The following is a 72,089-nucleotide window of genomic DNA, read 5'->3' as shown; positions in this document are numbered from 1 at the left end:
CCTTCCAGTTCTAGATCTATGATCCCATGATGCTATGGGTTCATAGAGAGAAGAACTGAATTCCGTCCAGGGCAAGCTAAATTTAAGGCCTCTAGAACATCCAGGAGGAGATGTTTAGCAGTGGATGGGTACTATGGGATTAAAATTCAGGAGAGTGATTAAGAACTGGATATATGGAATTGGGAATCATCTATATGGAGATGAAAATTGAACCTTTGAGAGCTGGCAAGATTGCTAATCAAGAAAGTATAGGGAAAGAAGAGCAGAAGGACTGAAAAAGAACATTGAAAAGAGGACCACAATGGACAGAGTACATCAGAAGAGGGATGACCAGGATGTCAATCTAAACCAAATCTTTCTAAAGCTGCTTAAAGGAGCTAAGGATGTTTAGCCTGAAGATGATTTAGAGAAGAAATGACTGCTATCTCCAAGTATCTAAAGGACTTTCATGTGGAAAACTGACTTTTTATTGTTCCGAGTGGCAGGAGTAGGAACAATGAGTTAACAGGAAGTCATATTTCTATTCAACATAAGGACTAATTTCCTTACAGTTTGAAATATACAAAGATGCAATGGGCTTCATTACAGACCAGAGTGAACAAAGCTGTGCTACTAAAAGCAACCTCAAGGTGTATCAACCGATCAATAGAGTTCTTCTAAATGAAATGTGAAAACTTCTTCAGAAGGAAGCTATAGAAGGGGCGGAGCCAAGATGGCGGCTGGTAAGCAGAGAATAATGTGAGCTCCCTAGGGAGACCCTCCAAAAACTTATAAAAAATGGCTCTGAACCAATTATAGAACGGCTGAACCCACAAAACAGCAGAGGGAAGCAGGGCTCCAGCCCAGGACAGCCTGGATGGTCTCTGGGTGAGGTCTGTCCTGCACGGAGCTGGGAACGGAGTGGAGCGGAGCCCAGCTTGAGCGGCGTGGACCATCCAGACCCAGAAGCCGGGCGGAGGGGGCCCTAGCGCCCTGATTCAGTGAGCTGCGGCAGTTAGGAGACTTCTCAACCCACAAACACCAAAGACAGCGGAGAAGGTTAGTGGGAAAAGCTGCGGGAGTAGAAGGAGTTCGAGGTTCGGCTTCCAGCCCCGGGGGCAGCGGAGGTGGGGCAGCTACAGCTGTTGTTACTTCCGGCTCCAGGCCCACCTGGTGGGAGGAATTAAGTGGCGGATCAGAGCAGGGGTGCACAGCCTGCCGAAGATCTGAGCCCAGTTCGGGTTGGGGGCTGGGGAAGGAGCAGTGCTGGGGTGGCAGAGCTGGCACCTCCCCCCCAAACGTGGAACATAGAACTCTGTAATCTACAAGCAGTCGTACCCCACTAAAAAACTCAAGGGTCAAGTTAGTTGGCTGGGAATATGGCCAGGCAGCGAAAACACACCCAGATTCAGTCTCAGACTTTGCATTCTTTCTTTGCTGACAAAGAAGACCAAAATATACAGACAGAAGAAATTAATAAAGTCAAAGAGCCTACAACAGAAACCTCCAAGAAAAACAGGAACTGGTCCCAGGCCATGGAAGAGCTCAAAAAGGAGTTGGAAAAGCAAGTTAGAGAAGTAGAGGAAAAACTGGGAAGAGAAATGAGAAGGATGCGAGAAAACCATGAAAAACAAGTCAATGACTTGCTAAAGGAGACCCAAAAAAATACTGAAAAATATGCTGAAGAAAACAACACCTTAAAAAACAGACTAACTCAAATGGCAAAAGAGCTCCAAAAAGCCAATGAGGAGAAGAATGCCTTGAAAGGCAGAATTAGCCAAATGGAAAAGGAGGTCCAAAAGACCACTGAAGAAAATACTACTTTAAAAATTAGATTGGAGCAAGTGGAAGCTAGTGACTTTATGAGAAATCAGGATATTATAAAACAGAACCAAAGGAATGAAAAAATGGAAGACAATGTGAAATATCTCCTTGGAAAAACCACTGACCTGGAAAATAGATCCAGGAGAGATAATTTAAAAATTATTGGACTACCTGAAAGCCATGATCAAAAAAAGAGCCTAGATACCATCTTTCAAGAAATTATCAAGGAGAACTGCCCTGATATTCTAGAGCCACAGGGCAAAATAGAAATTGAAAGAATCCATCGATCACCTCCTCAAATAGATCCCAAAAAGAAATCTCCTAGGAATATTGTCACCAAATTCCAGAGCTCCCAGATCAAGGAGAAAATACTTCAAGCAGCCAGAAAGAAACAATTTGAGTATTGTGGAAACCCAATCAGAATAACCCAAGATCTGGCAGCTTCTACATTAAGAGATCGAAGGGCTTGGAATGCGATATTCCGGAGGTCAATGGAGCTAGGATTAAAACCTAGAATCACCTACCCAGCAAAACTGAGTATCATGTTCCAAGGCAAAATATGGATTTTCAATAAAATAGAGGACTTTCAAGCTTTCTCAGTGAAAAGACCAGAACTGAATAGAAAATTTGACTTTCAAACACAAGCATCAAGAGAAGCATGAAAAGGTAATCAAGAAACAGAAATTGCAAGGGACTTACTAAAGTTGAACTGTTTTGTTTACATTCCTACATGGAAAGATGATGTGTATGATTCATGAGACCTCAGTATTAGAGTAGTTGAAGGGAATATGCATGTATATATGTGTTTATGTATATATATATAAGTGAATGTGTATGTATGTATGTATCTATGTGTATATGTATGCATGTGTATGTAGGTATATATATATGTGTGCTTTTATATATGTATATACATATATATATATGTAAAAGAGAGAACAGACACAGGGTGAGTTGAAGATGAAGGGAAGACATGTAAAAGAAATAAAATGAAATTAAGGGATGAGAGAGCAACATACTGAGAGAGGGAGATAGGGAGAGATAGAATGGGGTGGATTATCTCGCATAAAGGTGGCAAAAGGAAGCAGTTCTGTGGGAGGAGGGGAGAGGGCAGATGAGGGGGGAATGAGTGAACCTTGCTCTCATCAGATTCGGCCTGAGGAGGGAATACCATACATACTCAGTTGGGTATCTTACCCCACAGGAAAGAAGAGGGAGGAAGAAAAAAAAAATAAAAGGGGGGGGATGATGGAGGGGAGGGCAGATGGGGGTGGAGGTAATCCAAACAAACACTTTGGAAAGGGGACAGGGTCAAGGGAGAAAAATCAATAAAGTGGGATGGGTTGGGAAGGAGCAAAATGTAGTTAGCCTTTCACAACATGAGTATTGTGGAAGGGGTATACATAATGATACATGTGTGGCCTAGGTTGAAGTGCTCGACTTCTTAGGGAGGGTGGGTGGGAAGGGAAGAGGGGAGAGAATTTGGAACTCAAAGTTTTAAAAACAGATGTTCAAAAACAAAAAAAAGGTTTTGCATGCAACTAAAAAATAAGATACACAGGCAATGGGGCGTAGAAATTTATCTTGCCCTACAAGAAAGGAAGGGAAAAGGGGATGAGAGGGGAGGGAGGTGATAGACAGGAGGGCTGACTGGGGAACAGGGCAACCAGAATATATGCCATCTTGGAGTGGGGGGGAGGGTAGAAATGGGGAGAAAATTTGTAATTCAAACTGTTGTGAAAATCAATGCTGAAAACCAAAGATGTTAAATAAATAAATTATTAAAAAAAAAAAAAAAAGAAGGAAGCTATAGGCTCTATCGAAGTGTCTACCAAGAGAGATCCAAAGAGCAAGGAAAGGAAACAAAATCAACGAATCAAAACATGGAGGATTAAATGATATTAGAAAACAGGATATGAACTTGGGTACCAGTGACACAATTGCATGGTCTTTAAGCAAGTACTACTCCTATCCACTGCCAGCTGATCCTCCTCAGAATCTGTGAGTAGTTGGGAGTGAGGATTTGGGGCAAGCCAATCAGTCTGTTCTATGAGTGAGAGCTGTGTCCCAAAAGATGTTCATACAGAATCTAGATAACCATTTCACAGAGATATCATAGAAGAGTCTCTGACTGGAGTGGATGATGACATTAGATAACCACTAAGGTCTCTTTCAATTCTGATATTCTAATGCTACAAAATCAATTTCTTCCTTAATAGGAGAGGCTAAGGTAGAATGAGGGTGCTGGTCATGTAGGGGATAGGAGGAGATTAAAAGACTAAAAGGGAAGGAAGAGCAGGGTCAAGAAAGTATATTAAAAATAGTCTATTACTACATAAAGGAAAATAACATTAAAAGGAGAAAAAAAACTCTCATCAAAGACAATGGAGTAGATTAGCATTACACCTTGTTAAAATTAAAGTACATAGACTTCTTTCTATTAACAAAGGTTTAATTACAAAAGTGTACTGTGCCATGTACTACTAGCTGTATACACTTCTTTATGTCTTTTCCTTAATTATTTTTGAAGTTCCAATTATGATTTGTCTATATATTTAGTTTTGCTTATCAGTAATGTTAAAAATTCATCAATTAAAAAAAAGAAAGGAGGGTCAGAGGCATCAGAAAAGACATGTGATAGGTGAGCAGAAAGATCAATTTAGGATACTTCACAGTTTTCACTAAGAACCACATTACTAATTTTAGAGCCATTGAACCATGAGTGTGGATTCCTAAATCAAGTTTAGATTTTGACCTGGAAGGAACCAGATTATCTAGCTCAACACCTTGACTTTGTAGATCAGGAAGTCGAAAGGCAGAGAAATGAAATAATTTGCCCAGGGTCATACCAGTAATAAATGGCAGAGAGCAGTTTTGAACCCACATGCTCTGATTCCAAGTCCACTGTTCTTTCCACCATACCAAATTAATACATGTAAAATAGCCATGTATCTTTAGCCCACTCAAATTGATCAGTGCTCACTTAGAACCATACCTTATACAAAACCGGCAAAATGTATCCAGTGACGACTTTTAATAAAAAATCCAGAAGAAACTGGAGAAATTAGCATAGAGCCAATATCTAGGTCAGGGTCTACGACCACTCTACCATCTTGGCAAAATCTCAAGGCTTTCATACCTATTTACTGAATAAGTCATTCATTCAGGATTATACATGAATCAATAACAAATTAATTGGTTTCTGGATCAATAATTTCTTCCCTTTTTCAACAATTCCTCAACTTCTAGAAAGTTGTCACAAAACAGAAAAGCTCCTTTAGGTCAGGCCCCTTGCTTGTTTCCAAAAGGCAGAAGGGGAGAAGAGACAACTGATATGTAAAGGAATAGAACATTCTGTTTACTTTTAGGATTTCTTCTTTTTTAAGTGTCAGGTTTTAGGTTTAAGTATCTCTGTCTCCAGAAAGGAGAATCAGGAAGCTGCCGTAGTTTCAGTTCACATTGTTGGTCTCTCTCTACAGAGTTGGAGCTACAATAGTCCCCAAAGTCCTGCATCCCCATCCCAGAAAAAGGTAGGACGTAGTCAAAAATAAAGAATGAAAAGTTTAAGTAAGTCTGGAGAGGGACAGGGACAGAGAGACAGACAGACAGACAGAGACCCAGAGAGACAGAGACAGAGAGACAGAGAGAGAAACAGAGAGAGAGAGAGAGAGAGAGAGAGAGAGAGAGAGAGAGAGAGAGAGAGAGAGGGAGGAAGGGCTTATCAGATCTCCCTCTCCAGCCTTCCAGGGCCACTGGCTGGGCGATTCTTTGGTTTAAGCCTTTCTCTGACCTAGCAATATCACACTTAGCCCCTGCTAGTGGCAGGGGATGCTATTTCTTAGAGGGGAAAAGCAAGGAGATGTGAGGAGAGGCAGATGAAGAACTCTGAGAATGAATGGGGAGGGAGCAATCTAATGTGTAACAGGGATAACGTTTTCCTTGGTGTTTCTTCTGAGAATTGGGAGTGGGGTGCTGTAAAGCAACATAAATGATGCGGAAATAAGTGAGCAATTACGGCAAATACATTTAGATGAAGCTGATGACATCGGGTGTTTTTCGTGAAAAGTAAAAGTCATTTTGAGAGTCATTTGAAAGCACAGCCTAACTACCCCTGTCTCCTGTTCCTTGCTCTGCCTTCCGTCAGTGAGAAGGCCACAGCAGAAAGGACTCCTTTCTATGAAGTTTTCATGCTGGTGGCCTTAGCATGCAGTTGGTTTGTCCCTAATTTTCACTGGTTTGTAGGCTCTCCAAATAATGTCTTGTTCCAGCGTGTCTGGATTTAAATTCTATTGGTTAATCCTGCTAGGCAGTTGCCATGGCAACCTTCCCATAAAACCTGAGTATTCAGGTTTGCTTTAAGAAAAAAAAAAGATAGTGATTTGAACATCAGCAGTAAGATATTAGGACATGTCAGACTTGGCAGAAGAGGTGCAGGGGATATTCAGGGCTCAATACTTCCGTCCCCTCGGGCCTCCAGACCCAGGACCTTGGAGTCATCTTAAAGCTGCTTTCTCTTCTTTACCACCTGACACATCTCATCCATCACTAACTACTACCAAGTCTTGCCTATGCCTCGAAACCTAAATGTCTTCAAGGCCCGTCAATGAGTCCCAGATCACTCAGCTTCTTACTACAATTTCTTCCATGAGCTCTTTCATTCAGACAAACTCATCAGCTTGCCATCACATGAACCCATTTCTCATGGTCCTATCCATGCCTGTGTGCCTTTGCCTCTTCAGCCTGGTGTGTCGTCTTTTCTTCTTGTTGCTGGTTGATGTCCTTTCCTCAGAACTGAGCCCTTCCAGTGAGCCTGTCTTCGCTGCTGGATCTTGACTTTTCACCTCCAATACCTCCTCTCTTCTGCTCCTCCAGAAGACATGTAGATTCAGTGCATACATTGCTCATTTTTATTAAAACTGGAATGTCTTATTCTTGAGTCATCTGGTTGGATGGTAGCACTGTGAGTTGGAGAAGAGCTTATGGTGAGAAGACGTGGTCCTTAGTCTGCTACCAGTCATGGGAAAGACCTTTGCCTCCTCTGAGCTTCAAGGTCACAACTTCTCCGAGCCTCAATTCCCTCAGCAACCTCCATTCCACAAGATGAGAGGATTGGACTCAGTGGCCTTTCAGGTCCTTTTGAGCTCTAAAACTATGATCGCATGTTCCTATCACCCATGAAATTGGACAACACACCCACAACCTGACAAGGTTTTTGTTCATGATGCACCTTTGTAAATTTTCAGTTACTGTTTTTTATCATCAATATCATTGTTATTACTACCTATAATAAGGGCATTTAGGGGAGAAAGTTCTTTTTAAATTATGAAACACTATATAAATGTAAACTAGAATTATTATTATTTCATTTTTAGGTGTTTTGGCTTTCCAAGAGGCAGGAGGTAACACAGGGGTGAGGGCATGTCTGATTTCTGAGTATGTATGTATGTGTTTACATGTATGTATGGCATATACCTGTTTAAGTATAAATCTTTGATTACAAAGGAAAATAAAAAAAACTAATTAGGGAGATGTGTGCTATTATTCCCCACCAGTAATACAGATAATCACAAATGCTAGCTTTTCCAAAAAACCTTTCCCTCTTCTCTCCTACTACTGCTTCCCCACAACTCCCCCCCCCCACCAGAAATCTTTCCCTCTTTGGATTTCACATAATATTATATTCACATTTCCGTTATGCACTTATCTTGTTTCATTTGTATTATAGTCTGTATGTAAGTGGTCCTTTACTTAGACTACAAGGTCCATGATGACAAGGACAGTGTCTAATTAATCTTTGTATGCCCTGGAGATTGCAGGCACTAACCGTCTATTAAATTTAATTGAAAAATGGCTTAACGTGTTAACTCCTTTCAGGAACTTGTTTTAAATCATAGAATCTCAGAATCAAATCCAACCCCTACATAAAGCATTAATTTATTTTTCTTTGGGAAATGATTCCTTAATAATCCAAGGGAATCCATTTCTAATGGTGGTATTCAAGCCCTATGAGGGATTGCATTTTTGGACCTAGAGATTTCCCTAATATTATTCTAACTACACCCACATCAATGAGTACATGAAAAGGCCTTAGCCTAAAAGGGCCAGAGTCTCCCAGTGCAGTCTGGGTCATCTCCAGTCATCCTGATGAATATCTGGTCACTGGATCCAGATGGCTCTGGAGAAGAAAGTGAGGCTGGTGACCTTGCACAGCCCTCCCCCACTCAAATCAAAGTCAACTGCAAGTCATGTCATCATTTCCCTGATGTCATGGTCTTCTTCGAAAATGAAGGACAAACACAATTCTTCCTCAATATACATTATTTTCCAAGTGGTGGCACTCATTTGCTGTGTCATGTGTGAGTCATTCCACTTCATGGTGCCTCAGTCTCACCATCTATAAAATGGGGATGGTAATACTATACTACCTATCTCACAGGATTGTTATGAGGAAAGTGCTTTAACTTTAAAGAGTTATAGAAATGAGAAGAGTGATGGTTATTATTATTTATTATTATCATGAAGATCAATACTATCAAAGAAAACTATGCAGATTATACAATTCTTTAATCTTTGCACAAATGTGAGCACCTGTGCATGCGCACGCATGCACACACACACACACACACACACACACACACCATTTTAGAACAAAGTTCCCTTATATTGGTGGCCTAGCTAGCACCTTCTGGTCCCTGTGGCCTCTCTGCCATGTCCTTGTACCTGCAGAAACAAGTGAATAGTAACAGGCTTTAGAGACTCTGTGACTGTCACAAAGAGAAAATCTCTGCCAACCTCTTCTGGAAGAATAAAAATGTACAGCAGCAACTAGTGACCCCCGTGGTCTGACTCTTTTGCAGAAGTTAGCCATGCAGAGATAACATCAGGCCCAGCACGCCATGTACTTTCAGTGAGTCCTTGAGGTACATTTTGCTGCTGTTAGGAAAGGAGTTAAGTATGGCATTCCTCAGCAAGCGGATTTCAGTAGGTTTAACCCAAAAAACCCAAAGGAAATAAACCAAGCCCAAAAGAGAGCTGAGCTCATAACTCTCCATTCTCAGGGGTGACAGTCACTCACTCCTCTGTGTGCCAAAGGGCCACAAGACATTTAAAGAATCCCCTCCTGTCTCCAGTTGAGGACTCAGAGCTGACAAGTCAAATGAAACAAAATCACTCCTTGCTCTAAATTGATCAGGTTTTCCAGAGTCGAACAAAAACAAATCCCCACAATATAATTTTTTTTGCAGAGTCTCTTTAAAGGCTGCAGCCACACTGAAAAGAAAGCCAATAAAAGCTAAAGGTTCTTCTCATTTTCCTAAATACACTGGCATGCAGGTTTTGACCTAGATAAGTCTCAGTCAGTCTCTCTCTCTCTCTCTCTCTCTCTCTCTCTCTCTCTCTCACCCCCCCTCCCTGCCTGTCCCTCCCTCTTTCTCTGTCTCCCCTAAAACACTGAAAACGAGACATTTAAAATCCCCATCATGAAAAGACAGACAAATCTATAATTTATACTATGATTTTATGAGAAATTTTCACCTTGAGAATGTGCCAATCCCATCAGAGTACTTGATAACTCTCATTTGAATATATATAATATATATTTTTTTTCTATTACTAATAAATAGAACCTTTTTTCTTATTATTTACAAGTCTGCTTTTATTTTCAGCATGTGACACATTGGAATGGGGGGAAATGATAACTGCATTAATTAAAAACAAAGATCAGAAGTCCTACTTTTTTTTTTCTTCTGAAAATCCAAGTCAGATCTTGGGAGGTAGATCTCAGTGTGTGCTTATATACTGCCAGCCATGGCTCAGTTTTATAAGTTTCTGTCATTCTCACCTCCTTAGTTTAAGTCTGTGGCTAGAACAATCAGCTGGAGTGTCACAGATATGTAAGTGCCAAGAGGCTGAGCCAGGCATGGGCAGCATTTTGATCGGCCCTCTCAAAATCTAACCAGGCAGGAAGTCCAAAACTACTTTCTTCTTCCCAGCCTCTTTGACTCAGATGTATGATGCAATTTCAAGAGAAAAGAAGAAACTAAATGAGTCCACATGAAGCTTTCCCGCAAGGTATTTCCATAGGGATGTAAAAAAAAAAAAACATGAGATTAATGACATCCGCTCTCCCTTTCTTTAGGGGTTCATTGAACAATAAACATTTACTGAAAACCTACTGCATACAAAGCATTGAACTAGATGTTATGGTACATACAAAGAACCATATGACATAATCGTTGCCTTCCAAGAATTTATCATCTGATCTGGAAAGATAAAATTAGACATACCTGAAAAGTAATGATACAAAGTTGTATATGAGAAGTACTCTCCCCAAAATGCCATAAAATTCAAAAGAGAAAGAAGCTACTATGATGGGGTACCATGGGTGGAAGGACATGAACCTCAACATAAGCCTTCAGGGAGGAAATGCTAAATTTCAGTTCAAAGTTAGAGAAAATTAATTAGAATGTTTAATATATGGAAAGGAGAAAGTAAATCATTCTTTCTGCTGGCAATTCCTAACCATGATTTCAACATGAATATTTAGCTACCATTCCAGACCCTTATGTATGTTAGAGACAGTTAATAGGTTACGTATACTAAACTGAGTCTACAGGGAGAGGACAGAGTTAGGGGGTACATAAAACTAAGACTGTTTACCAGTTCCTGTTCCAGAAGAAGGAACCTATAGGAATGGATGTCCTTTATAAAATGGGATTGCGAGCAGTCATTGGTGACCTTGCATATCAAAAAAAAAATTCATAACATATTATTTAGGAATGGTTTATGAGTATTTAGCAAAGAAAATAATGAAAACTGAGAGTCAAGATGGGTTCATCAAAAACAAGCCTTGCCAAAAGTAAGGTTATTTCCTTTTATGGCAGTTACTTGGACAAATAGATTAAGGGGATACTACAGATAGACTATACCAAGGGATTATCAAGGCATTTGACAGAATCTCTCATCATATCCCCGTGGACAAAGAGAGACATGATAATACATTTAATAAGACTGTATCATATAATATGTAGATTGAGAGCTGGTTGATCGAAGTCATGTAAGGAACAGGAATTGGTCTACTAGACAGAATGCTGGGCCTGAAGTCAGGAAGACTCATCTTCATCAGTTCAAATCTGGCTTCAGAGACTAGCTGAGGGACCCTGGGCAAGTCACTTAACCCTTTTTGCCTCAGTTTCTTCATCTATAAAAATAAACTGGAGAAGGAAATGGCAAACCACTCTAGTACCTTTCCCAAGAAAACCCCAAATGAGGTCACAAAATTAATAGAACCTGAAAAGAAGTCTCTAGTGGATTGCTCCAATGATCTGTCTTTGGCGCCATTCTGATTAATATAGGATCATGGATTTAGAATTTTCCAAATACTTCATTTTATAGATAAGGTAACTGAGGCACAGGAAAATTAAGTAACCTGCTCAGGATCATGCAGCAAATAAGTGTCTGAGGAAGAATTTGAACCCACGTCCTCCTAACTCCCAAGCCCAGGAGTAAATATAAATTCTTACAATTGTACTCAAAATATCACTTTCCCAAGAACAAAAGGGGCATATAATTAGAGAACAGTTTATATCAGGAACCAACAAACTACCCCCTGTGGGCCAAATCTGGCTGTTTTTGTATGGCCAGAGAGCAAACATTCTTAGTTTGCAGGTCACACAAAAAAAGACAGCCAGACGAATTTGGCCTGCAAACTGTAGTTTGTTCACTCCCCTGGTCTAGATGAAAAAGATCTGCCAGTTAGAGAACTGTAAATTCAATATGAAATACACAAACTGAATATAAATCTACCACCATCCCCCACCCAAGAAAAAAAATGGTAACTCAATTTTAGACTTTGTTAAAAGAACTCTGCTGTCCAAAACAAACAAGCTGATGGTCTCTCTGTACTCTGCCCTAGTCAAACATCAACAGCACCATTTTTATTTTATATCAAACATTATAGGAAGGACATTAATAAACTGAAATGTGACCAGAGAAGAACAACCAGGAGAATGGAGAAAGGACTAGAAACTGCAATGTGAGAATCAGAAGAAGGAACTGCAGCTCTTTTGGTCTAAAGAAGAAAAGACGAGGGTGGGAATGACTTGATAGCTCTATCCAAGTATTTAAAGGGTTGCCATATGGGAAAGGTTCAGGCTTATTCTGCTTGGCTCCAAGACATCGTGAAAAAAACAATCATGACAGGAAAGAACAAATCAATCCTCATATGGCCGTGTGTACATTGAATGGAGAATACTAATTATGTTATTGCTGATGTATTCATCAAACTTAGTGGTCCTCATTTCAGAGCAAGTGGAGAAACAAATTCTCCAACCTCTCCTCAATGGAAGTAGAAATAGGAACTTTTTATTAACAATTTTTCCCAGTCACAAAATTAACTAGGAATTTGTTTCCTCCATATACAATTTCATTCCTGTGCAGGTGTACATAACCACTTTTTGTGTGTGGTAGACTGGGAGAGCCTATGGATCTCTTCTCAGAATAATTAAAATAAGTAGATTTTTTTAAAAAAAATTTTAAATAAGTAGAAGAAATGCTAAATTTCATTTAGAGCTTAGCGAAAATTAAGATGTAGTTTTTTCCCCTTCCAAGTTCATAGATTCCCTGAAATCTATACATTGACCCCTTAGAGGTCTGCAGACCCCAAGTTAAGAAGTGCTAGTCTATTAAAGGTTCGTAGTTTTGCGACTCCAAAGACCCAACAACAGGCTTAAAAAAATTCAGAGGCTGAGAGTTTTAGTCCTACTTTAACTGTTCACACTAGCTGTGTAATCATGAGGAAGTCACTTCATATGCCATAATTACTTAAATTTCTACATCTGAAGGACAGCTGCAGAGAGATTAGATAATCATTTCTATTTCAGTCTATCTTACTCATTTCAGCTTTTTCCCCTTTTCACTCCTGTCCCCAGGTGGTTTGACTCGCTTTAATTAATGTGATTTTATTTGCACTTGAGCCCTGAGGCTAGTGTTCCAAAAGATACAATTTTGTAAGTCAGGGGAAAAAATTAATGCACCTAAAAATATGTATACCCTAAATCTCTGGTGAGGTAGGATACATGGATAGCTCCACAGTTGCTGTGGAATTTACTGAAGAAACATTAGAAAAGCAAGTGATGAAGAGAGAGCCAAGGACATAGTAGAAGTCAAAATAGCCAAGAATGGCTTAATGGCAACATCTTCAATGCCAGCCTACAAAATAAAGAGGAAAAGCAGCCAGTACTGCTAACCAGAGACTAAATGACACATATTCACTTTGTTGACATGAGAGAAGGACATTATGGCTCATCATAGTTACTTCTGCTCTATCCAGTTTGGCCTTATGCATAGGTGCAAAAGGCAGTTGCCTGTGTGGCATATTTTGAGAGATGCAAGGAAAGCTGTCTGCTCAGCCCAAATGATCTATTCCAACAGCTGGTTTGCCATTGGTGCCTGAAAGTCATTGAATAATAAACTCAGAAATAGAAGGGAGCATGGTACAATAGCTTAGGAGTCCTAAATTCAAATTCTAGCTTGTTTTTAATAAGCCGTGTTACTTTGGGGCAGTTATTTAACCTATCAGTCGTGGATTAAATGACTGGTTAGAGGCTTCAGTTTCCTGATTGATAAAATGAGCTCTAATTGTTAGGATGATCTTCCATAATCTGCCTTCCTATAAATTCCACACATTGGTCTTAATCCTTCTCTCTGGAGATACCCATAACAAATCTAATCCATCTTCCACAGGAGATGCTTTCAAATATTTGAAGACAACTACCATGTCCCTCCTAATCTCCAAGATAAACATGTCTAGTTTTTCCAACTAACCTTCATATGATGTGGTTTCTGGCCTCCTCACCATTGTACTTTTACCCCATAGAATGCCTATTTCTTCCTTCTGATGTAGCAGCTTCTACATTAAGGGACTGAAGGGCTTGGAATACAATATTCTGGAGGTCAGAGGAGCTATGATTAAAACCATGAATCACCTACACAGCAAAACTGAGTATAATGCTCCAAGGCAAAATATAGATTTTCAATAAAATAGAGGACTTTCAAGCTTTCTCAATGAAAATACCAGAGCTGAATAGAAAATTTGACTTTCAAATACAAGAATCAAGAGAAGCATGAAAAGGTAAACAAGAAAGAGAATTCATAAGGGACTTACTAAGGTTGAACTGTTATGTTTACATTCCTACGTGGAAAGATGATGTGTGTAATTCATGAGACCTTTCTCAGTATTAAGGGAGTTGAAGGGAATATAGACAGAGGGCACAGGATGACTTGAATATGAAGGAATAATATCTAAAAAAAGGAAATAAGTTTGAGGGGTGAGAGAGGAATATATTGAGAGAGGGAGAAAGGGATAGATAGAATGGGGTAAATTATCTCATATAAAACTGGCAAGAAAAAGCAGTTCTGTTGTCAGGGAAGAGGGGGCAGGTGAGGGGGAATAAGTGAATCTTACTCTCATCGGATTTGACCTGAGGAGGGAATAACATACACACTCAATTGGGTATCTTACTACACAGGAAAGCAAGGGTAAAGGGATAAAAAAGGGGAAGGGGGGTGATAGAAGGGAGGGCAGATAGGGGGAGCAGGTAATTGAAAGCAAACACTTTTGAAAGGGGACAGTATCAAGGGAGAAAATTGAATAAAGGGGGACAGCATAGGATGAAAGGAAATATAGTTAGCCTTTAACAACATGAGCATTGTGGAAGTGTTTTACATAATGATACGTGTGATCTATGTTGAATTGCTTACCTTCCTAGGGAGGGTGGGTGGGAAGGGAAGACAGGAGAGAATTGGGAACTCAAAGTTTTAAAAGCAGATGCTTAAAAAATAAAAAAAAAGTTGTTCTCTTTTTGGCATGCAGCTGGGAAACAAGATATAGAGGGAATGGGGCATATAGATCTATCCTTCCCTACAAGAAAGTAAGGGGAAAGGGGATGGGGTGTGGGGAGTGGGTTGAAAGAGGGGAGGGCTGACTGGAGAATGAGGCAATCAGAATATATGCCATCTTGGAATGGCTTTATCATAGAAAACAACAGTTTTCAAGTTAATTTGAATGAAATTGATTTGACAATGAATGTCCAGAGATAAAGAAATTTGCTGTATTTTTCCTCCATGGTTAAAAGTGAACGAGTTCCATGCTATTTACAAACTCAAGCCTAAAAGCTAAGTGATCATAAGTTCCTTGAGGAAAGGGTTAATGTCTTGTTTCATCTCTGAGTCTCCAGCACCTTGCAGGGTACATTGTACATTACTGGGACTTAACAAAAATAGTTTTTTAATTTAATTAAACTCTAGGCTGTATACCCAAATTCACAGATTTTTTTTATCAAACCTCAGCATTATTTTCCCTCTTATGTCATTTTATTCTTTTCATTTCTTCTGTATTAGTAATCTATTCCTAGTCTCACACAAAAAGTCAAGCAAACTGAGACCAGTTTTAGTCTTAACTATATATATTATATATATACATATATGTATATATGTGCATATATGTGTGTATGCATACATATACACACATGTATGTATATATGTATATATTTGTGTATATATGTGTACATATATACGCACATATATACACGTATGTGTGTGTGTGTGCGTGTGTGTGTGTGTGTGTGTGTGTGTTCCCAAACATTTCCACTCCATGTTCACCTTCATAATGTCTCAGTTTCACAGGTGGTTCCTTTTACTCTGTGGTCACTTCTGTCAAATAATTTGAAAACTCATTCCTTTTCTCTTTTCTTTCAAAGGTTGAGACCTTATCTCAGGGTCTGTGGGGAGCATTAATATTAAGGTGTCAGAGAAGTATGCTTGGTTCTCTCCTCTTTTACTTTTGTTGTTTTTCTCTGTTTGGGTCGCAGAGGGCCCTGGCAGGGAGCAGAGATAGAGTAGCTGGACTTTTTTTTTTCCCTTTGCCCATTGAATATTTATCATGTGATGGATTCCACCTCAACAATCAGCCTAGGGAATAAAAATAGTTCCGCAGCCAGCTCTCTGCTGGTAGATAGAAATCCAAACCACCATATGAGGAGAATTTTTCCTACTGGGTGAGGTGAAGACAAGCAGCTTGATTTCCCTCCACACACATCCATGCTCTGAGCTGACGCCTGTCAAACCAGCCCCCGGTTAAGTGGCAAGAGCAATCCAACTTCCTTTCCCTAAAGGTAACTGTCCTCATTACAGAATCGAATGAACTCTGGGTGCATAATAGAATCTTCCTTAAAATATTCATCATCTGACAGTTGATATTTCAGCCATATTTGGCTTAAACTCTACATTGGGGGAAGGCTAAGCCCCAGCATTCAATTAACTGGTATTTTGCTCGCCTTCTGAAACCATTTTTCAAGTCCCAATCATTAAACATTCATGTCACTATGTATGTAATATGGTGGTCTCCTATTAGCTCTCTGAGCAAGGGAAGCAGGCAGGACACAATTCTCAGAAGGTATACACAAGGCCATGAGCATATATGACTTAACCCATTGGGGGTGAGGTTGAAATTTTCATTTTTCTCCATAGGAAATTCTCTCCAAGTGAATCACATCATCCAAGAGGGATCAATGCCTTTGAAAATTCTCAGAATTGACACCATGTGCTTTAGGCCACTCTTTTGCCAAGTGAGTAGAACAGGCCACAGGGCACAGACAGTAATGCCAGCCCTGATTTTTCCACAGCTTCCTGGTAGAAGAAAATCAAGAAAGCCAGTGGTATTCATGTGGATTACACAGAAATACATAAAGATCCTTGGGGAGGAGATCTTGGATAACAGTGGAGACTGTTGGTTTTGTTTGTTTGTTTTAACCAAAGAATTTTTATTTTAGCCACCAGCTGATCCAACAAAAATTATCCAACTATGGGGCAAGTCAGTTAGGACTATCTCCATAGCTTTAAACAAATCTCTAACAGGAAAAAAGAATCTAAAAGAAAGAATTTCCTTTTTGATTGATTTTGGCACCTCCTGGATGAGTAGATTTCAGGGAGAGGTGACTGAAAACAAAACAAGCCCTTTGGCCATGAGCAAAGAGGAGTTGGGTAATTGTAGCCTAGTTGCTAATGGCCATTTGCCCACAGCCCCAAAACCACCCCATAATTGGAAACAGTTAGGTCTGCCTGTCATTTATGACTCAGGCTTCCGAGATTCAGGTTAAACTCAGCACTGACATCTTCAGATGCATTTTCCAACAGATCCAAACCTCTCTGGTCTAGGAATAAGCTTGGAAATCTCACCAGACTAGGTTTTTATGCAACATTTCCAGTACTTGGGCTTTCAAAACAGGTTGGAGGAAAGCAAACACAAGAATAGACCTTCTTGTGGTCTTCCAGAACTTTTTCTACCAGTCCAGCATATAAACATTGGCCTAACCCCCTCAGAAGTTTTCTCAAGAATAACTACAGAGTGGAAACAGGAGTTATAATAATACCCTAACATCTGTCTAGTCTCTTCACACTTTCCCATAGAACTTTCACACATTAATCTCGTTCTGTCCTAGCAACAATCATGTGAGATAAACAAGGCACTTGTTATTAACCTGTACATTTTACACATGGAAAGGCAATGTGTGTAGAGGGCTGGCCTTGGAGACAAAGGCATCTGCATTCAAGCTTGCCCTTCCTCTAAAAGCATACTGGCTGCATGATCACAGGGCACTTTTTTGTAATTTGTTTTTATTTTACCTCTCAGAGACACGTCTCTGATGGAATGTCAGTCTGTATCCACTGGAAGTTGTTTCTACATTTCTACATTGGAAGTTCTCCACACTTATGAAATCACAGGTCTGAGCCTTCCAATTCCATCACTCCTCTCCCTACCCACCCACCCCCCAAAAAAGATAACGAAAAAGACTCATCCAGAATCACATCACTGGTAAGCAATGCCAACACACAGCATCAAAAGAGGAAGGATTAAGATATGGATTCATAACCAGCCTAGCTCCAGGAAACTTTCTTTTCCTCTCAACCCTCTCCTCTACTCTCTACAGATGGGTCAAAATAAGTTTCTTCTGCATATTTAACCATGGCTCTATACCCTGGGACCCACGTAGGGAAATTCAACAGATAACTTCAGCTGGAAGCCCAACATCAATCACTCAAACTTTCATTTGGGTTCAACTTCTCATGTTAGTTTTATTCTTACTTTTTGGGGTGTTTTGTTTTGTTTTGTTTTTAGTTTTTTAACCATGGGCCAGATGTTTGCTGTTTAGTCTTTCTCTTAGTTTTTCCACAGGTATAAGAGTTAGGCTTTTACTCTTTTTTTCTTTGTAACCCCTACTTTGTGCCCACTTTTTATTATTGAATCTCTATCTTGTTTGCCTCCCAAATCCTTGACTTAGTTCATACCCAGTAACCCAGTTCTAGAGGAACTAGGTTCCTGCCTTCCTTTTCTCAATCTTCTCAAGGACTATAATTACTCCCTACACTTAAAATATGTCCCTGTGGATCTTTACCTAGAACAGGGTAGAGAACAAATTACGTAAAATTGGATTCAGTCAAAAGGCCACATTTAAGGACCTAGAAGGCTCCCACCCCTGTTCTTCACCATCTGTCTCAACTCTACCTGCATCTTTGATCCCATCCCTTCAAATCTTCTCCTGAAAATTACCCCCACTATCTTCCCCAATCTCTCTCAAGTCTTCATTTTCTTCCTATCCACTAGTTCCTTCTCTACATCCTGAAAATATGCCCATGTTGACTTATGAATAACCTGGAAAGACTTATATGATCTGCTGCTGAGTGAGGGCAGCAGAACCAGCAGACTACTATACATGATTACAGATACACAGTGTCCCTGATGACTAACTTTGATAGACTTGGCTCTTCTCAGCAATGCAAGGTCCTAAGGCAACTCCAAAAGACTCATGATGGAAAAAGTGATTCATATCCAGAGAAAGAATTATGGAGTCTGAATGCAGATTGAGGCAAACTATTTGCTCTTTTTTTTTCTCTTCTTTTTTGGTTTTGGTTCTTCTTCCTCATGATTTATTCCATTGGTTGTAATTCGTCTTTAAAACTGGACTATTATGTAAATAAGTTCAAGGTGAAAGTATATGTAAAACCTCCATTGGATTACATGCTGTCTTGGGTGAGGAGTTTGTGAGTGTATACAATATACACACACATATAAAATACATGAAGACATTGAGGTAAATTTGCAGATGAAATTCAGAGGGCAATGAAGGTACATCACATTCAGAATTGGAAGTGACCTCATCTTTTATTCATTTTAAACTCTACAACAACGGTAGCTATGTGGCACAGTGGATAGAGTGCTAGGCCTCGAGACAGGAAGATTCATCTTTCTGAGTTCAAATTTGGGCCTCAGACACTTACTCACCCCCTGGGCAAGTCACTTAACCCTGTTTGCCTCAGTTTTCTCATTTGTAAAATGAGCTGGAGAAGGAAATGGCAAACCACTCCAGTATTTCTGCCAAGAAAACCCTCAAGAAGAGCTGGACACAACTGAAAAATGACTAAACAATACAAGAATTCCCTTTATAACATAATGGGTTACCTAGCCTTTGTCTGAAGACTTCTAATGAGATGGAATCATTTATCTGTGGAGGCAAGTCATCCCAGTTTTAGAAAGTTAAATCAACAACAAGCATTTAACAAACAGTTATAGAGATGTTAGAGTGGTGATGTTAGAACAAAACGGTACGTGTATGTGGAGGGAGGGTAGTGGAGGACATGGGGCCTGATCTAAAGGAGCTTGAATTTTAATGGAGAAGAAATAAAAATATTCATGTATAAAATGTGCACAGAGTAAATGGAAGGTAAAGGTAGGAGTGTGTGTGTCTGTGTCTGTGTGTAGACCAGGAAAGGCCACCTGAAAAATGTGAAAATTGAGTTGAGTCTTCAAGGAAGCCAGGGAAACAAGGAGGTTGGAGGAAAAAGAGCATTCTAGGCAGGGGGAAATGGCTCAGTGGAGAGATGGTATGTCAAGAGCAAGAGATAACAGGTAGGTGAGTGTTGCTAGAATACATAGAGGAGGTTAACGTATAAGAAGACTGAAAAATGGGAAGGAGAGTGTCTGAGGCCCAAATTTGAACTCAGAAAGATGAATCTTCCTGCCTTGAGGCCTAGCACTCTATCCACTGTGCCACATAGCTACCATTGTTGTAGAGTTTAAAATGAATAAAAGATGAGGTCACTTCCAATTCTGGATGTGATGTACCCTCATTGCCCTCTGAATTTCATCTGCAAATTTACCTCAATGTCTTAATGTATTTTATATGTGTGTGTATATTGTATACACTCACAAATGTATATATAAATGTGTGTGTATATTGTACTGAAAAGGGCAAAAAGCACCATAAACACCATGTTAGGGATTTTGTTCTAGTTGGCCATTGAGCTATTAACCAGTGTAGATCAGATCAGTCAACTGGTTCTGAATCTACCTAATGATATCCTTTTGTAATTTTCTCTCCATTCTGTCCACAAGGACATTGTGAGATTTTGTTAAATATCCTGCTGAAATATAGACATCTATGTTTTCTAGCATTTGCTAGCATTAAGGAGCTCAGTTGAAAAGGAAATGAGAATATCCCCAAGTCATGTATTGAATAAATCTATAAAGGCTTACAGTAATCATTCTTTCCCTTTCTTAGTGCTCACAAACTATCCCTTTAAAATCACATCATAGAATTCAACCTCATTGACCCTGAATTTGAAGTGTACACATTCTACTTTACTTGAAAATTGGGACATTTGCTTGCTTTCCCCTAACTTTCATTGTTGTTCAGTCATTCAGTTGTGGTCAACTCTTTGTGATTCCATGGTGCATAGCACACCAGATCCTTCTATCACCCATTATCTCTTGAAGTCTGTCTGAGTTCACATTCATTGTTTCCACGATAGTTTCCATCCATCTCATCTGTCCCTTTTTCCTTTTGCCTTCAATCTTTCCCAAACTTGGGGTCTTCTTATTACATGGCTAAGAATAGCAAAGAGAGATAATGTTTTCTCAAATGAGCAGTGCAGAGAAATAGAAGAAAACAGTAGGATAGGAAAGACAAGAAATCTCTTCAAGAAAATTACAGATAAGAAGTGAATTTTTCATCTGAAAGTGGGCATGATAAAAGACAAAAAGGGCAGGGACTTAACAGAAACAGAAGAGATTAAGAAGAGGTGGCAATAATACAAAAAAGAACTGTACAAGAAAGATCTTAACATTACCAATAACCATGATGGTGTGGATACAGATCTAGAGTGAGACATCCTACAAAATGAAGACGAGTATGCCTTAGGAAGCACTGTTAACAGGATGGTTATTGGAACTGATGGGATCCCAGTTGAACTATTTAAAATCCTAAAAATCGACGCTATTAAAATGCTGCACTCAATATGCCAGCAATCACACATGACAGTGGCCCCTGGATGGGAAAAGATCAGTTTACTTCCCAAACCTAATGAAAGTTCAAATTACCAAACAATTGTGCTCATTTCACAGACCAACAAGATTATGCTTAAGATTCTGCAAGGGAGGCTTCAGTAATAGATGAACCAAGAATTACCAGAAAAGTAAGCTGGTTTCCGAAGAGGCAGAGGAACTAGAGGCCAAATTGCCAACATTCACTGGATTATGGAGAAAGCAAGGGAGCTTCAGAAAAGAAACATTTCCTTCTGCTTCATTGACTATACCAGGGATGGGGAACCTGCGGCCTCAAGGGCACATGTGGCCTTCTAGGTCCTCGGGTGCAGCCTTTTGACTGAATCCAAGTTTTACAAAACAAATCCTTTTATAAAGGGGATTTGTCCTGTGAAGTTTGAATTCAGTCAAAAGGCCACACTTGAGAACCTAGAGCTACACATGTGGCTTTGAGGCTGCAGATTTCCCACCCCTGTACCACACTAAAGCCTTTGACCATGTGGATCACAAGAAAACAGGGCAAGTCTTCAAAGAGATGGGAGTACCAGATCATCTTATTTGTCTTCTGAGGAACCTATATGTGGGCCAAGAAGCAACAGTTAGGACTGAACATGGAATAACTGTTTAGATTAAGATTGGAAAAGGAACACAATAAGGCTGTATATTTTCATTTTATTTATTTAATGGACATGCAGAGTACATCATGTGAAATGCCAGGCTAGATGAATCAAAGGCTGGAATTAAGGTTGCCAGGAGAAATATCAATAATCTCAGATATATAGACAAAAGTACTCTGATGGCAGAAATTGAAGAGGAATTAAGAAGCCTCTTGATGAGGGTGAAAGAAGAGAGTGCAAAAGCTGGCGTGAAGCTTAACATTCAAAATAAAAACTAAGATCTTGGCAACTGGTCCTATCATTTCCTGGCAAATAGAATGAGAAGAAATGGAAGCAATATTGGATTTTATGTTCTTGGGCTCAAAGATCACTGCAGACAGTGACCACAGATAAGAAATTAAAAGATGCTTGCTTCTTGGAAGGAAAGCTGTGGTAACTCTGGACAGCATACTAAAAAGCAGAGACATCACCTTGTTGACAGAGATGTGTATAGTCAAAGCTATGGTTTTTCCAGTAGCAAGGTATGGCTGTGAGAGTTGGATTATAAGGAAAGCTGAGTGCTGCAGAATGGATACTTTAAAATTGTGGTGCTGGAGAAGACTTTGGAGAGTCCCTAGAGCAGTAAGTAAGTTCAAATTAGTCAATACTTTAAGAAATTCCCCATACTAGAATGTGAGGTTGAGAGCAAAGACTATCTTAATTTTCTCTCTGCCTCCCAACCACTTAGTACCGTGTTCTGTACTTATTAAGCACTTAATAAATACCATTTCATTCATTTATCTCTCCCATTCACCAATATTCCTGAAAAATTGCTAACAGAAGTTTAGGGATCTCACATACCATCTCATTTAGTAATCTTATTGGATTGCTTTCAAATACCCTTAGATATGGCAGTAACTAGGTGGAACAGTGGTATGTTGGCCTAGAGTTAGGGATAGTCAAGTTCAAAATCAGCCTCAGACATTTACTAGGTGTTTGGCTTTGGGCACATCCCTTGATTTCAGTTTGCCTCACTATTCTCAACTGTAAAATGGAAATAATACTAGCACCTACCCCCTGGGATTGCTGTGAGGCTCAAATGAGATGATATTTGTAAAGCACTTAGCACAGTGCCTGCCACATAGTGAAGTGCCATAGAAATGCTAGCTATGCTTACTACCTTTAGTTTTTCCAGGCAAGGTGACTTAATTTCATTGGGAATAGAAAGGAACTCTCCTTCCAATCATTCATTTATTTTGTGTTTCAATTTCCTGATGTCCTTTTTTATTCTACTATTAGTAATCTGAAGATCAATTCTTTAGTAATGACAAGTTATTGTTATTTTTTTCCTTTGTCTCCTCTAAAATTTCCAGCACAGGAGTGGGAACATATTGTATACTCAATAAATAATGGTTGAAATGAATAAAACCAAAGCTTTATTTCTCATCATAGCATTTCTCTACTCAAAAATCTGTAACGATACCCCATTGCCCATGGGGTAATTTCCAAACTTCTAAATCCAGCCTAATAACAGTTAACATTCTCATAGAGCCATAATTAGCTATAACATCCTTATAGAGCTTTAAAGTCTGAAAAGCTCTTTACATATATTATTTCATTTGATTCTCCCAACCACCCTGTGAAGAAGATGCCTTTATTTTCTGCATTATACAAATGACAAAGAGCCTTAGGGGTTAAATGACTTTCCCAGGGTCACACAGATAGAAACGTCTGAAAGTCCTCTAGATTCAGCACAATCTAGCCTAAACTTCCTTTTCCAGAGTCATTTCTCACTACTCCCTTTTAGAAACACTGCATTTCAGTCAAACTGGTTTTCTCTAAGCTTCCAGAAGATGTCTTCTGCACCTTCGCACCTTTCTAAAAGGCCAAAATGCCCCTCTTCCCTGCCTAGTGAAATGAGAACATGGGTAATGTTAACGAAGTACTTTACTTTCTTTATCCTATTTGTCCTACACAATGACCCTCTGAAATAGGTGCTGTGTGTATCATTATTCCCATTTTGTTGATGAGTAAATTGAGGATTTAACCAAGGATATGGAGCTGATTTAATATAAGAGCTGATTTAACCCAGATCATCTTACCTCCAGGTCCAGCATGTATCCACTAAGCCATGTTCCAGGACCATCTTAGTAAGTCCCATTTACTCCATGAAGCATCATTTGACTACAGTGATCAGTCTTTTAGATACCTAACAAATAATAACAGCAATGATAAATCACATTTTTGTAATGCTCATAAAGGCAGCCGGTGGCACAGAGTGGCTAGAGTGCCAGGCCTGAAGTCAGGAAGACTCATATTCATGAGTTCAAATCTGGCCTCAGATACTAAGTGGCAGTGTGTCCCCGGGCAATTCACTTAACCCTGTTTGCCTCAGTTTCCTCATCTATAAAATGAGCTGGAGAAGGAAATGGCAAACCACTCCAATACCTTTGCCAAGAAAACCCCAAAAGAGTCAGAGACAACTGAACAACAAATTCTCATAAAGCATTTTTTCTCACAAACCTTTGGCATAGGCAGTGCTGAACAAGAGACTATATTGTTGATATAGCTTACTTGACAATATTATACATTGTCATATGTGATTGGTATACATGCATGTATATGTATTACATGGCACAAATGCAAATGTGGATAGAAATGTAGATTATTTATACATATGTGTATACATGTTATATCTATGTGTATATAGATATGATATGGATATTGTTACATGGATGCCAATGGAGAACATGTTGGGTCCAATCTGCTTTAACTACAGAGTGTAACTCAACTTTATGATGCTCTGGTGTAAGCTGTATGTCTGGATATTTGTGACTTTTTATCTTTTTACTCTTTTGGCACATGCTTTATTTTTCTAGACCACCAGCGTTCCCAAAGACCAACATTAATTGCTAGTTTTATAGTCATATATGTCTAAATGATAGGGATGCCAGATTACTTGCAAATGAAAAACACGTCCAAATTTAATGAAGTTCAAAGGAAGAAATGTTTATTTATGGATTAAAGTATAAAAAGATCTGTTGTTCAGAGTTATTGAAATACTGACAGCTCCTCCTGGCAGGGGGGGGGAGCGTGAGTAAAGAAAAGCAATGGAGAAGGACTCTAGTTCTCCTCTGAAGCTCCGAGTGAATCAACGATCCAGGCAGACAAATAAAAGGCTCCTGGGTCTTTTGACACCAGTTGAGAACAGAGATGCTATACAACTGAAGTCTGAAGAAGGGAGAGGATGCCTCTGGTAAAAGGGAGGAGGTTTATACTGTCAGCTCATCACAAGTCTGCAGGGGGATGTCTCGACATGTCTTGAGAAACAGAGCATATTTTCCCCTTTGGGGCAAAGCTTTGCTCGCTGTTGAAGTTCAATGATATCATTAACATTTGCAGGGTTGTTACGGTGGAGGGTACATGGTAGCTAAACCATAAAAGACACCAGTGAGGCTTATTCCCATTTCCTTTATAATATAGAAACCTCCGATTCTGCTTAAAACTGTTTGCAGATGACCATGTTTTCTGAAGAATAAAAAAAAACTGGGGCATTTTTTGAAACCTTCAGAGTTCGAAACTTATTTGCAAATGTTTCATGTCCTTAATTCCTTCTTAACAAGATCTTTCATCCTTCAACATTTCCTACTATCATTCTGGTCAGCTTTACATTTACCTTACACAGATAGCGGCCTAAATTGGTCTACCAGATGGCCCCCAACTCAATATTCAATTTCCCACTACTGTGCCTTTCCATGTGCTGCTCCTTCACCCCATACGTGAAATTCACTCCTTGCCCACCTCTCCCTCTTAGAATCCCTAGCTTCATCCAAGGTTAGTCTCATGCGCCATCACCTGAAGTATTCAGTTCATTTACCAATTCCTGAGGTCCTCCACTGCAGGAAACTTTTCTTGATTCTCTTTGTCACCGGTGCTTCTCTTACTCCTCATCAAATCATCATGTAACTACATATGTGTTTATGAGCAGTGTCCCCCAGGGGAACATAAGCTTGTTGAGGGTAAGAGATGTATTGGTTTTTTGTCTATATCCACATTGGGTTATACAGTGTCTTGAACAGAGTTGATGTTTAACGCATGGTTAGTGAGCTATCAAAAGGTGTCTCCTTCTAATTTTATCCTCAAATCATGGGATTTAGAGCTAGAAGGGATCTGAGAGGCCATCCATACCCTTCAAGTTTTACAGATGAGAAAACCGAAGTGTTTAAGATACCCTCCAAAAGGAAGGACCATAGGAACTAGTTGTTCTAACTGCCTCATTTTAAAGATGAAGAAATTGAAAACCAGAAAAGTTAAGTGACTCCCTCAAAGTCACACAGAAAGTCATGCCAGGGTTAAAACCCAGTTCCCATGATTGACTCCAAATCCAGTGCCCTTGACAATGCACCATGTTCTTTCCATGGTACCTCAGAATGATCATGGAACTAAAACTGGTACTTAATTCACAATTTCTCTTTGCCCAGATCCTTAGGTCCTTTTCCTGGGCACCACTTTCCAATATTTGTTGTCCAGTAGGAACTATCTTACTTTTGTCTTTGCATTTCCTGAACTTAAAATAATGCCTAAGAAAATTTTTAAAAAAATCCTGGTGCTTAATAAATGTGTAGAGGGTTTAGGGAGGGAATTTTGTTTGATTTTTTACTGATCATCTGAATGTTCCACAATGCCACATTTTTTTAAAGTTTGTCACACTCTTTTACTTATAAATCACCTTCTTTTATCAGACCCAAGCATAGCACAGGCCCAAAGAAGGATATAAGAATTTTTATTTAGGTATCAAAATCTCTTCTATACCTCTTAAATACAATTCCCATGCTGCTTCTCTTAAAAGCAAGAAGCTATTGTGCCGAGATTAAAACCCTACAGATAGTAAAAGGCTGGCCCTGGAACAAAAATACCAAATTGCACAAAACTGTATAAGTGATTCCAACCCTTGTTGAAACAGGTCAGCGCAGCATTTGCTCATTTGGAATGACAGGAGAATTGGCATTACTCTTTGGTAATATCATTTTAATTTTTTTAAGGCTGAAAATATCCCTCTTCACCTGCATTGGTAAGAAACCAGTCTGGTACTAATAGCCCTCTGGCAAAAAAAAAAGACATTTCTTTATATGCAGGCTCAGAAACCCATTCAACTGCATTGAATTTAAGAAAGATGATTAAAATCAAGCCTTCAGCCATAGCTAAATAAAAAGGTTGAGATTTAACCCCTTTAGGTCATCATGATGCATTGTCCTTGATAGCTTACCTGTACTTTGCCCCACTGAGAATTTAACAATACTTGATTATGGGACGATTATTTTTATAAAACTAACTGAAGTCCAAACAAGTGGTGAATATAGAAATTAGCTAGCTAAGATCTAGCTGTTAAATCTTATGAAAACAAATAGGGGTTTGCTAATTAACTGGTCTTAAAGAGATGTCACACACCTGAGGTGTTAATAATTATTGGTCCCTAATGGTGCTAATTTAGTGATTATAAGGTTACAAGTTTCTGTTTATTTCTCCAATGTTGAACACTAGCCAGTGTGGACGGCAGCTGTAATATTTATATGTGACACACAGTCCTCAAACTGTCCTTCCACCTGCTGCCTTAGGCAGGAGTGTTTACTAAGGTGGGACATCATTAACAAAAAAAATGTTTTTCTTGTTGAACTCTTAGTTTCTAGGCCAACAAAAGCACTGTTCACTGGAGAGTTAAAGCCCCTAGAAGAAAGCATAGTACAAAGATGGAGTCTTGTTCTGCCATCTTGATGAATACCTCGCTATGAATTTGCTCACTGAATGTGTTCATCTAGATGAAAGAATCAAAAAAGACTGGAATCCAATTTATCCGCCTTAAATAAAGAGAAAAAAAAACATTCAGAATACAGGAAGAGAGAATTGCTTATCATTAGAAAAGAAGATGATGCCATGGACTAGTTGAACATGGAAGCCAAGAGTCTACTGTCCATTAATATAAAAAACAAAATCCATAAATGAGCACATGAAGAACTTGTTCCACAGCAGCTCATATTGTATCTGTCTTTAGAATGAACACGAATATGCAAAACAGATCCACGTCCTAATTCCCCAGTCTTGCACTTTCAGTTATGTTGAGATTATGAGGCAGCAGCACAGCGCAAGGGGAAGACATTGGACATCTCATCAGAAGACCCGAGTCTGAGTTCCTGTTTCTGCCATTTACTAGTTGTGTGACTTGAACAAGTCACTCAGTTTGTTCAGCTGTAAAATGGGGCTATTAATACATATGAATATCAAAGAAGATAAGGTACATGAAAGTGTTTTTTAACCATAAAGCAACTAGTAAGAATATGATAGTACTATTATGTTACATAGACAAAACTGAAAATTATGGGAGAGGTGACAAGGATGGTGTCAGGGAAGCAAAAAGGAATTCTCTTCATGAAGTTATATCAATCTTCCTGAAAATCAGAAACACCATTCTCTATGCCCATTCCTATCTGGAAACAGTTACCTTTTCCTCTCTTCCCCTGCTTTCTCTATACCCATTCCTTTCACTTTCTCAAACATTTTATTGAGAAGAATAGCTTGTTTTCTTTATCAATAGCTAAGTGCTTCCTCAGATTTGCCATGGAAAGAAACTACACATTCAGCAGTGCATTCTTCCTTCTCCTCATGGACTGATGGCAGCAGTACATGCATGCAGCTTTGGAGAACAGTGCAGAATAAGGATTAGAGACCTAAGGTTTAAAACAGCAATGGAGTATGTCAGGAAGGAGGGAAGAAAGAAGAATGGTAGAAGAGAGAGGGAGAAGATAAGGATGAGCTAGAAGAAAAAAGGAAAACCCTGACTGAGGGAACATGTGTATACATGTACACACACATATGCATCTCTATGAAAATAAAGCTGAAATTGCTACAATCCCTTTTCATGCCAATTGAAATTGGAAAGTCAAATAAATTGAAATTAAAAGTCAAATAAATTAGGAAAAATGGAGTTATCGCCTAAAGAAAAAGCTATAAGAGCAAAAAGAAAGCAAGTGAAGGAAAATAGTGAGAGCTCTACTTCCAGATTTATCTTAACCAAATTCAAAATGTACTGCCTATAACATTGGCAGTTTACAATGGCAATTAACATCAATCCAAGGGTCTAATTAACCTCAATCAACAAGTCTAAGTAGGTTAATTAAATAGGATTTGGCTAAGCATGAAGCGTAAAAATACAGCTGTCTCATTTAAATATGATTCACTAAAGGAAAGACACCATTTACCAAAATTTTGCAATTGCCTTCAAGGGTTACGTAAGCATTTTGGAGTGTGGGAGCTAGAGGGAAACAGCTGCCATTGAGTCTGACCTTTTATTGTCCACCCCTTTTCCAGATTTCTTCTGGCTTCTACAGACTACTATCGTGAGTAGCTCGAGTATCACTTCACAATATCCCTGTTCATTTCAGTCAGTTCATTTCAGGCTAATTATCTTCCTGACACAATCTCACATTCCCAACAAAACACACTTCTTCCCTACCCCAAGTCCAGCCTTTGAATCATATTCTTTCAGGATCAAAGGGCCCAGAACAACTGTGGTGCCGCAGCATACCAAGATGTATTTTTCTTCCTTGTCCCTTATTTATTGAGGCTTTATTTTATCCCCACAACTTTGCCACCATTTCAGAACTCTCCAACTTAGAGATTGGACTTTTGTTGACCAATTTACCTCTGGCAAAACCTGAGCTTTAATTTCAAACTCTGAACATTCCATTACTTAAAATGATTTTTATTCAATTTTTAAACTGGTTGCCCAGGGAGTGAGGACCTCTCTAATGCCAAAATAGCCAGATGAAAAGCAAAACATTTAGTCAGTCACAACACATCAACTGGTAGCTAGATGGTACTGTGTATAGAGTACTTGTTGGGCCTGGAGTAAGGAAGACCTCAGTTAAAATCCAGTCCCAGACATTTACTAGCTGTATAACTTTGGACGAGTCATTTAAGCTCTGATCTATTCAGTTTCCTCAACTATTTCCTAGGAGTAGGTTGTGACAATCAAATTAGATAAGACTTGTGAATCATTTAACACAGGGCCTGGTCCATAGTAAGCATCCTGTAAAGGCTTATTCCCTTTCTCCTCTCCCAACGGGATGTTTCTGACTATTCACAAACTCTCTGAGCAAGTAACACCATAACTCTGCACTGCATTATTCACGTCAATGGAATAAAAGGATAAAACCAGATCATCTCTAGGATCCGTTTCAAATGTACCATATGATTGTATGTTTGCAATAGGGTAGGCAAAAAATGACTCCCTGTAGTTTTCCCTGTTTACTCAGTTTGGTATTACATAGACTCAAATTTTGTCTAATTCTATCCTCAGAATGTCAGCCAGATTTTTCCCTTGTTTTGTTTATATGTTAGATTCAAAGGATGATAGAACTAGAAGAAATCTTGAAAAGCCCCTAGTACAAGCTTTTCATTTTACAAATAAGAAAACTGAGGCCTTAGGAGGTAAAGAAATTGGTTCGAAATCACATGGTTAGTTGGAAGTAAAGTCAAGACAAAAACCCAAGATTCCCAAGCCTTTGCTCTTTCCCTCTTCCATACAACCTCCTCCGTCATGTTCAGGAACTACTTTACCTCCTTCAAGCTATTATTTTAGGAGACTTGAGAATTAGCTTGATAGGGTTAAATATTAGTTTCCATTATATGTAATGTGATGTCGAGCTATACAGCTGCAAAAGACCCATCAGCTGGATAAGCAAAAGGTTCCATCAAAGGCTTTGTCCCCACTGGTTAATTCACTTGGAAGTCAGTGATCTCAGACCAATGAATACTCTCTTTCTACACTGACTCCAAAATGCCTTCCATTCTCACAGCATTAACTATCACCATTTTGATGACTGATGCCAGAGTCATAACTAATCAAGGGCCAACAAAGCTTTAAACCAGGACATCAATATCCAAGAGAGCAAAGTTCCTCCTTGGCAGGCCTTTTGTCTCTTATTTCGCTTACCTCTCCCCCTCTGTATTCTGTTTTGTCCTGTGATCTCATTGTCATGGTCATCTTTCTTTTTCTACCCTCAAGATGGTAAATGAGGCCTAGAGGTTAGGCAACCCATTTTCCTATAGGCATACTCTTCTTTACACACTGAAACCCCACTGTCTCAAGTGTTTTCCCAGATGAAAATATTTCTAGTTAATGTTAATGATATCAACATTCTTTCTGTCAACCAAGCTCAAAGCAGACCTTAAAGTTTCCTTTGATTTCTTCCTTTCCTTCACATTGCTTTCCTATATACACATCAAATTCAGTTACTCACCAAGTCCTATCAATTTTCCTTTTCCAGTGTCTTTTGAATCCCCTCTTTTTCATTCCCACTTCTACCCACTCCCTCTCCATACTCTGCCCTCTACCAGCACCACTCCCAGCACCACCACACACCCCTTTCAGATCTTTATCTTACCTGGTACCTTGTACCCAGATTATTGCAATAATTCCCTAATTTCTTCATCTTAAGTCTCTTCTTCTTTTGGCTATTCTTCCCTCATGAAATGTCAATATCCTCTCTTTCTATCTAACCTGCCCAAGCTTCAAGATTCCATTCAAACCCTGAGATTACTGATACCTCTCCTAACAACCTTAATTCCAGTCTTTGATTCATCCAGCCTGACATTTTGCATGATGTACTCTGCATATAAGTTAAGTAAATAAGGCAACAATATAAAGCCTTATTGTGCTCCTTTTCTGATCTTAATCTAAACAGTTATTCCGTGTTCAGTCCTAACTGTTGCTTCTTAGCCCACATACAGGTCCCTCAAGAGACTAGTAAGATGATCTGGTACTCCCATCTCTTTGAGGACTTACCCCATTTTGTTGTGATTCACACAGTTAAAGGCTTTAGTGTAGTCAATGAAGTGGGTGGAAATGTTTTTCTGGAACTCCCTTGCTCTCTCTATAATCCAGTGAACATTGGCAATTTGGTCTCTAGTTCCTCTGACTCTTAGAAAACCAGCCTGCTTTTCTGGCAATTCTTGGTTCACATATTGCTGAAGCCTGGCTTGCAGAATCTTTTTTTTTAATTTAATTTAATTTTATTTTATTTTAATTTTAATTTATTTATTTAACATATTTGGTTTTCAGCATTGATTTTCACAACAGTTTGAATTACAAATTTTCTCCCCATTTCTACCCTCCCCCCACTCCAAGATGGCATATATTCTGGTTGCCCTGATCCCCAGTCAGCCCTTCCCTCTATCACCCCCCTCCCCTCTCATCCCCTTTTCCCTTCCTTTCTTGTAGGGCAAGATAAATTTCTACACCCCATTGCCTGTGTATCTTATTTTTTAGTTGCATGCAAAAACTTTTTTTTTTGAACATCTGATTTTAAAACTTTGAATTCCAAATTCTCTCACCTCTTCCCTTCCCACCCACCCTCCCTAAGAAGTTGAGCAATTCAACCTAGGCCACACATGTATCATTATGTATAACCCTTCCAAAATACTCATGTTGTGAAAGGCTAACTACATTTTGCTCCTTCCCAACCCATCCCGCTTTATTGAATTTTCTCCCTTGACCCTGTCCCCTTTCCAAAGTGTTTGTTTGGATTACCTCCACCCCCATCTGCCCTCCCCTCCATCATCCCCCCCACCTTTTATTTTTTTTTTATCTTCCTCCCTCTTCTTTCCTGTGGGGTAAGATACCCAACTGAGTATGTATGGTATTCCCCCTCAGGCCAAATCTGATGAGAGCAAGGTTCACTCATTCCCCCCTCACCTGCCCTCTCGCCTCCTCCCACAGAACTGCTTCCTCTTGCCACCTTTATGCGAGATAATCCACCCCATTCTATCTCTCCCTATCTCCCTCTCTCAGTATGTTGCTCTCTCATCCCTTAATTTCATTTTATTTCTTTTAGATATCTTCCCTTCATCTTCAACTCACCCTGTGTCTGCTCTCTCTCTTTTACACACACACACACACACACACACACACACACACATATATATATACACATACATATATATAAACACATATATATACACATACATACATATACACATAGATATATACATACATACACATTCACTTATATATATACATAAACATACATATACATATATGCATATTCCCTTCAACTACCCTAATACTGAGGTCTCATGAATCATACACATCATCTTTCCATGTAGGAATGTAAACAAAACAGTTCAACTTTAGTAAGTCCCTTGCAATTTCCGTTTCTTGATTATCTTTTCATGCTTCTCTTGATTCTTGTGTTTGAAAGTCAAATTTTCTATTCAGTTCTGGTCTTTTCACTGAGAAAGCTTGAAAGTCCTCTATTTTATTGAAAATCCATATTTTGCCTTGGAACATGATACTCAGTTTTGCTGGGTGGGTGATTCTAGGTTTTAATCCTAGCTCCATTGACCTCCGGAATATCGCATTCCAAGCCCTTCGATCTCTTAATGTAGAAGCTGCCAGATCTTGGGTTATTCTGATTGGGTTTCCACAATACTCAAATTGTTTCTTTCTGGCTGCTTGAAGTATTTTCTCCTTGATCTGGGAGCTCTGGAATTTGGCAACAATATTCCTAGGAGATTTCTTTTTGGGATCTATTTGAGGAGGTGATTGATGGATTCTTTCAATTTCTATTTTGCCCTGTGGCTCTAGAATATCAGGGCAGTTCTCCTTGATAATTTCTTGAAAGATGGTATCTAGGCTCTTTTTTTGATCATGGCTTTCAGGTAGTCCAATAATTTTTAAATTATCTCTCCTGGATCTATTTTCCAGGTCAGTGGTTTTTCCAAGGAGATATTTCACATTGTCTTCCATTTTTTCATTCCTTTGGTTCTGTTTTATAATATCCTGATTTCTCATAAAGTCACTAGCTTCCACTTCCTCCAATCTAATTTTTAAAGTAGTATTTTCTTCAGTGGTCTTTTGGACCTCCTTTTCCATTTGGCTAATTCTGCCTTTCAAGGCATTCTTCTCCTCATTGGCTTTTTGGAGCTCTTTAGCCATTTGAGTTAGTCTGTTTTTTAAGGTGTGGTTTACTTCAGTGTATTTTTCAGTACTTTTTTGGGTCTCCTTTAGCAAGTCATTGACTTGTTTTTCATGGTTTTCTCGCATCCTTCTCATTTCTCTTCCCAATTTTTCCTCTACTTCTCTAACTTGCTTTTCCAAATCCTTTTTGAGTTCTTCTATGGCCTGGGTCCAGTTCATGTTTTTCTTGGAGGCTTTTGTTGTAGGCTCTATGACTTTGTTGTCTTCTTTAGGCTGTATGTTTTGGTCTTCTTTGTCACCAAAGAAAGAATCCAAAGTCTGAGACTGAATCTGGGCACGTTTTCGCTGCCTGGCCATATTCCCAACCAACTAACTTGACCCTTGAGTTTTTCAGTGGGGTATGACTGCTTGTGGACTAACGAGTTCTATGTTCCACGTTTGGGGGGGAGGTGCCAGCTCTGTCAGACCCGCACTACTCCTTCCTCAAGAACCCCCAGCCTGGGCTGGGCTTAGATCTTCAGCAGGCTGTTGCACTCCTGCTCTGATCCACCACTTAATTTCTCCCACCAGGTGGGCCTGGGGCCAGAAGCAGCAGCAACTGTAGCTGCCCCACCTCCGCTGCCCCCAGGGCTGGAAGCCGAACCGCCAACTCCTTCCACTCCCGCAGCTTTTCCCACTAACCTTCTCCGCAGTCTTTGGTGTTTGTGGGTCGAGGGGTCTGGTAACTGCCGGAGCTCACATATTCAGGGCACTAGGGGCCCCGTCAGCCTGCCTCCAAGTTTGGTTGTTCCACGCCGCTCAGGCTGGGCCCTGCTCCACTCCGTTCCCAGCTCCCAGCTCCCAGCTCCCAGCTCTGTGTGGAATAGACCTCACCCAGAGACCATCCAGGCTGTCCTGGGCTGGAGCTCTGCTTCCTTCTGCTGTTCTGTGGGTTCTGCCGTTCTAGAATTGGTTCAGAGCCATTTTTTATAGGTTTTTTGAGGGACTTGGTACACAGCTCACTCTAGTCCCTGCTTACCAGCCGCCATCTTGGCTCCGCTCCCGGCTTGCAGAATCTTAAACATAACTTTGTTGATGTGTGAAATGAGCACAATTGTTTCGTCACTTGAACTTTCTTTCACATTACCCTTCTTTAGGATTGGGATATAAATAGATCTTTTCCAAACCAGTGACCACTGTTGTATTTTCCAAATTTTCTGGCATATTGAGTGCAGCATTTTAACAGTGCCATCTTTAGGGGTTTAAATAGTTCAACTGGGATTCTATCACCTCCAGTAGCCTTATTGTTAGCAATACTTCCTAAGGTCCACTTGTCTTCATTTTATAGAATATTTAGCTCTAGATCAGTAACCACACCATTATGGTTATTAGTAATGCTAAAACCTTTCTTGTATAGTTCTTTTGTGTATTCTTGCCACCTCATCTTAAACTCTTCTGCTTCTATTAAATCCCTACCATTTTTGTCTTTTATCATGCCCATTTTTACATAAAAGTTTCTCTTCATATCTCTAATTTTCTTGAAGAGAGCTCTTGCCTTTCCCATTTTGTTGTTTTCTTTTATTTATTTTCATTGCTCATTTAAAAAAAAAAAAACCTTATCTTTCCTCACTATTCTCTAGAATTTTGCATTCATTTGAGTATATCTTCCCTTTCTCCTTTACCGTTTGCTTTCCTTTTTCCCTCAATTATTTGTAAAGCCTCATCAGACAGTCATTTTGATTTCTTGCTCTTCTTTTTCCTTGGGATGTTTCTTGTTGCTACCTCCTGTACAATACTGCAGACCCCTGTTCATAGTCCTTCAGGCACTCTATCTACCAGATCTAGTCCTTCAAATCTATTCATCACTTCCCCTTCAAATTCATCAGGAAAGAGATTTTGGTCATATGTGGTCTGATGTTTTCCCTATTTTCTTCAATTTAAGTCTAATTTGCAATAAGAAGTTTATGATCTGAGTCACAGTCACTCCAGGTCTTGTTTAACTGACCATGTAGAGCTTCTCTACCTTTGGCAGCAAAGTCAATAATCAATCTGATTTCGATATTGACCATCTGGTGATGTCCATGTGTAGAGTCATACTTTGGGTTGTTGAAAAAGAGTGTTTGCTATGACCAGAAAGTTACAAATAGACTTACAAAACTCTTTTGTACTCCATTTTGTACTCCAAAGCCAAACTTGCCTGTTATTCCAATTATCTTTTGATTTCCTACTTTAGCATTCCAATCCCCTATGATGGATGTAACATCTTTTTTGGTGTTATTTCTAAAAGATGTTGTAGATCTTCATAAAACTGAGCAACTTTGCCATCAGTGATTGGAGCATAGATTTATTTTACTGTGATGTTCAATAGTTTTTCTTGGATTCAAACAGATATCATTGTGTCATTTTTGAGATTCTACCCCAATACTGCTTTTCTCATCCTTCTATTGACTTTAAGGGCTACTCCATTTCTTCTACACCATTCTTGCCCACAGTAGGATATGTGACGATCACCTGAATTAAATTCACCCATTCCCATCCATTTAAATTCACCTGCGCCCAAGATGCCAATGTTTAATCTTTTCATTTCCTGTTTGACCACATCTAGCTTACCTTGGTTCATAGATCTTACATTCCAGGTTTCTATGCAATATTGATCTTTACAACATTGGACTTTTATTGCCATACACATCCACAGCTGAGCTTCCTTCTGGCTTTGGCCCAGCTGCTTCATTCTTTCTGGAGCTACTTGCGGTCATCATCCACTCTTCCCCAATAGTATGTTGGACATCTTCTGACCTGAGCGGCTCATCGTCTCCTGTTTTCTCTTTTATCATTTTGATACTGTCTGTGGGGTTTTCCTGCAAACATCCTGGAGTGGTTCACCATTTCCTTCTCTGGTGGATCACCTTTCATCATAACTCTCCACAATGATTTGTCCATCTTGGGTAACCCTGCATGGCCTAGCTCATAGTTTCATTGAGCTATGCAAGCTCCTCTGCCACAAAAAAGCAGTAATGTAGAATTGCTTCTTTAAAAAGCATAGTAAACAGTCTTTATTTGACCGTGCCATCTCCTCAAACTATTGGGCTATATTTCTTCTTCCTCTTCACAGCCAACTCCTTAAAAGAGTTATATAACCTAGTTGTTTCTATTCCAGTACCTTCCACTTGGCTGTCCTGATTACTCCCTCTACTGCAGCCCCCATAATCAATCAGTTGACAATTTTTGTTAATTCTACTTCCACAACATCATTCTTCTCCTTCCCCTCCACTCCACAGCTCTGATCGCTGCCCCAAACATTCTGTTGCCATCGGTATGCCCAACAACAGGAGAAGGAAATGGCAAACGACTCTAGTATCTTCACAAGAAAATCCCAAATGGGGTCATGAAGAGTCAGACAGGACTGAAATGACAGAATAACAACATACCTGACAATATAATAGGATCATATGATTTAATCTAGGAGATATCATAGGAACCTTCTAGTTCAACTCTTTCATTTGCAGATGAGGAACTGAGCTCAAGAGTGATTAAGTGACTCAACTGAGGTCACCCAAGCAGTCAGTAAAGAGTCAGAATCTGAACTCAATCCTCTAACACCAAATCCAGGGATGGTAAATTTCCCCATTTTCTTTTCTTCTATCACTTTCCCGCTCCCTATAGTCTTTATCCTGAGCCTCTGACATGGAGATCCAAATTAAAATTATTCTCATTAGTAACGACATCTTTCCATGGTACTTTCCATGATGCTTTCCTTGTTGTGAGATAGAATATGTAAATATCACTATTCCCGTTCTTCAGATGAGGAAAGGGAATCTCAGTGAGGTTAAGGATTATACAACTAGAAAGAATCAGAGCTGAGCCTCGAACTTAGAGTCATTTTAGTGCCTGGGGTGAATAGTAAAAAAAAATGTAGCCTCAAATCAGTCATGGTCGGGGAGATTCTGACACCATCCCTAAGGGAGAATCCTGGAGACATAATCCCAATGAAGGAGAAATATCCAACACTGGCCTCGTGACAGGAAGAAAGAGAACTCGAGATGCTGTTTCTCAAGAGGCAACATTGTGAGACACTGAAAAGTCTCTGTTCAAAGGGCCATAGCCAGGAAAGATTATGGTAAGTCCAGGCCTAGGATGAGCTCACCTGATAGGCGGTGATTAAGGAAATGAAACATAACATTTCTTAGCTTCCTAGCTTAACTATTTAGCTTTACTAATTTCAATATGGCTGAAAATACTGTCAAAATGTAAGCATAATACATTTTAAAGAACACAATCATTTTAAATTTTATACCTTCTGAATTTCTACACCCTGCAGCAAAATCAAAATTTCCCTGACTTAGTTACATCTGTGGTTGGTCCCATTTCTTCCTGTGGCATTTTTTCTACTACATAAATATCCTCTTTCCCCCTTTATTCATGAATATAATATTATATATGTGTGCACACATATATGTATTATATGTATATGTATGTGTATATGTGTGTATATATACACAGAGACACAAATATACACATACATATGTACACACATGCACACATATTTTGTGTACATATATGTATTACCTATATGTGTATATATACATATACACATATATGCATGTATGCATAAATGTGTTTATATATGTGTGTGTACGTGTGTATACGTGTGTGTTGTGTGGATATGTATGTGCGTACGTACACGCATATATATCACCTAGTATCTAAACTCTACAAACTTACTATGTTGATCTGAGACAACGCAGTATGTCATCAGGCCAGTATTGGAAACTTTCGTGCTTCACTGGCAAAGGCTTTGAGAATGCAGTTACTTCTATCCACTAATCAATAAACCATCAAGCATTTTTGTTTTTTTGGTTTTTGGCAGGGCAATTGGGGTTAAGTGACTTGCCCAAGGTCACACAGCTAGTACATGTGTCAAGTGTCTGAGGCCGCATTTGAATTCAGGTCCAGGGCCGGTGCTCTACTCACTGCACCACCTAGCTGCCCCTCAGCAAGCATTTTTAGTACCTGCTTCTGCATGGGCCAGGCACTATGCTGGGTACTAAGGACAGAAAGAGAGAAAAAAAATGGTCACTAACCTTGAAGGACTTGTGTTCTACCAGGGGAGAGCACACCTTTGCAAATGAGTGAATATAAAAAGACATCATAGTAGATATCACTTCTCTATTATTGTGGTCCAGTATTTTTCAAAATCTACAAATCCCTCCCTCCTAATCCCAACAAGGGGGATACCTTCCCCTTCAAACCAGTTTTCATCTGCAGTCACACAAACACAGTAACTATCCAATTTCACACCTAAGACAATCATAGAAAATTGCCAGTCTCTCCCTCACCTCCATGCAAACAGCATGGAGTGCTTGGGAGAATGTCTGTCCTCAAGGTTCTGGCTACTACATTCTTCCTTCTTTCCTTTGGTAAGTTAACAAATTAGCTCGTATGTCATGGAATGGCAGAAGTTGAAAAGCCATATTACCCATACTGGAAGCCTCATCCCAGTTGCCATTCATCAAATAAATCCACAAGTCTTGTTTACACCAGCCCTGGGACTCCCATGGAAACTACCAAGCTTTTTCAACAGATTCAGTCAATGGCGTTACAGTAGGTACACTAACCCCCAAAAGACACGTATGTAGAGATAGAAGAAAATTCAGAATGCTCCTCATGGCATCCTAAGCCTGAAACCATTGCTGCTCCCAGCCTAGTCCCAAGTTTGGCACAGGAATAATTGGCTCAGATCACCAAACTTGTCCTGACTTACCAGTGGCTTCTACGTGGTCCCCAATCAATATTCTCTCAACCTCAGAGCAGCTGAAAAGTCACATGAAAGATCCTGATATTGTAAATTTATTATATTCCTAAAATGTGGAAATTACTTTGCCAAATAAATATGAACAATAAGGCTTTGCTTCTAATTAAATTAGTGTTAATTCATTTCCATTTATACAGCCTAATAGTCAATTAATAAACATTTATTAAGTGCTTACTACTTGCCAGGCACTTCTCTAAGTGACAGGGAAATAAAGAAAGGGAAAACACAGTCCCTGCTCTCAAAAAGCTCACAGTCTTAACACCAGCAAGACCTTGATCCCTGCTTCAAAGTTCTAGAAAGAAGAGATGTCCTCTAGGTCTCTTACATAGTATTGCTCCCCTTTGCTAACATTTCTGATCCATAGGGAAAGTGAACCCTGGAAAGACTGCTAGTTTTAGAGTTAGAAGACCTGGTTTCAAGCTCTACCTATTATGCTTACTGTCTTTGTGACCTTGGGGAAATCACTTAACCCTCCATGGATCTCATTTTCCTTATCTGAGAACTGAAGGTGCTGGATAGATGCACTTTTGGGTCCTTTATAAGGCTTGGGAGTGTGTGTTCATATTTACCTACCTGTGTATGTGTGTGTTAATTCCCTCAGTGGACTGTAAGCCAAGAAACACTTCATTTTAATCCCAGGGGCTGCTATACAGTTGCCACTTAATAAATGCATCAAATTGGATTTGAATTGATTATTCCATTTGAGACACAGAAAAGTAAGAACAGCAGAGTCCTATGGTTTGCCAGAAAATGTCTAAAGACAAGTTACTCATTGTTATCAGGGAGCATTTAAAGTGGTTTAACCTTCAGTTCTGAATCTTTCTGTAATTTTGAAGCCATGGGTGAATAAATAACTCCTCTCCTGGGCCTATTTCTTCATCTAAAAAAGGCAGAGGTTAAGTTAACTTATTTTCAAAGTTCCTTTCATTCATAAGATGCTTCTATCTATGATTTTTTTAGCTGCTCTTCCAGAGGTTATTAAACTTTTATATTTCATTGTCCCCTTTGGTAACAGTCTGGTGAAATCTATGGATCCTTTCTCAAAATAATGTTTATAAATGCACAAAAGAAATAGGATTATGAAGAAAATCAATTATATTTAATTTCTTTAAATTTTCTTTAAAAGTCTATGGAGTCTAGATTAAGAATCCTCTGCTAGTCTCATGAGCATTTTTCCTCCACTTTCTATAATTAAGTCCTCACATAAGCATTTCTTTTCCTTTGAATAAGATGCTAATAATAGTCTGTTTTCAGAGTGACAACTTCCTGCTTAATTTCTTTATTACTTCATTTCACTTCTTCAGAAATTTGTTTTCCTCTCTTGTGATATGTGACTTTGGGGGAAAATAATGAATACGATATTCTCTTTATGGAATCAAGAGATCTGACTGTCATTATTCGGTCTGCCATGAACTCATTGTGTGACCCTGGCCAAGTCATCTCATCTCAGAGCCTCAACTTCCACATCTGTAAAATGAGGTGATCATAGTAACTTACATGAAGGAAAACGTTATTTCTAGCTTATTGATGAATAACATTGGGTTTAGAGAGAACAAGTGAACCTCTCCTTGTTCCCCCATCTATTAAGAATCAAAAGTGAGGCCTCCAATATGGTTCATTTGACTTCTTATCCTGTGGTCTTTCTGGTAATCCCCAATTCTCCTACAATCCCTTCCAGCTCTGAGATGCTGAGGGTAAATTCCATGACTTAAGTGATTGAAGACGAGGGGCCAAGTTCATCAAAAGAGTCTGTGCTCACCAAAAAAAAAAAAACTGAAGTCAGAATGTTAGGGGGTTTTGACACAACAGTCCTAAGATATTAGGAGCTGGCCAGTTGCCAGCCCTTGCGACAGCCCTGCCTTTTGCTTGACACACACACACACACACACACACACGCACACACGCAATAAAGCTGGAAGCTTTAATGAGATATTGCTGATGCATGGTCTGATCTTCAGGTGAAATATGCCAAATGAATACAAAGTAATAAGATTTTGTCCTAGATGGAGTTTTTAAAGGTATGTAATGAATATCACATCACAATCCTAAAATCTAAATCTTAAATTAGACCTTTCCTGGAGGCAGCATGGGCCCAACGGAAAGAATTAGATACTGCATTGAAGGACCTGGGTTCGTGTCCTGATTCTGTCACTTGCTACCCATGTAAAAGTTTATTTATCTTCTCTGGCCTCTGTTTCTTCATTTGTTAAATGAGTGAGTTGGACTAGAATTAGATGACCCTTACTCTCTCTTCCCAGTTCTAAATCTACAATCCTGGTTTGAGTGCATTTTCATTCTACCTCTTCTAAATATGTCAATAAAAGTTGAAAGGCAACGAAACGTCATGATAAAGATGATTTAATGAAATGACTTTTCACAGTTTAATGAGTATGAAATATTTATATTATTGTATCATCCCCAGGTTATCCTCATTTACATAACTGCTGCCATAAATATTATGCTTTCTTATGTTTTAAATGTGATAGTATAGATATTATCTTTTGTTATGATAAATGTTATAATATCTTTCCTTCTCTGGAAATAGTAATGAACACAACTTTCTGCCACCTCTTATAGAGGAAACACTTTTGCCATTATAAATAGGCAGGTGGTTTTAAACACTTTGACATAGTAATTTAAGAGACAAAATTGGGTTTCCAAAAGACATCGTTTGACGATAAATTATGGGACATCAAGAAGAAAACAATTATAGAGTTCTTAAGAAAAACATAGAGGATGTTATTTAACTCCCTTATGGATGACTTGAGGGGGAACGTGGACAAGAATTACACATTCTGTGAAGGCAAGGGTGAATTTCAATTTGTACCATTGATGGAAATACCTGCTATAATGGTGCTGCAGACCAAAAATGTCAAACGCATAGCCCTCAGTTACATATGGTGCACAACACTCCCAAATGTGGCCCAAACTAGAGTAAAATGAAATTGGGAAATAGTTAACAAAATAAAAATACAATAAAATATAGATCATGTTAGTATGTGGTTTTCTAAGTCAATGTGCACCTGCAGGGATCCTTGGTGCCCCGCCTACCCCCTCCCCCCCCCATTTCTGTTTGAAATTGACAAAGCTGCCACAGACCAACTCCAGTACTGAGGAATTTGAAAAAACAAAACCTCTTTTTTGGTAAAGATATTTGGTTTCTCATGTTTAAAGTGCAACTTTTATTGAACTACAAGTCTAGATTCTGAATAGACTTCTGAGGTAATTTGATTCATTTTAAAAATAAGGAAAATAAGTCCCCACAAGGATAAGTGACTTGCCCAAGATCACATAGGTAATAGACATCAGAGTACGTATAGGATTTGCACTCAGGTCCTCTGACTCCTAAACTAGTGAACTTTGCACTGTACCCCACTACCTACCACTTATAGATCTCTCCCCCAGCAACAAATTTGTTTGTTTTACCTGGATATACTTGCTATGACCTAGGGTTCCATTCATTATCACAGTTGTACCCCTGGAAGGAATGTTGCTTTTACTTAAAAACAGTCAATCGAAATTCAATTGCTGCACTAGGTCACATGGTCCCTCTCCAGCTGTTACTTCTCATTACAGGCAGCTGTTCCCCTGATTTATGGCTGCCCCTCCTCATCAGAAAATGGACATCTTGCTGTTCTTCTTGCCCTTCCATTTCCTTTGTCTGCTCCAACTGTTGTGTTACTCAAATGAGCAGAGGCCAGCCTATGAAACCCATCTTCTTGTCTAAATGTTCCTTAACATATTTAGTTAATTTAGTCATTTAAACCAAACCCAGTAGTCTGCTTACTCCAAAGTTAGGACTTTTACTACCACATCACACTGCCTCCCATGCATACAGACTTGGAAACACCACCAACAACAAATGTCTATATGACAAACTAGAGAAAATACAATAGAAGACAAGTGTGGATAAAGTGTGGAGCCTGGAATCAAGAAGATCTGGACTGAACTCCTATCTCAGATGCTTGTTAGCTGTATGACTTTGGGCAAGTCACTTAACCTCTATTTGCCCCAGTTTACCCAGCTGTAAAATGGGATGTAATAATAGCACCTATCTCCCATACTTGTTGTGAGGATCAAACAAGAAAATAATCATAAAGAGTTTAACAGAGTGCCTAGCACATAGTAAGTACTATAAAAATGTTTGTTATTATTCATATTACCAAGCACTTCACAAATGTTATATAAGTGCTTTTTTTGTTTTAATATTGCCACTACTTATTTGACAATATATGTTCTTTTATTGTTCAATAACTATTTCATCTGTGTAAATATTTGTTCCCCTCCCTCCCCACCAAAAAAAGTAAGCTCTTGAAGGACAGAGACCAAGGTGGTCCTACCATGTCATTTTGTGTTGATGATGGCTCATAGTTTAAAGTGACAAAATTGAGTCCCTAAGTTGTAAGTGCTAACTGAGGTCAAATTACCATCATCATCATCAACACCAACACCAATATTTATATGATACCACATTATTAATAATTATAGAAACTCATGTATATGATGCTCTAAGATTTGCAAATATATACGTATGTGCATTATTCGTGCGTTATATGTGCATATATTATACATATGCATATATGTGTGGGTGTGTGTGTATATATATATATATATATATGTGAAATGTGTGTGTGTGTATATGCCCACACAGACAGATAGAGAAAGAGATATAAAACCTTTCATTTGATCCCTACAACAACTCTGCAAGGTATGGGCTATTATTACTGTCATCTCATAGATGAGGAACTTATAGCTCAGAAAGATTAAATGACTTCCAAAGGGTCAGACAGATCTAAGTCACAGTATCAAAGGCAGGAATTGAAGTCTCTCATGACTCCAATTTTAGCATTTTATCCCAAAAAAACTGATACACAACCACTAATCTACATATACTTGTAAAACAATGACCAAAAAAACCTAGTGCCCAGGCCACAGTAGTTTCAACATTGCCGTTATTGTGGCCTTTTACTGTTTGAGAAGCATCTCATCTGTTTGTCTATTGTAAACTCCTTGATAGTGGGCATGATTCTTTATGCTTCTTTTGTGTTTCCACTCAATATCACATACATATAAACATACAAACTCTCACACACACACACACGCACTTGCAAACTTGATTTGTTGATTCTACCTTCATCTCTAGTTGATGACACACTAGATCCATATATCCCTGGCCCTCTTTATCCCATTGTCTGGGTCCTTTGTGTGGTTATATATCACTCAAGAGTGAGTTGCTGGAGTAGCAGAATCTTGTGACAGGTTTCAGCTGAGACTCACCCACAAAGATTTCCCTAATGCAAGTTGGTACATGGCCACCTATTATCCCCAAGCTGGCTGCCAGTCCGTGGAGCTGTGCTAACTCGGCAGAGCAATCCATCATCTGAGGCATATTCTATTCTACAATTATGACTCTCATGTTCCAATTATAAAAGAAAAAAGGCATATGATAAAGATTTCAAATATCCCTGGACAGAAAAATCAAGGTGAAAACAGTTAGATTAGGAGACAAACTTAATACCAAATAATGACAAGCCCTTTAGTTTGGAGAGTGATAATGATGATGACGATGATGATAACATTTAATAACAGCAGAGTGGCAGGAAAACTAGGTTTTCATCTGGGCTCCACCACTGACTAGCTATGTTATAATGGACCAACCTCCCTACGTATTAGTTTCCCATTTGAAAAACAAGAATTAGATTCTCTGAGGTCCTTCCAGTTCTAACATTAGAAGAATGAAGCGCTTTGCACTTGGAAGGCTCTCAGTGCATATTTTGTTGAATTGATTCCATGAATTTTGTATAAAATTCCGCCACTATGTTAAGCATTTTAATGGAAATTAAAATGAGTATAGATTTTTCAACTCCAAAGGTTTAGCAACATAAATGCAAGTAGATACGCTAAAAAAAAAAAAACCAATAGCTACAGAGGGCCAAGGCACCATTCTGTGACCATTGTATTTGCTTGGTTAGTTAAATTCAAAACTCATGTGGGCCTGAATATATAGTGTGAACTCATTCAACCAGATTTCTTTTCTAATTTTCAGGAAATAGGGAAATAAAATTGGAGTTAAACTAGGCAAATATATTATTAAAATTAGGATTAAGGCACATATTTTCAAAAATGATATTTCTAAGAGTAACTTTAGGTCAACTACAATCCATAGGAGCTACATAGATACATATTATGTGGCCAAATTGATTACACAGTGTGTGAGCTTCCTTCATAGCTCAGCTCATGTTATAGTTATATAACAAGCCTTTTCTGACACCCCCCATTCCCACTTGTTAGCATTCTCTGCCTTCTCCTCAAATTTTCATTCAAATAAATATTTGTTTCCCCACTGTAGAATGTAACCTTAAAGACAAGACTGTTTACCATTTTGTCTTTGTACCTTGCACATAATAGCCATTTAATAAATGCTTGTTGGAATGGATCGAAAGACCCACTGGCACACGAATGCATTAACTTGTTCATTTTTTGGTAAGTTTCATTTACTGAGCTTAAAATAGGTACTGACTTAGTAGAAAGAGCATTGGACTTAGAATCAGGATCCATAGGTACAAATTACTAGTTTGCTGTGTGATCTTGGACAAGTCACAACTCCTCTGAGGTTCAGTTTCTTCATTTCTAAAATGGAGGTAATAATACCTCTACTATCTACCTCTTCATAGGGTTGTTGTGTGGAAAGTGCTTTGCTAACAGCAAGCAATATAGAAACAAAAATTATTTAGCATACATGTACACAAATCCAAGTGGATGAAATTACTGAAGCTGGAATTTGTGAGTCCTTTGGGAAGGGGAGATTGGGTAAGATAGGAGAGAGGATATTGTTGCGGGGTGGAGGTTAATAGTCTGAAGAGTTGAGCACTAAGACTAATCCTAAATATATTTATTTGGTTCTTTAAAAATATATATTTACCTGGTTTCAAAGGCCATTTGACATTTATCCAGTGAAGCTTGCTTGCAGCAATGGCTGGGGGTGAGGGTAGGGATTACCAGCCTTTAGCTTGGCATTACTTTACTGCCAGCTGCTTTTTGTTGCCAAAGCTGTTTCCTTTGACATATCTGACATAATCCCATCGTGGCTTCAAGGAAAACACACAAAGCTCTAACCATGAAGATTAGAGAAGACAGGCAAAGTAACACGGAAGGAATGGCAGGGAGGGACACCAAAAAGTGCCACCCAGATCAAGAAAAAAGACAGACGACCTGACATCAAAGGAATTAATCACTTATAGATGACTTTTGATAATAATCTCAATGCTAATCAGAGATGCTACCTTAAATTGTTAGTGGCCTACTCTTCTCCAGGCCAGGATGTCAATGGAGGTTTGCCAAATACACAGACATACACACATGTGCATATATATGCATGCATATATACATAAGTATACATAAACATACATGTGTTTAGGCATGTGTATATGTATATGCATGTGTATATACATATTCTTTTGCCAGAGTTTGCTAGTATATAGAAAACTGCCATAACAAAACCTACACTGAGAAACCTATACATATGTTTACATAAAATATAGGGTATCCCCAAAAATCTTAGCTTAAAATGGCACTAAGGCTTTTGGAAAACTTTATATATGCATACATGAAAACATATGAATATATACCAATATCTACATATTTATCCTTTTTCTAGGGTTTGATTTCAGATATAACCTTACCAAAACCAACTGTTATTGATACAAATATGTACATACGATATTTGTATATATGATCAGCACCATCCCAAAACTACACAACCTCACTATCTGTCTGCCACTACTCCTCCCCACCCGAGCCAGCACCCTACACACCAAACTAGGATTGGATCACCTTGGATCACCTTGAATCCAGGTTCTAGTTCCCAGGAAATTACCATCATCTTTGGAGCTCCCTCCCTAGGGCCCAACCCAGTTGATGGATGAATGAGTACGTGCAATCTAACCCGTTATATCTAAGGGGCAGACCTAGATACCAAAACTTACTTAAGCATCATATCCTATCTAGTCATCCACCCAAAACATCTCACTACCTGCCTGACACTGTGACTCCCACTGCTCTAACTTTCTTCTCTCTACAACAAAATCGCTTCCCTGATTACCAGTACTCTACATGTGTTGTCAGCTCCTCTTAGAATGTAATCTCCTTGAGAGGAGAGGCTGTAAATATGAATATAGATAACACTGTCTATCATCAGCATTCAACAATGACTGGCACATAGTAGACACTTAATAAATAGTTGTAGAATTGGATTTAATTGAATGGATTGGCCACAGATCACCTTCCCACAAATGGCTGATTATCATTTAAGACCCATTCAGCTCCCATGCCCTGTTCTAATTCCCTGTAATGGGTTAGTTTCCTAAACTAAAATATGGATGAAAAAGTATTTATTAAGCAACAATAATGGGGATAACTAGGGCTCTGAGACAAAAAGCAAACGTTGCCTTCAAGCAGCTTATGTTCTACTAGGAATCAATCAGAAAATAAGGCCAGAAGTCTCTTTTTTTTAGCTCTTAAAGCCCCAGAATCCCTATTGCCAAAATTGCCAAGGGACTCACACTAAATGTCTCACCTTTGGGCCTTCACAACAACAACAAAAAAGACATGATTTATTGAGTGTGCAAAGTAGTTTACCCTTGAATGACAACATGCTGTCTCTTCAGGTGGGCACAAAGACGCAATGGGAAAAGGGAGATCTTGACTAAGCTACAGTTCCTCTATTATAAAAGAACAAATAGAGACTTGTAGGCTCCAAAGATATCATCTAGTACCTGACATTGGCATTAAACTGTATAAAAGGGGTGGAGGCCAGTGACCTCAATGCTTAATGTAAGATGTTGCCCCCACCTTACAGAAGCCACAACTGTATATCGGTTTCTTATAAAAATGAGTCACTGTAATGTGAGCACAGGCATAGAGACGGGAATTATGCAAACTACATTTCCTTTCCACAAAACAGATTAGAAAGCAGAGTTGCACAGAGCTATTCAAAGTAATTGTGCGTGCTGAACACCACACACAGGCCTATTAATTCTTAATTTGCCCAGATAAATAGAAAGGCCAGTTTCCTCCAGACTTAGTCACCAGTGATACATCAGCTTTTCACTTATTTACTCTAACCTGCTATAGTTTTTAAAAATGTAATAGAGACAGAGGAGTTAGCCTCTGAGGGGCTCCCACTGTTATCTCAGTCAAGTCAGAGGATGCTGTTCTGAAGTCTGTCTCCTACAATATTTCGGATTAGTCTCCTAGGGATCTCTTCTCCTGTTGATGGTCATATGAAACTCTCCTTAATGGGGAGACGAATTTCGCAGGCACAGAAAGCCTAACCCTGGGATCTTCCCCCACCGCTACTGCCAATAAGTTCTGTAGATATATACTGTTTGGTCTTGGGAAGTAGACCCTAAAGGCACAATCTGCTTGTTTTACTGATATAGGCGAAGACTAATCTGTCAGGAATCAAAAGGATGGGGTTTTCAATTGGATCAAAGTTGGGAAGTAGCAGAAGGTGATTGGGAGATAATAGACAATGGAGCGCTAGGCTAAGTTAAGGGTAACAGAGAATTGGAAATAGCTATAATGAAAGGCTTATAGCCTCAGATGAATGCCAGATCAAGTGGGAAGATTCAAGGAGAGTTCAAGGGGGTTTCCAGAGCCTGTACTATTTATTACTATCCTCATTTTGCTGATAAGGAAACTGAGGCAGCTAGTCACAGCTAGTAAATGTCTGAGGCAGAATTTGAATTCATCTTCCTGATCGAGGTAATTCATTCATTAAAGTTTCCCTGGGAAAGAACTATGGGCCAAGAAATGGGCCTGCATCTCTGACCTTTTCCTTCATAACCTGTCCCCTACGTTTATAGTTTTCCATAAGAAAACTCATAGTATCCTGTCCCCCTCTCCTAGCATATTCTCTTTGATCAGTAACACTGGTATCGAAAACCTCATTCTCTTGGTTCCGGGTGACCAACCTTTAGTCACTCCAGACTATTTGACCAACCCTAGATCCTTCCCACAATCTCTCTGTACACAAGATACATCTCAGCCTCCATTAAGGTGCTCAGATTCAATCTGGCCACTTACATTAGTGTTACATAAGTGTTCGGGTTCCTTAGGAGTCTGGCCAATATGGCTGATTTTTAATAAACCTTGTTTTTCTTTAGCTGAAAGAAAGCTTGGGTCAAATTCATTCAGGCAGAACCCACATGTTGTTATTTTGGGATTCCAGTACCCCTACACCTCAACAGTAGTGCCTACCTCCTGGGTTGTAGTAAGGATAAAAGGAGATTACATGATAAAGTGCTTTGCAAATTTAAAGAACTCTATAAATACTGTTATTGTAATTATTATTATTAATTAAGAGGGTAGAATCTTCTTCATTTTTCTCTGGTGCCTCATAATCATGAACCCCAACTTTTAGCAGTGTAACCTCTGGTTCCACTGAAATTCACCAGTATTTCTCATACACGTTCATTAACTTTGGCTTTGATGAGGGTCTCTTAGGCCGTGAAAACCAATCATTTCCTGTGTGTTTTGATAGATTTCAGTTTCTCATTGGGTGGATTTCTATGGGTGTCCCTTTTAACTTGATCACAGGGAAAAGATAAAGAAGTTAGGATTATTCAGTTTTGTTAAAGGCAGATTAAGAGGAACCCAGAAAAAGTCTTCAAGCATATAAAAGGTTACATAGAAGTTAATCAGCTATATTTAAAGGCCTGAGTGAGAAGAAATTGATTCTTATTAAAGCAGGAGATTTTTTTTGGATAAGACCAAAAGAAGAGCCACCTTTCCACCCTGAAAATTCTTCACGTTAACATTAAATGTATTTGGAAATAATGTTTTGCATGACTGCATATGTATAACATATAACAAATTGCTTGCCTTCTCAATGAGGGGGGAGCAAGAGAATTTGGAACTCAAAATCTTTTAAAACAAATGTTACTAATTGGTTTTACATGTAACTAGAAAAATAAAACATTATTTTAAAAAAGCATCATATATATTTTGCTTTGACTTCTCTGTGTACATGCTATTCTACCCAACAGAACATCAGATCCTTGAGGGTACTTTTGTATTTGTACTCCCAGGGCTTCACACATAGAAGTTGCTTAAAAACTGCTTTCTGATTGAATGAATATTAGCTTTATGCCCACCACTAAAGAATTATTCCTTCGCACAATTTCTCCCACTTGTAATCATTTCTTTGATGAGGTCACTGGTATCCATTTAATTTTTATTTTTCATGAGTAATACATTCCTATATGAAATTAGTCATCAGATTTAGAAAGGGATATAGGAAATCTTCATTTCAAACTTTCATCCTAACGAAGCAGGCACAATAATTAAACATTATCACAGAAGTGAATGCCCTGAGAGCGATCTGGTAACAAACATGTTCCCATTTCAAAGTGCTTCATCTTAGCTTTTAAAACTAGAAAGATAAGAGGCCTATCTGTTGATGCAAGCAGGAGTCACACTCTTGAGAGAGATATGGCTCCTTTCTTCAATGATTTTTAGCATTGCCATAAGTCTAGGTTGACTCATTTTTTTCCTGCAACCTGCAAGCTTAGTGAAATATAAAGCTTAGTTCACTATAAAAACAAAACAAAAACAACCTTCTAATACACTGAAAAATTCACAGGTTCATTACCATGAACTAATGACAGCATCTGTCCACTTTCCTTGAATCACCGACTATTGACCATGGGTTTCTGAGGCAATGGACGACCCCAGAAAACAACAAAAAACCAAGTGGGTCCCAGCATACAAACAGAAATGGGTGATTGCAAGAGTTACTGATGTTAAATCACTATTTTAGTGTACCTGTTATAGCTTTGACTATAACATCTTAATACCAGCAAGTCCTAGCTAGAAAAGTTTAATTATTTATAACTACTGCTAGATTCAATTTTTATAGACTGGAGCACATGTAAAAGTGTTCTGCATTCAGTGAAGGAAAAGAGACGAAAATCAGGTTGAATTTAAGGCAAAGGAGTTTTCTTACAGTTCAGAGAAAATGTCATTCCAAATTTCTTCCCTACTCCACCCCCAAAGTCCACTATAGCTACTGTGAACAATGCTTCTCCTATATACATTACTTCCCTATAACTATAACTCAATGTGAGATAGATGTAGGACAAGCATCTGGTAGAGGGAATAAAAGGAACAGATATGGAAGCATACGTAGTTAAAACAAAATCAAACACAGAAATCTCATAGAACAAGATTGGAAAAGACCTTTTAGGTCACGTCACTTGATTGAAATAATGAAACTGAAGCTTCCCAGCCCAGTCTGTGATATTGCTCTATCCAGATGACAGCCTCTTGGTTTATTATTTATTCTTAAATTATTGTGCTATTTCCAATGACTAATGCTGCATACTTGAGAATATAAACCATTGCTGTGAGAACCTTTTACAGTATTTTCAACATTCTTTGTGAAAACTACAGAAGAAAAACCATCTGAGGAAGAAGAAAAAAACTCTGTTGCTATTATTAACTATTGGGAGGGAAGAATCACATGAAGTTCAATACCAAAAAGCTCCCGCCTAGATTCGGACATAACTAATGATGTGCTCTGAGACACCACTGTTCTACTTAGCTGGAAAATTTCATCAGCATTAATGTTGCTAGCATCTCATATCAGCTTGTTTAAATGGAGTCCCTCCCCCAAATCGTCTCCACCCCATGTGACTAAAGCAGTATACTAATTAATGGATTGCAAGACAATAGAGGAGCAACTCTAGCCGAGAGTCATCTGAGCCTTTTCTTATTCTTTCCCTCATCCTGTTATTTCTGTTTATCAACTATAGTTTCTACCTGGAGCCCTACCTTCTCTGGGTGATGGCCCCACAGAACTTTCCAGCATAGGCTATCTATCCTCCAAGAGGGGTAAGTGAGTATTCTCAAACCTAGAGACAAAGGACATACCTGCATACCAAATGCTTTCTATAGTTCTCTCCTTCTCACTTTTCTTCTCCAGTCTGTTATTCCTTGAACAGAACTAAATGCATTAAGACCTCAGTCCAAAAAAAGAAAATGCAAACCTTTCTCCAACAAGAGTTTTAGTAGGAAATTTTTAAAAGGTGGCCCCAGGGAAGGCACACCAGATAGAGGAATATGTAATCCTATGGGGAGTTGTATCACCACCATATTTGAAACAAGAGCAGGCCAGCACAGATGTACGTCGATATGCTGCATGGTGGTCCACTGCAGCAAAGCAGAAGGGGTATCTCTCAAGTGACTGGCAGCAGCTCAGAGGCAATGGAGGCATAAAAGTACCTCTTAAAAAGTGGCTATTGCTACTGAGTCCAATACACAGAACACCAAAAATTTAGCCAGCTGAACCCCAGGAGTACCTTGGGAGCTACTTCTCCCCGTCTCCATTTTAGGAAGCATAAATTAGAAGCTATCTCATTTTACAGATGAAGAAACTGAGGCCAAGAGAAATTAAGTAACTTGCCTACAATTACACAGGTACTAGACATTGACTGGGATTTGAACCCAAGTCCTCTGACTCCTGAGCCAAAGCTCTTTTCATTGAACCACACTGCCTCTTCTCTGGTAACTTATTTCCATAAATGAATGAAGTAATGCTCTGGTTAGATCTTATGGCTTTAGGAAAAGGTCACTGAAGGATTTTCATAATGAAGCATAGCATGATCTTCAGTGAGTTTCTAAGCACGATGGTATACGGTATTTTCAGAGGCAATTTCATAAAAGGTTATTTCAGAGGTTCTGCCAACATAACAGCAGGTTGGAAGAGGTAGGCTGAGGCAAGAAGAAACTCAACAGTTACAGAGCAGTCTTGGCTAACCACATCACCACCTTACTCATATGCACCAGGGGACTTTCTTGATGCAGGACTATAATTATAAACTTCTTGAGGGCAAGGACTATCTTTTACCCTCCTCCCCTTTTTTTAATCCCCAGTGCTTAGCACAAAGCCTGGCACATGGTAGGTATATAATAAATACTAGTGTTCTTTCTACTGTCAAGAACCTCGGGTTGCATTTTTGCTCTCTCCTTCATTTTCTCACTGTACCAGTACTTGCTGAGTGATCTTGGGTTAGTCACTTTACCTATTTGTGTCTTATGGGCAGTGAATAGAGTGCCAAGCCTGGAATCAGGAAGACTCATCTTCGTGAGTTCAAATCTGGACTCAGACACTTGCTAGCTATGTGACCCTGGGCAAGTCAACCCTCAGTTTGCCTCAGTTTCCTCATCTGTAAAATGAGTTGGAGAAGGAAATGGCAAACCACTGCCGTATCTCTGCCAAGAAAAAATCCAAATGGGGTCACAAAGAGTTGGACATGACTGAAGCAACTCAACAACAATGTAATATATAAGGTGAATACAGAGTATGACAACTGGGTAATTTTAAGCTTTGTGGACAAAGATACGGCAGCTTATAAAAACATAATGCAGTATTATTACTGTACTTAATCCATTTACCTTGAGTGACAAGACATCTAGAGTGACGAACTAGGAGTTTCCATTACCACTCACCCTTGTTACTGGACAGGGAAATGGATTAAGCAGCATGGAACAGTGTATAATTGTTCATACTATATGGGTGAGAAAATCAAGCTCTTAATTAAGTAGGGAATACAAGTGTCTATGTAATTGATAATTGTCATCTCACTGAAAGTAGTCACGATCACCCAGGAGTCACGTTGAAATGAAAGCTGAATCCTGGTTCTGGGCTTTGGGAAGGGAGATTAGTGGCTCTGCTGGAGATCTGTGCTTTCTTGAGATCTAGACATGTTAGCCTCCCTTGAAGAGAGAAATTCATAGGAGAGTTGAAGTATAGCTGGAAAACTGGAGGGGTATAGGAGAGAGAAACAAATTAAAAAGTAAATGTAAACTTTTTGAGTGTAAGTACTTTGACTTCAACTCCTTGTATTTGACTCCTGGGAGCACTTGGCTCCCAGGTCAGGAGCAAGGTTTTAACCCTGTCTCTGACACCACCTGTGTGACCTTAGGAAGTGCTTCTTGGGCCTCAGTGTTCTTGCCTGTAAGGGGGAGGGGTAGATTAAATGGTCACTGAGGTTCCTGCCAGCTCTAAATCTAGGATTTCCCCAAAACTGGGAAACAAAAGTTACCTAATAACAAAAGATCAAAATGAGGATGCTGTACTCTTCTCCATTTGGCACCATCTTTCTGTAAAAGAAAGATATAACTCAATAAGTAAATGATCAAAAGACATGAATAGTTTTCATAAGAAGAAATGCAAATTGTCAACAAATTTTAAAATGCTTTAAATTGCTACTAATAAGAGAAGTGGAAACTAGACAGAAAACTGGCAAAGACTACATATAAAAGATGGAAGTAGTCAATCCTGTACGGGGAGACAGGTATACAAGGCTATCGGTAGCTCTATGAAGTGGTTCAACTGTTCTAGTCACTAATTGGAAACTATGCTATAAAACTCACAAAATTTTCATTTCCTTCGATTCATTGGTCTCACAACTCAGCATGTACCCCCAAAGGGGCAAAACACAAAGGTCCTATGTACACCAAAAATATAGAGCTGTACTTCTTATGACAGCAAAAAAAAAAAAAAACCATGAAAAAAAGCAGAATCCTTACACATAATTAGGCCTTAAAGAATGCTTATCAATCAATTGATTGCATGGCTAAACAATTAAGATACAGGAATGTAATAAAGGAAGGCAGCTAGATCAGAGAAAAGAGCAGTGAGTCATGGGACCCAAACTCAAGGGGTAGCTCTAGTACTCATTTGTGTGACCTTGGGCAACTAACTTCACCACTTTGGGCCTCAGTTTCCTGAACTGTAAAATAAGGGAACTGGATGAGGTAATTGTAATATCCCTTCCAGCAGTAGACCTTTGATCACTGCATTCTATTTTTCCATAAGAAATAATGGATTTTTTTAAAAAACAGAAACTTTGGGAGACTTGTATAAACTGATACAATGAAAAGTAAGCAGAAGCAAGAGAATATAATATGACCAAGAGACTATAATAACAACATAAAGGAAACCAACACTAAAAAATATTAGAACTTGCATCAATGTGATGAATGACCCATTAGTCCAGGGGACTAAAAATGAAACATGTCTTCTTCCTCTAAATAGAAAAGTGACAGGCTGCAAGTGTGAAATGAAGCAAACATTGTGAAAAGAGTCAATCTTTTGATTTAATTTGATTGAACATATTTTATTGTTATATGGGGAAAACTTTTGAGGGAGGAAGGTATTGGGACATGAAAAAATCAATAAAAATGTTTAAAAGAGAAAACAAGAATGAATGTCAATATTTATAAAATTACCTCCACTGCTTGGCTTTTAGAAAGTTGAATTAATAACTGAATTCATCAATGCTCTTCAGATTAAAAACACAGTGTCCCATCCTTGGCTGTTGAGGCACAGAAAAAAATTGGAGCTCTGTGAGTGACTGTACCAGGAATATTCCTTTCCCTGAAAGTTAATGTTTTCCTGTGGCTACCTGCTGTTGCTCAGGTACTGGGAGCATACACATAAACATGAGTTGACTCAGGCAGGTTGTATTTTGCTAACAAAGCCAACACTTCATGATAATGTCATAGTAGAAGTGCAAAAATGAAAGGTTCTCTATGATAGTCTTCCCGTTTGCTTATGCAAATCAGCAATTCTAGACTTGGTGGTTGTACATCGTAGCCTAAGCATCCATCACACAAATATTGTTTAGATTTAAGAAGTCAATTATATATTCAGTCAAATATAAGTTTTCTTGAGATCAGAGGAACAACTGTGGTAGGTTAAATCTAAAAGCCAGATTACCGTAACATGCTAAACAGAGATTCTGTCTAACATCAGACTTGACAAATTTTGAACCTCATTGTATGTATGTTAATGTAGATGCATTGCATTAAACAAACCAGATATGCAAAAATCCAGATTTGAGGTCATAGACTTAAAGGTAGAAGGAACCTTAGAGATGATCTGGTCCAACTATTACATTTTACACTTGAGGTAACTTAACTGTCTTGCCCAAGGTCACACAGAAGTGGCAGAGATGGAATATGAACCTAGGTCCTCTGACTACACAATGCGGATTCCTTCTATTGACTATACCACTTACAGACAAATTAAGAAGAAGTCATTCACTTTTGTTTAAAAAAACATTTTTGGCTTTGAAAAAACCAACAAAGGGCAGCTAGGTGGTGCAGTGAGTAGAGCACCAGCCCTGGAATCAGGAGGACCTGAGTTCAAATCCGACCTCAGACACTTGACACAGTTACTAGCTGTGTGACCTTGGGCAAGTCACTTAACCCAAATTGCCCTGCCTTCTCCCCTTCCCCCCCCCAAAAAAAAACCACATAAAATTAAAAAAAATATATGTTATAAAAAAAAGAAAAAACCAACAAGCGTGTATTAAGCACTATGTGCCAGGCACTGTTAAATATTGGCAATACAAATATGAGCTAAAAGAAACACAATTCTTGTCCTCGAGGAAGAAAGTATAAGAATATTATTTTTCCCCAAAAAATGGTTTACACATTAATTTTTCAAGAGCATAGCTACTACAGAAAGCAAGGTACATCTATAAAGAGACTCTGCCGTACAACTCTTCCCCACCCATACAGATCTGCTTCCCTGTACATGGCATCTCACCTTTCAGTACCACAGAAATTAGCATATAGAAAAGTATGGCTTTTCTCTGCTGGGGGTTTGACTGTAGCTAAATGATTTTCATAGTTTTGCAACATAGGCAACTTGTTTTGGGTAGCCCTGCATCTCCTTTACTTAACAGAAAATAAACAAATAAGAATAGGCAGGAGAAGAGAAGAAAGACCACAGGAGTAGGCCAAAAGAATATCTTGGACTAAGTGGGGAAAAGAGACTCTTTTTCACGGAGGGCTTTTAAATACAAACCAGCCTCCTTGCTACAAACTTGACCATAAGTACCCCCCAGGTCTTCTCTTTGGGTGGCCCATTGGGTTTTAAATTTTATTGCCTGACTCCTCTACCTATCCATGGTTTTCGAGCATAGGAAGAGAAAAAAATGGCATGGCCATGAGTCATTACATTGTGCTCTCAGTTCCAACTTCAAATGAAAAAGACAAAAATGATGATCTTTGTTTAAATACACTGATTGTGTGATCTAAGAGCCGCTTTTAAAGAAAAAGAAAATATATATTTCCACAAAACCATTTGCCAAAGACATACCAGCAGCTCAAGGAGCTTTTAGAATCTGAGCCTCAATTGCCCAAAACAATTATTGTGAAAAACAGCAGTACAGTATATAACTAATTCATGAAAGGAGGAAAGAACATCTTGTTTGCCTCTCAAATGCTTTCATGTTTTAATCTATGTATACCTACAAATGAGAGAGGTAATGTACAATGGGAGTTAAGCACTAGCCTTGAACCCAGGAATGTTTGGATCCAAGATCCTGGGCAGGGCTTTTAATCTCTTGGTGCTCTTCTAGGCAACTCCCTAAGACTATAAATTGCAAGGGAGTTGCTGACTTGCATTGGTAGAGGGAATTTCCTCACCCAGGCATTCCTTATACAAATTAGATCACAAATTCAGTCCCTCTCTCTGTCTTATACTCATAAGTAAGAGTAAGCGTGGTCCAACGGACAGAGAGCCTGCCCTGGAATCAGGAAGACCAGGATTTATGTCCTTCCTCTGACACATACTAACTGTGGAACAACCAAATGAGGAAGGGCCAGACAAATTCTGTTTCATGAACATAATAGAATACTACTGGCCCGTAAGAAATAATTAAAGGGATGGGCCCAAAACCAGGAGGAAAACATGTATAATAACAACCAACACTACAAAAAATCACTTTGAAAGCCTTAAGAACTCCCAATGACCAACCATGACTCCGGAGGATAGATGAAAAAAAAGTTCTCCCAACAGAAAAGTGGTGGATTCAAGATTCAAAATGAAACATGAATTTTTGGACATTGGGATTGTGGGTATTTTCTACTTGACTATGCATATTTTAACAAGATTTTTTTTCTTTCAAATTGAGAGTAGGGAGAAAAAAATAAATTCTTATTAACTAAAAAATAAAATGAGAGCTAGGATTTATATAGCACTTTAAGGTTTACAAAGCAAAGTAGTTGTTCATTTTATAGTTCAGTTTATAGTTCATTTTATCCTATTTTATCCAGATGAGGAAACTGAGGCAAAGAGAGGTCAAATGACTTCTCCAGGGTCATATAAAGTATTAAGTGCCTGAGGCAGGATTTGAATCTAGGTCATCCTAACTCCAAGTCCACTAGTCTATCTTCTGTCTATACTTCTATCAAGACAGCTGGGTGGTACTGTAGATAGAGCCACTAGGCCTAGAGTCTGGAAGATAAGCTCAATCCGGCCTCAGACACTTAGAATCAGTGTGACCCTGGACAAGTCACTTCATCTCTGCCTCAGTTTCCCCAACTATAAAATTGGGACAGAAACAATAGATACCTCCCAGGGTTGGTGTGAGGATGAAATGAGACGGTAATTGTAAAGAGCTTAGCATAGTGTCTGGTACATAGTAGGCACATAGTAGGCACAATAGAAATGCTTATTCCTTTCCCTTCCCTTCTATCTACTGTGCCACCAACCTACAATTCATAAGAGACAAAAAGACACAGAGATAAAGACAGAGGTCAGGGTCACAAATATCTCTCTCAGACTTTAAGTTATAGTTGCAAATCCTGGGGGTATATGGTAGCGCTGGGATAAAGAGATGTTAGAAATGCTTCGGAGCAAAGTAGAAGCTGATTTTTATACCAGATAATTACTGCTTGTTAAGTAGTAGTAACACATACATAGCTATATTTATACTTAATATTTCAGAGGGGCAAATAAAGCTATCATAAGGCATTTTCTTACAAAATCAGCATCACATCACATGAAGTGCCAGGGCTACACAGAATAGTTTGGGAAATGCTACTCTAAGTATATACCAGTTTCTGAATGGAAATGATAGTGCTCTCACATAAATATTCAGACTAGTCCTTAAACCTTGGAAAGTCTGTTTAGGGGAAAATCAAGTTTTCAACAGCTCCCTTTTGCAGGCATATACTTGTCTGTTCTCTAGGAACTGCACATCATTTTCCAGTGTAATTTCTAAATGGGTGTTAGTGAAGACAAAAACATAATCATGGCCTGTCACAGCTGGTCAGAGAATCACACATTCTCTGACTTTTGGGCCAAACGCATTATTTAAACTTGGCCTCTGGTGAAAATGTAATGACCAACCTGGCCTCATGGGCCCTCATCCCCTCCAGCTGGGGCCTGTTAAGCCCCCACCTGCAATTTTAATTGAGATCCAGGCCCTGGGAACACTATGGTCCCTAGACAGGGGAAATATCAAGACCCTTGGATCCATTGCCTAGTGGCCCAGATTAAGTCATCTTTTCTTGATGAATCTTATTCTGAACTTTAACCACATAACTACACTCTTGCCTTTTTCTTATGAAAAATCCAAGTACTGAGTTCAAGTTCAGGAAGCACTTGGCTCAGATTTCTACTCAGATATTTACTAGCTGCATGACCCAGGGCAAGTCACTTAAACTACAGTTCATTTTTTTCAACTATAAAATGGAGATGGAAGCACCTATCTTAACGGTTTGTTGGGAGGATCAAATGTAATCGAGTAAAGCATTGTATAAATGTCAGCTGAAGAGAGAACAATTGTGCAATGTACTCCATGCCATATTTCCTCCAGGGTTCGCAGCCCCATTTTGGATATTCTACTTTTCCCAGTGACAGGATCCCTTCCTTGCACACAAGCTCTTGTGGCTGAGAACCTGTTTTTGAGTCACGTCTGACTCTTTGTGACCCCATTTGGCGTTCTCTTGGCAGAGTTACTGGAGTGGTTTGCCATTTCCTTCTCCAGCTCATTTTAGGGATGAGGAAATTGAGGGAAAAAGGGTTAAGTGACTTACTCAGGGTCACATAGCTAGTAAGTGTCTGAGGCCAGATTTGAACTCATGAAGATGAGTCTTCCTGACTCCAGGCCTCGCACTTTATCCACTGTGCCACCTAGTTGACCAGAGTTATAGTGACTCTGAGTCGAAATTAAAGTTGTACCTTCTGATTGTCTTCGATGTCAATTTGAACCTACGAGGCCTGGCTTGGCCCCATACAACAATCAGTGTGGGTACGTGTGTGTGTATGTGTGTGTGTGTGTGTGCACCTGTGTATGTGTGTATGCACATATCTGTGAATCTGTTGCAGCCTTCTAGTAAGCTCCTTGAGAGAAAGAACAATCTCACTTTGGCTTTTGTGTTTCCAGGATCTAATACAGTCTGACATGTAGATTACACTTAATAAGTGCTTATCGATTGATATTGGTCCAGGTAATCGCTAGGGTCACTTTCCTCTCTAACAATCTATTATTCCTTCATTCCATGAAAGGTGGAAAAATGTCTGACAAGGTGCCATGACAACATTGGCTCACGAAGAGCTGTTCCTTATCTATCCCACCTCTAAGGATGAGATGAAAAATGAGAGACAGAAAGACACAGAGATAGAGAATGATAGAGTCAGAGACACAGAGAGGCAGGGGCTTAGCGATAAGGATATAGAGACAGAGAGCTTTTGATAAGTAATTGCATTGTGCCAACCATTATGCTAAATGAAGGCAAACCAGGCAATTCCTACCCACAAGGAGCTTATATTCTAATGGGGGAAAACAACACTTACAGGGAAGCTGGAGGAGGCTGGGGGAAGTGGTGAGGAAGTAGAAAAATGCAGGAAATGAGTCGAGCTCATCTTACTACAGCCAGCCTGAGATGTAAACAGCTGGAGGATGATGCTACTATCCACTCTGAGAAAGGCTGCTTCTTTGCCTAGTATCAGTCCAGTTGGATGGTTCATTGCTCAGCTTTCTGAAGTTTGTCAGCGTTCTACTCCTTTACATCATCCCAAAAGTGCATGTCTTTGGGATAGAGAATTTTAACCAAATAGAGGATTTTTAAGAATGTTTTATTACTGCTTCTTGTTACACCCTTCTCGCTTCTGAATATATCTCTCACAACCATCATCTATCTCAGAATTGAATCCTCCCTTGAAACAAACAAACGAAACAACTAAGCCAAAACATCCACAATATACACAATATTCTGCCTCCGTAGTACGTCATGTCTCTGCTGAGAAGGAGGGAGGCTTGTTTACTTCTTTAGGCCGTGCTCATTTTTCAATTACTCAGAATGAAGAGAGGTATGCATGATCAAAAAAAAAATCTGTAAGCAACTAAACAGGGAGACTTAAACATAGCCCTCGGTAAAAGCTGTGCATGTAACAGCTGACTTTTCAGAGATGCAGATATCATCTGTCTCAGTAAATAAACGGGAAACCATTTTCATCATAATGTTTCACTCCTAATGTTCAACGTAAACTTCATTGTGCCTTAAAACATTTTAGAAAATTAATAACTATTCACTCAGTAGGATAAGCATGTCTGCTCTAACCACGCTGGTCCTCGGTTGTGTTGTCAGAAACCAGCAAATTATTATCTAATGTGCACGAACTGAATTATTGACTCAGAATTAATTGAATGTTTGAGAATTCTGGTTTAAAGTGTTCCCTGAAGAAGTACATTTTTCCCCAAACTCCTATTGAAACAATTTCTGTCTGGAGCTTCAAATCTCCAGAGAATGGTTTAGCTTATAGCATGCTCTGGCCATTACTTCTGAGACAATTTGGCATGCATATGGAGAGAGAGAGAGAGAGAGAGAGAGAGAGAGAGAGAGAGAGAGAGAGAGAGAGAGAGAGAGAAGGAGAGAGAGAGAGAGAGAGAGAGAGAGAGAGATGAAATTGCATTTAAGGGAGTAATATGAACTATTTCCTTCTTGTATTTGTCCTTCCCTTGACTTAAAAAAAACTTGAAGTGCATAGCATTCCAAGTGCATTTCTATTAAGTGTGTATTATTCTTAAGGGTTTTTATGACAATCCCTTTCCTTCCTGTTGGGTGAATTTTGCCTCCTGCTTGTTCACTGGGAGCATAATGTATAAATATTTAAACATTTTAATTAGTTGTATTTTCATTATAGCTGTGTCCTGAGGTTTCTGGAGAGGAGGGGCAACTGATTTAACTCTCTCAGAAAAGGAATGAGTTTTCAATGAGATTAGAAATCCAAACAGAATTCTTTTCAGCTTGATAAATTATTGGGCCATATTGACAAAGCTGTTTTCTTTCTTTCATTATTCAAGAAGTCATTAATCACTTCCTGCATTAATTGCTGGGGATTCAAGAAATAAAACAATCCTTGCCTTCAAGCAGCTTACATTATACTATACTAAATTCATACAGGGTCATCTAGATATAATCAAGAGCTCGAAGGTGATTTACGTAAGATTCCTTATTGGTGGAGATTACTTACTTAATGCTCTATGCCAGCTTAAGAGGAAGAGAGATTGGGAGAATACAGATTTTAGGGCGTCTAACTTCTAGAAAAGGAACATATGATTCCGAATTCTCTTCAGGTAAAGGTCCCTGAAGGTAGAGAAAGACTCTGAGAAGAAACTGACATGTAGAGAAGTCAACAACTTGATTATGTCACACTAGAAACTTTGGGGAATTTTCCCTTGAGTGAAATTAGGAATCTCTCTTTCTTCATTGAGCTGAGACACCTCACTCCCAATAGGAAAGCTTATTCACTCTGCGTATTGTCTGGTATGTTTTCATCTGAATAATTTATCTGATTTCTGTTTGCTATCAGCTTGGATAAATGGGTTTATTTGCTACTCATTTTGTGTGGTCTTTGTATAAATGGCATTTGATGGGAAGGAAATCCAGCCTTGGATACACAGTCTGAACCTTAAAAGTGTTTCTCCTAAGCTAATATTAGGAGGGAGGATAGATACCATTAGAATAATAAATAAGCCTGGTTTCTCTTTCCCTCTCTCCCTCCCTCCCTCTCTCTCTCTCTTTCCCTCTCTCTCTCTCTTTCCCTCTCTCTCTCTCTCTCTCTCTCTTTCTCATCCCATGGACCAATCTCCTTCTCCCTTCCTGGAAGGAATCAAAGTCTTTCTTTGGAAAAGGGTAGAAGGAAGAAACCTTATTTATGTTTCCCACATCTGGACAGATCTATGTGTACCTACAGCATCATCATCACCACCACCACCCACCCCACCCCCAACACACACACACACACACACACTCAACATAGAGAATGTGGTGCTATTTGACAGGATGCTAAGGGGCTCTCCTTCCCCACAAATATCAGCACACACATAACCCACTCTCCTTCTTTGAGTAACCTAGAGCAAAACAGTATGCTAATGAGTGGGAAAGAGCAATACTGATGGAAACAAGAAATCATTTTTGGCAAATTTTGTCAAAATAACAGTTTTGCTAAGGGTCAATATACTGTTATTAGCCATGCCCTACTCAGTAATCTCCTTTTAGCTCCAAATGCAACAACACGTCCTGAGCACTCAGGGAAAGGAAAAATCCTTACAGCCATTGTCCTCCATTATCTACTACAGTCAGATGTATATACCAGATATACAGGCCAATCATTCAGCCATTAGCTCATCATCTTTTAATTTTTCTTTTAAAAAAATAGGGATAGAGACTTAACCTGTGACTTCACTGGTAACGGGAACTCCCAGGTAAGGAAATGTCCTCCTCTAATACATCTCTCTGTAATTTATAGTCGAATAGACTACTAAGGCTAAGTGACTTTCCCAGAATCATACAGCCACTGTAGTTAGGAGAAAGACTTGAACTCAAGTTCTCCTGACTGTGAAGCCAGTTTTCTATCCACTATTCCATGATGCCTAATCATTTTTAATGAGTAATATTATATATGTTTTCATAGATACCCATGCCCATATTATCAACAATGATAAGCATAGTTGTCGTTCAGTCATTTTGAGTCATGTCTAACTCTTTGTGACCCCGTAAGGGGTTTTCTTGGCAGAGATATTGCAGTGGTTTGCCATTTCCTTCTCCAGTTCATTTTATGGGAGGGGAAACTGAGGCAAACAAGGTTGAATGACTTGCCCAGGGTCATATGGCTAGTAAGGCTGGATTTATACTCAGGTCTTCCTGACTCTAGGCCAGGCTGTCAATACCATTATGACACCTAGTTACTCTGACAAGCATATGTTCTTAATTAATAACATTCATGATTTTAATAACATATATGCAACCCTTATATGTTTATTAGGTAGCAATAACATTCTATTTTGGACCTTTAAACTCCCTCCTCCTACCATATAATAGCCCCACTAGGCCTGTGGTAGGCATAAAAAAACACCATGACCTGGTGGCCAACCCTTGGATGATAAGCACTTACCATACTGAGGGATATCAGCCCTGTCATGGCAGTTAAATAGACCTGACAGTCACTGGATCAGTGCTTGAAGCCTTCACATCATGGTGGTCCCCGCCATAATCTGTGAATGTCTCTGAGAACCCAACGTCATCTTCCCACCACAATGAGGCAAAAATGGTTTGCCTTTGAACAAAATTGTAAGCACCAAAGTGCTTTAGAGGCTGTTATTGAATATTATCCTTATAATATTTTAGCAAAATACAATAGTGGACAGAGCCCTGGACTAGGAATCAGTAGACTGGGGTTCAAATCCTACCTCAGACAGTACTAGCTAGTTGTATGATGTGGACATGTAAATCACTTAAGGAGCATTTATCTCTGAGATTCAGTTGCTTCATTTGTAAAATGGAGTTGCTGGTAGCATCTATTTCAGATAAATGAGATTATATACCTGTGTGTGTATATGTGTGTGGTTTGTAAAATTTTAAGTTATTGTTTAAATTACTGTTACTATTATTATCACCTTTATCTTACAGAGAGAAAAAGTAAGGTTTAGAAGACTGGCTGGAGAAGTAGAAGGAGACCAAGTCTTCTATAACACGCCTACAGCCACAAAATGAGTCCTTACAAAGCCAAGGCTGGAACCCATGTCTCCATCTTCCCAGCCTAGGATTGTTTCCCACTAGACCCCAGGCCTTTCTTTTCTTTATTTCATAACATCAATCATTTTTAAGTACACAGATAAAAATGAAAATTTATCAGAAATATTGCTGATTTCATACCCCAAAACTCAACCTGCTCACTCTGATCTTCTGAACATCATTTAGGGAGAACATCACTACATTAGGTGAGCTACAGAAGCCCTTCCCAAGGTTGGGTGGGCCTGGACAGTCTCGAAATACCTTGTGTATGCATTGTACTCTGAAGAAATGCAATCTAGACCCCAGAAGTCACCAAAGAAAGCCTGAGGCCTTGGAGAGATTTTAACAAGCAGTTGTAGCTTTTATTGACTTAGAGGGAAATGGAGTCAAGGGGAAAATTCCAATAAAATTGTAGGTAAGCCAAAGGTTTGTTTTTGTTCCTATGGATTAGCTCTCACACATTTCCTGTTACTAGATTTCCTATTAGTGATGTTTAACTTTAACCACAGGTCTAGCATAAAGCAAGTACTAAAGTCTATTTCCTGATTAAGCTGGGAAAGGTCAGAGGTTAATTGAGCCGTGCTGGTTAAAAATGCCATAATCTTAAAGGTACATCTTCTCACCTCTGCAGACTGCATTACAGAGGGATCAGAAGCAGTATGGGATCAGTGCTTTCAGAAAGAAGTGGGATTCAAAAAGGCCCTGGTTTCCCAAAAGCCAATGTGGTCTCATCTTACTGAGTTACTCTAAACAAGTAATTCAAGTTCCTAAAGATTTCTTAAGAAGGAAAATACAAACGGTCCTTCACTTGGTCTCTGAGTCTGAAATCCACCAATATGCCCTTATGTCTCAAAGCTGCCTTATGGAGAACAGGAGCAGCTGTGAATTTATAGGGGTCATCAGTTATGTGGAATCACATCTGTCACTAGACTCCAGAGCTTGAGGAAATAAATTACGTGCATTAAAGAAAGATTCCGAAATTGAGGAGGGAGGTAAGTGAGAAGGAATCCAGATAAATCCTGTGAATGAACACTAACTCATACTACAAAATCAACTCCAAATCAGACTTAGCTTTGCTGCCAGGGCACTCCAAGTCACTGCTGAAACAGTGATGGGGTGGCAAAAAGAACATTTCCTCCTTAATGTAACTTTTGTTATCATATGTTTTTTTTTTCTTTTAGAAGATAAGTGTGAAAAAGCAAGGCTTAACCATCAGCCATTGAGATGAATAAATAGGCAGAATAGCTCAACCTTTGGGTATCCTCCTCTCCAAGATTTTCTTTCATGATTCATCAGTAAAGGGTGGCAAAAGGTGACAGAGGAGAAAGAGTCCGCCTTATGTTACATGAGACATTCACACAAGAGCCCCCAAAAAAGTAGTCAAAAGGCTAGCTGGGAAATGAATTGTGCCTCCTCCACAACCTGTAGTAAATAGGAAACTTGGTAAGAAGACCTCATGCTATGGTGGGAAGAATGCTGGTGGGAAGAATGTTAGGAGGACCTTAATTCAAATCCCATATCTGCCATTTACTACCTGAATAACCCAAATAAGATAAACAAATATAAATGAGTCATTTGATCTCTCTGGATCTGTTTCTTCTTCTGAAAAATGATGGGGGAGGGTTTGAATCCGATGATTTCTATGGACTGTTCCAGCTCTAAACCTCTCATGCTGTGGATATTGTAAATTGCTCATTTCCTTCGCATTTTAGCAAGATGCATTCATTAGCTGGAAAAGATAGCTGAAATCTAAGCAAGGTCCTGGATTATTTCTGAAATGTTTTCATATACTAAGGGGAAAATCTTTTGTTTAATCGTTCATGTAACTTTGCTCTTCAGCTTTTCCAACTTCCAAACCATATGTTCAATCAGTTCAGCAAATTCCCAAATGTACATATTTTAGACAAGAAGGGACTGTGTCAGCAGGAAAACTTGTCAAGTAATTTCTCCCCGGGATAAAACTGAAGAAATAAAACTATCTCCCAGTTGGAATAGACTTCAGAGGTCATCCAATCCAACCTGCACACAGACACAACAGTCCTAACAAGTTGTCAGCCAGCTCCTGCTGAAAGACTTCCTACGAGCAAGAACCCAGAACCCTCCTAAGGTGTCACAGTCTGCTTTGGGATAGCTAATTGTTAGGAAGTGTTTCCTCATGTAGAGCTTAAATTGACTTTCCCAATTGAAAAGAGAGCTGCGACTGAAGAAAAGTTTTAGGTTACTTCACATCCTGGGAATGAGGCCTGGCCCACTCATTCAGGACTCTGGAATCACTAGGTATAACTGAGTAATTGTTTACTTTCCCCACTGACTGAGATTAAGGAGGAGAAAAGGGATGTTAATCACCCAGCCAAAGAAAAACTATTTCCTTTTGGAACTTAATGAGTTCAAATGGTCTTTCCTTCCTCAAACATTTTTGGAAATTTTTTTCATATCTCATCTATGTATCACATTTTATTTTACTTCTATGTTGTATCTTCCTGATAGAGTTTACACTCCACAAGGGCAGAGAGTAAGTCTTAATGATTTTTGTCCTCCGCCTCCCAATTTATCACTCCCACCCCCAAAGATGCCTAAAACAGTGGTCTACAGTTCGTCAATGAATTAGTCTGATAGGGGAGATAACATGACTGTACAAGCAAGATATATGCAGAATTGCTTGGGAATAGTCTCAAAAGGAAGGTGCAAAGATGAAGGAAGACTAGGAAAGGCATCTTGAAGGTGAGACTTTAGTTGAGAAGTGAAAGAAGGCAAAGAAGCCAGGAGGCAAAGATGACAAGAGTGTTCCAGGCAGAGGAAAGTCAGAGAAAATCCCCAGAGTCAAGGAGGTAGGGTGACATACTCAAGGATGAGCAAGAAAGCCAATGTTACTGGGTCACAGAGTATGTGGAGGAGAGTAAGAGTGAGGTGTAAGAATACTGGAAAGGGAGAAAAGGGTCAGGCTATAAAGGGCTTTCAATGCCAACCAGAGGGTTTTGTACTTGATTCTTGAGGCCCTAGGGAGCCAATGCAGTTTATTGAACAGGAAGGTGACATGATCAGATTTGTGATTTAGGAAGATCACTTTGGAAGCTGAGTGGAAGAAATTTTGGATTGGGCAGAGACTTAAGGCAGGAACCCACCAACAGGCTATTACAATATTCCAGCAGCAAGGTGACAGGGACCTACACCAGAGTGGTGGCAGTGTCAGAGGAGAGAAAGGGGCCTGTATAATAGATGGAACAACATTAGAAATGACCTGACTTGGCTTTCAATGGGATAAACATCAGAAAGACCTAATGAATATCTCTTGAACTGAAAGATTTGGGGGATACTTGTAGATCTGGTCATTTTTCATATGACAGGAATCAATCCAATAGATCCAAATTTATGTCTACATCATTACAGAATCATCATAGTCTTGGCACCTAATATCTTACTATAAAAAGCAAAGCATCTGAAAAACAGATAAGACTCACCTCCTACTTCTTTGCAGAGGTGGGATACTGCACCTATGGAACATTACATAATAATATCCGATTTTTTATGTTGGTTATTTTTCCTGAACTGGCTTTTGTTTTCCTCTCTTTTCTATTCTTTGTTATAAGTGATGGCTCTCTGAGGGCATGAGGCAGGGGATACACTGGGAAATGTAGGTGACATAAAGATAAAAGATATCAATGGATACAAATGGATAAGCCTCTCTAGTTAGAGTATACTTCTGAATATTCTTAACAAGTGTGAAAAAATCCAAATGAGTAAGTCACTTCAAGGGAGTAATTTCAGAAGCTGTATTCACTGTTCACTAAATGAGATGCTACCTGATGTCCTGAAAGAAATAATAAAATTCACTGATTCTGATCCTTCTGTTAAAAAATAACCTCACTTAAGTTATTGTTCTGCATAGCTGAACACACTGCACAAAGGTCAGGAGAATCTTTCAATATGGCAGAACATTGGACATTCTATACTTGACTGAGATTGACACCAAGTTTCATAAGCTATGGCAGGTCTGGAGAAATTGAGTGACATGACCAGGATAGACCACCCAATCCTCCTCATTTCTTGTTACATTTGGGAATACAGAAAAGCTCTTTCCTATTGAATTTAATATGAATCTATTGGCAAAGGTTGGAGGAGGGAATTTTTGCCTTTCAGGTCTATGTTTACATGACTTTTAAATTCCCTCCCAATAATAATCTATAAAACAAAGAACTAGCATTACCTGTAATGGAGAAATACTAGAGGCCTTTCCAATTAGATCAGGGGTTAAAATAAGAATGTCCAATATCATCACTATCATTTAATGTCATTTTAGAAGTATCCATTATTGCAACGAGACAAAATAAAGAAATTAAGGAAATATAGGAAATTAAGGAAATAAATTTAGGCAAGATACAGGTAATATGGTAGTTTCTTTAGAGAACCTAGAGATACAACTAAAAGCTAATTAAAGTAATTATTAACTTCAGTTAACTCACAGAACAGTTCAGATTCTCTTTGTACTACTAATAAAACTCAGCAGGAGGAAAGATGGATGGGCGTGGGGGTGGGGGAAGAGAATCCCATTCAAGATAACTAATAAATGTATAAAATATCTACAAAATAACCTACCCAAACATACTCAGAACTTACATAAATTAAACACAAAATAAAGGAAGATAAATATGTTGTTTGTGACTGGGCCATACCAATATAATAAAAATGATGATACCTAAATAAATTTAAAATTTTAGTGTTCTACTAATAATCAACTATCAAGGGGTTATTTTATAGAATTCGATAGAAATAACAAAATTCATCTGGAGGAACAAAATGTTAAGAATATCAAGGGAAATGATAACATGGAGGAATAAAGGAAGCCAAAGAGTGCCAGATTCCAAACCAAACTATAAAACAGTAAGGTTCAAAACTGTTATTGAAAAAAACTGATTGAGAAAACAATTTAGGTATGCAAGACCAAGAGGCAATCAAACAGAACAGAATAGTGTTTTTAAAACTTCAACAAAATCAATTACAGTTGTAAGGACCCTCTATTCAAGAAAAACTGTTGGAGAAAGTAAAAAATCAGTCTGACAGAAATTAGATTAAGATTGACATCCTACAACAAATTAATACACGACTTAATATAAAATGACATACCACAAACAAATTAGAGGAGAAGGAAGAGTTCACATTTCATAGCTATGGCTAGGGAGAAAATTCTTAACAAAACAAAGATTCGAAAGCATCTTGAAAGATAAAATGAACAGTTTCAATCACATAAAATTGAAAGGCTTGCATAAACAAAATCAATGCAATTGGAAAGAAAATATTTAAATGTGCAAAGCTTTTTATAGAATATTTCTATGATAAATTTCTGATAGCCAAGATTAATAGAGAATTCATATAATTCTGTAACAACAGCCATGACCCAAGGGATAAAATATGACCAGGAAGTTTTCAAATAAAGAAGTTAAATCTATGAACAACCTTATGAAAAAATGTTCTTAATCACTAACAATAAGAGAAGTTCAGAAAGAAACACCAACAAACAGGACAACTTTTTAACTACTGAGTGAAATTTCATACACTTTTTTTTAACTATACGTAATCTAAGTTCCTGGTTTCAAATACAATTCCTCTTTTCCTGTCTTTGTATACTGAAATGTTCATGTATATCGAGGACTAAATTAATCATTATTTTTAAATGTAATAAATGACCAATATCTGGCTTCTTTCATAAAGTCAACATGTTCAATATAGCTTTTAGTAGGAATAGAAATGAGACTACTTTGTTACTACTGCATCTATAAAATGAGGAGGTGGAACTAGATTTTGAATTTTTCAGCCATTCTAGCTAAAGATCTATGTATGATCCTATACTCTCTCCTCTTTAAATGAAAAAAAATTCAATTTTTTAAAAGAGTATACAAAAGTTGTAAGATTCTACATTCAAAATTTGAATATCCAGGAATCAACAGTTCAGGTTAATAATCATCTTTAACTCAAGGTCTTTTCTCCAGAGTTTTGCAACTTAAGAATCTCAATTAGGGGGTGGTGGGGAAGGAGGGAAGGAAAGCATAATTCTTTATATTTAAGTATGTAAGTAATCATCTTTCTCTTGAAAAATAATCCAAGGAAGGAGAATAAAAATGTATGTACATATGTCTTTCCAACTTTAATGAATGTGATTTTTAATTTCTTATTGTTTTTGCTGTTACAAGAGTGTTTGGAACAAACTGTGCTGCAACCAGAAAAAATCTTGTTACTAACATACATGATTTTTCTTTAATGCAAACACCAGAACTATGCTCATTATCCAGTGGCTCCAAACACTTTGTCCTATATATGGCTCTGTCTTTTTGGATTCAATCCAAATACAGCATTCCCAGAATCCACAGAGACTACCTAGTGCACAGCTTGGAGGAAATTAATCCTGTCTATACCATAAGGGAGAAAACAGCTGCAAAACCCACAATTGATGGACAACCAACCAATTGTACAAAAAAGGAAATAGCCTGTTCAATAAATTATATTCATCTGGCTTGCAGAGTTTCCAGTTTTTAATACTGCGTTTTCAAATCACAAGGTCTAAGTCTAATTTTGCATTGAATATCCAATGTTAGCCAAAGTGCAACATTCATCTTTCATCCAGAATCATCCAGGAGTGTCTATTTCTTTCTCCAGTGATTGCATCTGTTGATC

General features: G+C 38.8%; 2 pseudogenes; one reads left to right on the top strand and one right to left on the bottom strand.

The window, feature by feature from the left end:
* The first annotated feature begins 20,818 nt into the window (after nt 1-20,818).
* LOC118850898 lies at nt 20,819-21,806 on the top strand (annotated as a pseudogene).
* Nucleotides 21,807-31,623: 9,817 nt separating this feature from the next.
* LOC118850364 lies at nt 31,624-35,291 on the bottom strand (annotated as a pseudogene).
* Nucleotides 35,292-72,089: the final 36,798 nt, after the last annotated feature.

This window comes from Trichosurus vulpecula, chromosome 5, assembly GCF_011100635.1.
Source record: "Trichosurus vulpecula isolate mTriVul1 chromosome 5, mTriVul1.pri, whole genome shotgun sequence".
NCBI classification, from domain to species: Eukaryota; Metazoa; Chordata; class Mammalia; order Diprotodontia; family Phalangeridae; genus Trichosurus; species Trichosurus vulpecula.
Note: the sequence above shows the minus strand (reverse complement) of the source record. Positions and strands in the feature narration are given on the sequence as shown.